At 43.5% G+C, this 65,793-nt stretch overlaps 1 protein-coding gene across 1 annotated transcript; it reads left to right on the top strand.

The window, feature by feature from the left end:
• The first annotated feature begins 5,189 nt into the window (after nt 1-5,189).
• CRISPLD2 (cysteine rich secretory protein LCCL domain containing 2) lies at nt 5,190-30,854 on the top strand. The gene is made up of 15 exons (XM_075282172.1): nt 5,190-5,477; nt 8,682-8,966; nt 16,094-16,212; nt 16,321-16,453; nt 17,240-17,355; nt 17,699-17,799; nt 20,753-20,905; nt 21,608-21,668; nt 23,522-23,588; nt 23,889-24,019; nt 24,095-24,138; nt 24,408-24,480; nt 24,679-24,754; nt 26,980-27,113; nt 28,986-30,854. Exons 2-15 carry the CDS (start codon nt 8,736-8,738, stop codon nt 29,038-29,040), a joined length of 1,494 nt encoding a protein of 497 aa, XP_075138273.1. The 5' UTR covers nt 5,190-5,477; nt 8,682-8,735; the 3' UTR covers nt 29,041-30,854.
• Nucleotides 30,855-65,793: the final 34,939 nt, after the last annotated feature.

Below are 65,793 nucleotides of genomic sequence, written 5' to 3'. Positions count from 1 at the left end.
TGTCTGCCTGGCGGCAGCAACCTCCGGAGTTGGCCCATTCATTTGAGCCGACTCCAGAGGGGGAAGCCGCGATCACGACAGTTGTGGCAGGCGGGTTTTGACCCGAGAGTGACGCGGCTCCCCACGTCACTCTCTGTGCCGAAATCCGCCCCACCGCCCCCCATGTGAACTAGCCCTAAAAAGTCATCTGTATATTACTCTAAGTAGTCATGGTGGCGGGAGAGCAGCTCTAGCCCAGTCACATTGTCCCCTTCCTAATCATTCCTAATGATTGACATCTTCTTGGTGACGTGAGGGAACTGTGTAGGAGATATCACTTCATTTATGTATAGTTTACATGTGATTGTACAGACTATATAGATTTTATACTTGCATTTCCCTTTACTTCTCTATCAGGACCCAGACAACCATCCAGACTTGTTCACAACATGTCTCGCTTCCCATCACTACCATGTCCTGTTGGTGTAGGTGCCTTCCACATAGCAATCGCAACCTCTTTTGTTCCACAGTCTCCCCTGTAAAATCCCTCCTTGACCTTTTTTTTTTTTCCCATGAAAGTGTTAATTTTCTTCTTTCTGACAGTAGAAAGCTATATATATCATAAATCTCCTCACCCAGCTCTCTAAACGGTAGGGATCATGAATTTACATTGAACAGACTACCAGCTATCAAAGGAAGTAAGAAGGGAGTACAAAGTGGTTTATCCAGTTGAGGATGACCTGTGCCCCCCGCCCCGCAGCTGTGACCTCTATAGTTGTAGCAGTACTTATACTGCATGATGTCTTTACATACAGAGGTGAGATGTGTGTCCAGCATATAACGTCATATACAGCAGCATGTGAGGATATACAGTTGTGTAACTGCACTAATTATACAACAGAATGTCATTATATTCCAAGATAAGTGATGTCATCATATACACTAGCTAGTGATGTCAGCAGTTCTCAGAATAAGATGTTGCAGGAACTCCTGGAGCCTGAGAATGTATCTTAGAACATTTCCAGAAGATTATGAGCATCGCCCTCTGCTGGTCCCAAAACTGTATTAATACCATTCATGTGTAGAAAGTGAAACATGAATATCTGCTACCAATGGACACACACTGACAGATCCTGGGCCTGTAGTAATAAGTGTCTGTTCTAGTTGATTCTGTTTTTCCTTCTACACAGAGGAATACATTCATATAAGTAACTTATACATCTACATTACAAGGAATGGCTTATTTATATCCATCTAGTTTTACATGAAGGTTGTCTACTGTAAGTGATAGAATTGTGAAATAATAACCTTATATTCAGTTTATGCCTTTGGTTTTCTGTGATCTCAGAAGTTAACCTGCTTGTTGATGGTTCCCGGGGAGAACCGTTGACTGGTGCCGAATATATGTTAGTGATAAGCTTTAGTAGTAGAGATGGGTGAACCAATTTGTCATGAACCTGGTTTGACCTGTTTATTTCAAATCGTTCAGTTTTTAACTAAACCAAATAAAGGGTGGCTCTTCTCGGAAAAACTAAATTGGCCACTGCCACATGTATTGCACAGTAAAACTACAGAACAGATACATCTTGTGATGTTCTGGTTTCAACTCCCATGGCGGTCTGCAATTCTTGCACAGTCCCCTCTTCACCCTCGACAATAAACCTGGTAGATGTGTTGGCATACACCTGTCTGACAATTGCACCTCTGCACCAATCCAACTGCTCTCACCCTTCCCTCCTTTGAAGTGCACTCAGTTTGCGTTTACTCACCCTCCAACTGGCTGTCATATATCGACCACCAGGACCTACCCCCACTTTCATCAACTATTTCGCCACCTGGCTAAGGCACTTCCTATCCACAGATACCCCTCCATCATCATGGATGACTTCAACATCCCAATTAACTCAAACTACCCCTCCGCTTCCAATCTCCTGTCCTTCACCGTCTCTCTCAATGGTCTTCCTCTTCCACTCACACAAAGGCGTACATACTGGACCTCATATTCACCCGCCTCTGCTCTCTATGCAGCCTCTCTAACTCTCCAACCATGCTCTCTGACCACAGCTTACTAACATTCTCTTCCTTCTCCTTTCTAATAGACCACCCAATCCCAAATCCAACACGCCCCTGTAGGAACCTTAACCTCCTTGACATCCGCACGCTCTCTGATTCTCTCTTACTACTCACTGACATATTCTCGCTCCAGGATGCAGATGTCGCTGCTGCTTCTATATACCACCATTACTTCAGTCCTGGACTCTGTGGCCCCTTTCACAAACAGCAGAGCCCAACTGATCAACAGGCAACTCTTGTATACGGACCTGACTAAAGAAAATGAGGTGTGCTTCATGGTTTGCAGAATGCCTCTTGAAGAAAAGTCACTCCCAGGAGGACTTCATCAGGTGTAAAGAGGCAGTTCTCAACTTCAAAAATGGCCTCACCCCTGCAAAGCAGGTCTACTTCATCACACTCATGTCTTCCCTGTCCTGTAACCCCAAACAGCTATTCATTACCTTCAACTCCCTTCTCCATCCTCCTGTGCTCCCTTCGACATCACTTATCTTAGCTGAAGACTTCACCTCTTATGTCAAAAACAATATTTACACCTCAGAGACAGTCTCACCCTACACCCCTGGCAACCACTCTACCCAACTGTTTGTTGCTCCTCATCTTTAACCTGTTTCTCCACTATCAACAATGCTCTCCAGCCTAATTTCAAAATCCCACCTCACCTCCTGTATGTTTGACCTGATCCAATTATATCTTATCCCAAAACTCCCAGAAGTCTTTAATCTTGCCCTAACCCATCTCTTCAATCTATCTCTTCTTTCACCTTCAAACACGCTACAGTCACATCTATCCTTAAGAAACCATCCCTCGACCTGTCCTCTTCAGCCAACTATCTCCCCATTTTACTGCTCCCGTATGCCTCAAAATTGCTTGAACACTGAATGTCCACTCTGAACTATCCTCCTGTCTCTAATCCAACCTACTCTTTGACAGACTACAGTCAGGCTTCAGACTCCATCATTGCATGGAAACTGCATTAACCAAAGTCACAAATGACTTACTAACTGCCAAAACCAAGCGTCAATACTCTGTCCTCCTCCTCAACCTCTTCTCCGCCTTTGACGCAGTCGACCATTCCCTCTTGTTAGAAACTCTCTCAACCCTTGACATCACAGACTTTGCCATCTCCTGGAACTCCTCATAACTTACCAACTGCATATTTAGCATTTCCTACTTGTACACCACCTCCTCACCACGGACTCTTTCTGTAGGTGTCCCTGAAGGCTCCGTCCTAGGAGTCCACCTGTTCTCCATCAACACCCTCGGGCTTGGCCAACTCATAAAATCTTATGGTTTTCAATACCATTGCTCAATATATTTCTCTGGATCAGACATTACTCCTCAGTTGTCCAGAGTTCCAGAATGTCTAACACCTATAACCTCCTTTCTCTCCTCACACTTTCACAAACTCAACAAAGGTAAAATGAAGTTTGTGATCTTTGCCCCACCTCACATGGCCCCTCTACCTGACCCATCTATCAAAGTTAACAGAACCACACTTACCTCATTCCCACAGGTCTGCTGCCTTGGGATAACTTTTGACTCTGGCCTATCCTTCAAGCCACACATCCAAACCCTCAACACCTCCTGCTCCCTCCAATAACACTGACCCCCACAATCACAAGCTTTAAGAAGACCCTGAAGACTCACCTATTCAGGAAGGCCTACAACCTCCAATAACACTACTGTCACCACACCACCACCTGAACAGTCACTCCCCTCACCTTCTGTCTCTATCCTTCTTCCCTTATAGACTGTAAGCCCTATCGGGCAGGGCCCTCTATCCCTCTGTGCCAGTCGGTCACTGTTAGTGTTGTATTTGTTTTGTATATTTTGTGTACTGTATGTAAACCCTAAAATGTACAGCACCATGGATTTAATATAATGTATAGCGCCATGGAATTAATCTAATGATATACAGCAACTTGAAATTAATATAATAATATACAGCATGATGGTATTAATGATGCTCTATAAATAAATAATAATGATAACTGACAGTCTCTCAGCTAGTGGTCCGTGGTAGGTGGACACCTTACAATGGTGATTTCATACACAGCATATAAGGTTGTGTAGGCTGGAACATAAGGCCTATCCGTGATCATGGAAGTAATGGATGGGTGCGTTATTAAGATCACTGTATCATACTAAGCAGCGAGTGCTGCAAAGCTTGCAATGTAGAAGTAGGAGAACTAGAACATAGTTTGGTCACATTTGATCAATTAGATTTAATCAATTAAAATCAATTAGATTGATTAGTGAGGGTAAGTATCTGTGCTGTGCGAGCATGACTGGAGCAGTAATACAGGCAGATGAATAACACTTAACCCTTTCATTGCCGGTAATCTAATTTTGTATGTCTGTTGAACAGTTTGACCTGTCCACAGATTGTTTAATATACAGTAGTTTTTAATGACAGGCAATCCTGTCTTTCCTTTAAGGGTTTTTTTTGAGCAAGAATTTAATTTTTTTTCTCTTTTCATTAAACACATAGAAACTGCTGTTCTAATAGCAAAATGCTGATTTTGCCTGAGGTGAAAAAATCTACATTGTTTTTTTTCTCTTTCAATAAAAAGTGTGTGGTGCAGCCTGCGAATATGAAAAAATCTCCGTTTCTTAAGCAGTTTTTTGTTGCTCAGCCAATAAGTAGTCTTTCAGCCTGAACTAATCTGAAAAATCTCCCTTATTTAAGGGGGGGGGGGGGGGGGGTCGCACTGCCACTCATGCTGCCACATAAAACCACTCAGCCAGAACGTGTCCTAATATTAATAATATTAAATCATACCGTAGCTAGGATGTCGGCACAGTGAGTAGGACATAGTGAGGTATATGGAGAGGCAGCTGTTTGTCCTGAGAAGTGCCATTTCTGACACATTCCACTGGACAGTTGCATGCACTGATTCCAGGTGATATATTATATGTGCTTCTGTCCCAGAGGTGGTGATATCCTGTATATACTATATATTATATGATATGTATAACTAATATGTGGAGTTTCTAGATCTAAGCTGTTTCATCAGGTGGTCTGTCCGCTACATGTTCTCTCCTCAGCTCCTTCCATTGTTTATACAGGCTGGAGATTCCTTGCAGCAGGAGCAGATGTGCTGGTAGGAGGGTTGGAGGATCCCTCATCCAGTGACCTATAGGAGCTGAGTGCTGGAGTCCTTCCCTGCTCTTTCATGCTACTGCTGCTGTAACCTTGCCTTGGTCCTGTTGCTATCTCATGGCCTGGAGGAGCAGATCTTTGATGACACCTATTTCTTCATTTCGTCAGTAAAAGAAAAGTTGCCAAGAACATTGACTTCCAGGATATGATCAAACGTCCCCACAAGTATAAATAGGAGGGAGCCCTGAGCCCTGGAGTCAGTTCAGAGGAAGCAACTGAGATCCCTGGAGCTTGTACTACTGGAGCCCAGAGCTGAGCAAAGGTAGGAGCCTCCTATATATTATATCACGGCTGGATATATGTAACATGACTGCTGGGGTGACAAAGACAATATCTATCTATCTACCTGTCTATCTAACTTTAAATCTATGAATTATGAGCACAGGTAGCAGTCACCTGTATATTATATCACTGCTGGAGTGATATAGACCTTCCACCCTCTGTATATGTGACATGACTGCTTGAGTCTCCAGAGTGATATATATATATATATATATATATATATATATATATATATATATATATATTTTTATATATATATGAGCACAGGTATATATAGCACGCCTGCTGAAGCCCAGAGCTGAGTACAGGTATGAAGTTATTTTCTACTATAGATCAACATATACTCTATGGCCAAGCCTTGAGCAAAAGCAAGCCTCATCGCTATTCCCTGTATATATCAGAATTGCTGGAATTTGAGGTTCAGCTCCCTATTTTCTATTTCATGTATGTAACATGACTGGTTCCAGAGTTGGGTATAGGTAGGACTCACCTCCCCCCCCCCTCCTCCTTCTCACATGAGTACAGGAGCAGAGATCATCACAGGTAGCACCCCTCCCTGTCTACTGTATATAACATGAATGGTTCCAGAACTGAGGACCCCTCCCATTTTCATGCCTGCTTGGTTCCAGAGCAGAGTACAGGTGAGAAATTCCTTTCCATCTTTATGCCTACTTGGTTCCAGGGCTGAGCACAGGTTGTACTCCTCCACTCTATATACTAGCTTAGTTCAAGAGCTGAGCACAGGTAGGACCCCTCCCACCAGTATGCCTGCTTGGTTCCAGAGCTGAGCACAGTTTGGACCCCTCTTCTTTTTCTTCTTGATTGCCTTATTCTAGAAGTGAGCACAGGTAGGACCCCATCCCATCTTCATGAATGCTTAATTCCTGAAATGAACAAAAGCAGGACCCTGCATCCTTTGTGTATGATTTGACTGCTGGAGACTAGAGTTGAGTACAGGCAGCATCCTCCATTCTTTTTATATTTTCATATAAAGTGACTCCTTTAACGCACAGCTGAAGACGAAGACAGGTAGGACCCCCATGTTCTGTATATAATATCACTGCTTGGTTTCAGAGCTGAGCACAGGTAGGACCTCTCCATCCTTTGTATCCATATGCATATAAATATATGTAGAAATACCATTTCTATGGTGGTCTGTAAGAATTTTCTGTACACATTTTTCATTATTTTCTGGTTCAGTTCACAATGTTTGGGGTAGTTTATGTGGTGATTGTTGCCTGCTACTGTGATACTACTATCACAGTATAGTATCATGGACAGACCACTCTGCACCCCCTTCCCTAGTGAGTAATGCTTGTCTCTGCCGTGGTATGGAATACAGATCTTGGAGCATGGACAGAGATTGAAGAAGAGGATTTGGCTCTGGTATTTATTATGGTTACTGTGATTCACCGTATGACAGAGAATATTCCATGAGGCCACTGCTCCAGCTATTCCTCCAACCCACTCTGTAGTGGTCACAAACACTATTAACCTTTTTATCAGATTTAGAACCATAACTAATGGGTGTGCTGGGAGTTATAGTTCATAAGCAGCCCCAAGAGAATGAGTGATGAGCGACTTTGTCTGGAGACATGTATAAGAGATTATTTGTATGTATAGAATGTATTCTACATATAATGTGAGCATTGTGACTCCCATGCCGTATTGATCTTATGTATTATGTTTTAGACAATAAGAACATTCACAGTTCTTGAAACTAGTAAAGCTGTGCTTATAGCTGTGTGTGTAATTGGAGCATAAGATGTAACTTGGAAGGTGTGATACTGTCAGCTGAGCTGCTGTATCTAAGCCTGTGATTTTCAATACTGTCTCCTAAACTGCTGTATCTAAGTCTGTCTTGTTTTACTTTCTTCTGAGCTGCTCTATTTAATCCTATCATGTGCTATACAGCGTGCTAAACTGCTGTATCTAAGCCTATCATTGGTGACTGTCTACTAAGCCACTGTATTTAATCCTGAGACTGTCACATGTAATACTGTCTGCTGAACTGCTGTATCTAAGCCCGTCAATGTGTGATTCTGTCTGATGGGCCACTGTATCAAAGCCTATTATAATGTATAGGTGTACAACAACACCAGTTCTATGAAATGATGGGATGTAAGTGTGCACAAATGAGTAGAGACAGCATCCTAGTTCAGAAAGCTTCTTTCTGTTGTGTCCAAGCATATAGAAAAGTGTCTGTCAAGCTAATAGTCATTGTGAAAGCATTGCTGCTTATTTTATGTACGCTTAGGGCAGAATAAAAGATATGGGTTATAGCTAGGTCTATCATGTGTGATAGCTGAGATACTATATCTATTATGTGTGATGGTTGAGCTGTTGTATCTTAGTCTATCATGTGTGCTAGAGTTGCTGCTGATCCACTGGATCTAAGTCTATAAAGTTATCTTTCTGCCATGCACAGGGAATGTGTTGCATAAAGGGTTAAGCGGTTTGACGCTTGTGGAATGTTCCACTTTTGCCCCTTGAACATTTCCGGTTTCAGTCTTATGGGAAAATCGCAGTTTACATATTTATAATGCCAAATGTGCAGCGCTTAATGTGTGAGGACAGATGCCGGCAGCAGCAGCTCCTCCTGGAGACCACCACACTACACATGTATGGTGTGTGTGTGTGTGTGTGGGGGGGGGGGGGGGTCCTTCCTGTGCACTCATCTTGTATTAAGAGGAGCAATAATGTACAGAGTTCCACATCATTGTTATACTGTACAATGGGATATCATTGTATATGGTGATGTACTGCATTGATGGGAATCTCATCTAGTTCTCTATATACAAGGGACTCGCTCCAGTCTAAACCAAAAATAATGATTTATTAATACTGACAGAATAATCGGCCTCATTACCAAAGAGCAGCTTTCATATGATAAACTGCCCTGACGCAATAAAAGCTGCACTCTGATTGGATGCTGTGTAACAGTTCCTTCCTTTGGATAGAAAGCCAAGGTACAACAATTGGGCCTCGATCGGGGCCAGAGATCAGTATAATAGGGCCACCTTAAAAGCCTGAGAAGACTAAGGAGTGAACTCGCCATAGAGGCAACAGCGCAAGATGGTGGGGAGAACAGATGACAGATTGGAGGTGGATAATAGGCTCAGTTCTCCTTGTTTCAGGCTCTTGAGTGTAATGTTGCATCTTCTATGTTTTTTCTTTTTCTTAGAATTGAGTGACTTTCCCAGCACCTCCTGCCTCTAAACTCTTTATCATCATCATCATGAGTCTGTGGATTCTGCTCCTCAGCGCCCTCCTCCTGGCAGACCAGTGTCACTGCATGTTCCCGACCAATAGCACATTCCTGGAGAATTTCCTCAGCAAATACAAGGACAGCGGCCTTCACTCCAGAACCAGAAGAGCCATATCTAGGACTGATAAGGAGGAAATCCTACAACTTCACAACAAGCTTCGAGGACAAGTCCACCCATCAGCTTCCAACATGGAGTACATGGTGAGTCCCTTGCATTACACCAGTGGAGTAATGTGGCAGTGTATACAAAAATTCTATCCAGTCATCTATTTATATGTGTTCCTAAGAAAGGCATCACTAGGGCCATCGAGAGTCTCACTCAGCTTTCCTACTTCCCGAAAGGAAAAAAGTTATACAGTGGTATATCCCTGTATATACCTTTACATAACAGAATTTAGAGCTCTAGGACATGGGTGACAAGGCGGCCCTTTTGGTTGTTACCCAGTTTTGATGATTACCTTAGAGAGGTTTGAGGGTCTGACCCTGGAAGGTGGGGTCACTCTCTGGCTCGCTCCTCTGGCTGCTCAGCACAGAGCCTCTTGTCTTTCGTGCCACACAGGATCTATTTTGGTCACAGAGGATTTAACTTTCCCAGAGCTGAGAATGGAGAGAGAACTCACAGGCGGAACAAGGCACAGCCGAGTATTTGGGTTGGCGGTGGATATTAAGGTTGAGTAGTGACACAGTGTTTGCCTGTGTTTATCCAGAGCCTGATGGACGGATGGTGCTTTATATGTGACTCTGCTGAATGCGCCGTTCTCCAGGATTTTATAAGAATGAAAGAGTTTTATGTCTAAGAGAAAAGTAAAAAATCTTTACTGTAATGCAGATTAGGAGATAAACAGTGACCTGGAGGACTCTACTCGGGGTATCTCAATTTGGCAATATAATTTCTGTCTTCTAATAGAATGTGACCTGTATACACTCTATCAATTGCTAGCCCAAATAATAGAGTCTCAAAGGCACTGAAATCGAAGGAGCAGTAGAATATGCTGAAATAATCTGTGCTGCTGGGAGGATCCTGCTCCTTCTATTTCACTGTCTTGGAAACTCTGTCATTTGGACTAAGTTATTAATGAAGTGTGCTGATCTTTTAGGATTTCACAATCTGAGATTCTCATAGTGGAAGGATCAGGGCCATCTTGGCAGGACACAGTATTTCAAAAGAGGACTGTGCTGATCTTGTAAGGGTAACAAACTGAGCATTAAAAAGTGGAAGGAACACAGTCCTCCTGGTCAGACACTGTATTTCAGAAGAGCAGCATGCTGATTTTGTGGCCACAGTTACATAGTAGATTTCCAGTCTGTAAGTTTTCATCCTAGCTGCTCATTAATCCATTATCCCAGACATGTGAATAATGAACTCAATCTTGTGGAATAATGAAAAATGGCAAATTTCTCAAAAGAAGCATAAAAATCATTGTAATAAGCTGCCATGTCTTCACCTCCTACTGGTAACATCAGATTAGGAACATTAATATAAGATTATCCTGTACCTAAAATCCATCATGGTTTATTCCCCAGCAGCGTTCTTTCCAATAGATCAGTGCACAGCTGTGCCACCTGGTCAATGCATGACCTAGAAAAACAGAACAAGGAAGATTTACTATTGTGATTAGAACTTATGTTTGGTGTAAAATGCAGCAAAATTTGGTGCAATTTGTTGCATTTTGGTGCAATCAGACATATCTAGATTTAGATAAAAAAATTTAGGTTTGTTTGAAAAGGGGAAAGGATTAATGGAAAAGCCTGTGGAATAACGGAAAAGGAGGCATGACTTAAGGAGGATCTTTCAGCAACTCCAAATCTTTGCATTTTTCAATAGGTGTCACTCCACTGATCCTGATGTGGTTGGAGTTTTTTCTCTAACCCTCTCCATTCCCAAGCAATTATTGCTGTTAGTTCAGTTGATGTTCTCTTCTGTCAAGTGGGTGGTTCCTGTCTGTCTACTCCAGCCCAGGACTGCCCACATAACTGTGCTAAAACTAACAGCACTGATTGCTCAGGAACAGTGTGGGCTGGAGTAAAATACCAACAATGCAGAATCAGTGGAGCAGAAGATATTGGAGGATACAAGTAGTTGGAGGTGGTGAAAAGTGTTCTTAAATTGGGCCAAGCTGCCAACTTATTGATAGTACAAAGTTAGTCTAGACAGCCTAAATATCCACTAAATTTATAATCCAGTATCTGCCACTGTGATGAATATGACACATTTTCAGACTGCCTAGCTTAAAGGGGTTGTCCGGGATAACTTAAAATCCCTGCACTACTCTAAACACCCTCCCCCTCCTACTTTCTAAATAACATTGAATATCAAAAATGTATAGTTACCCATATCCCTAGGGCGGTCATGTGACTGCCCCAGGGACATTTTCTGATTATTCGATGATGATCCGTTTATCCATTTCTGGAAACGGATTGTCACTACTACTCCCCCATTCACTCCACTCATACTTACCCATCCAGGGCGGCTCCTCCTGCTGTCTGTGCAGTGCGCGCTCTTCTACACTGCGCGCCACCGCCTGTAATTCATCTCTACTGCGCTTCTATGGGTCAGGCTGATTAGGTAGGAAAGGGTGGGATAGTTAGAGAGACAGGGAGGAGAGAGAGGAAAGAGGGGGAAGTAAGGTGAGAGGGTTAGTGAGGAAGTTAGATAGCAGAAAGCATTGCATGTAAACAAAAGCATAGATACCAGCAGCCCCCCGAGACACCCAGAAATCACTCAAAACACGGATATGGGTACATTTATTAACCCATTAGCACTAACAGACATTTTTTAATTAAACTTTTTTTTGCCCAGAAAACCCCTTTAAGTTGATGCTGTCCAACTATTAGTAAATGTGAGCCAATGCTAAACGCACACAGAAATTCTGCTAACTATTGTGCCTGCCCTAATTCAGTGACTGCATAAAGTAAATCCTCGAAAATAACCTTCTGTGGGCCCCTAAACAATATTCTAGTCAGAACTAATGAAGATCCATGTTAGTACAGCTGACTTGGATTGTACAATGCATGGTGCCTATCAATGGGTTTTTCTGTGGAAATATGACTTGTGCCCAGTGCAGAGAGGCAATGCCACCCCTCCTTTCCCAAAAGGGTCCCAGGTCCCAGTGCTAATGCTTTGCTAGCCTCCTGCAATGCACATTTGCTTTGGAAGTGAAAGAGTTATTATGGCTACTAGAATAGATTAGGTGAAAAATATCTGAAGTCGGAGTCAGTTTATTGGAGGTAACTTCTCTGCCCACAGAGGCAGCAGCCGGGCAAGAAAGAGCCTCATTCTAGGGCTGTGGAAAAGTACAGGGAAGAGCTGGCAGACGCAGCCGGAATGTTTGCCATGAAAATTACAGCCTCAGGACCTCGCTTCATGGTCCGAGGTGACCTGAAGTGACTTCACAAAAGGGAGCATTTTAGGAGAAGGGAAGTAGCAGGTAGATGAGTCGAGTCCCATCTGCTGCATCATCTGATCATGTACACACCAGGGCCACATATGGTGTATATATCCTACAGAAATGTCATAAATGTCATTATTCTCCTAATCTGATTGGCTGAAGGATGATCGTGTCCTATAAATATTCCAGCGATCTGATTATTTGCAGGGTAGTTTTCTAATTCCTGTAGGGTGATCTATTCTTGTGAATATTCTCATGATCTGATTGACCGCAGGGTGATTTTCTAATTATCAGATTGTCCGTAAGGTGATCTAGTTGTATGAACAGTCTCATGTTCTGATTGGCTGCAGGGTGATCTTTTAATTGTCTAATTGACTGCAGAGTGATCTATTTGTGTGACTATTTTCATGATCTGATTGGCTGGTGGAAGATTTTCTAATGACCCGATTGTATGCAACTGACTGTAAAAGATCATATGTCTTAAGAATACTTTAATGATGTGAATGGCTGCAGGACCATGTGCTCTTCTCCTATGAATATACTGAAGATTTTGTTAACTGGCTGTAAGATGATCATATGTCTTAAGAATACTCTAGTGATCTGATTGGCTGCAGAGTGATCTGGCCCTATAGATATTCCAATGATCGGTATTTTCTGGTATGATTTGCATTGACTGTTTATTGCTCCTACTCTGGTTACCACCATGGCTGTATGTCATTACCTGGTTGTAGGGACTTGTACCTTTTTCAGAAGGGAAGAACCACAGCAAGCGATCCCTTCCATACCATACCTATCTCTTATCTCCACGCTGAATTGTGTTCCTCGGTCTCTCCATATAACTTGCAACCTTTTCTGTTCCGTGTAATGCAACTGCCATATGGCCTACAACAAGCACATCCGCAGGTACTGTAAAATCATGTCTTCAGTTGTGAGCTCTGTGGGCAGAAGCACCTTTGAATATATATTGTCTATATCTGTCATGTATATCCTTGAGCCATTGCAATGGATGGTCCCAGTGACCAATGAAGAATGCTTAGCCCCCTTTTGTTTTAGTGGAGAGCAACTTTTTGGGATTGCATAGTAACTGCTTCTAGACTCCACCAGTTTTATGTCATGGCTTGTCTATTAATTGAATGACATTGAACTTGACTACATAAAATTGTCCATTTAAGAAATAAATAATAATAAAAAAAAAATCTCCTGCATCATCCTTGGAAGAGCGTGTGTTCAGGAGCTGAGAACTGGATTATGTCTTATTGTAGCTGGATGCTCTGAATAGTGTTTCATTTGTAGTGGAGACTCTTGGCAGAAGATGTAGGGAAGCAGCTGTGTACAGGATATGCTCTTGCTGCCATGAAAATATACCAAAGCCTCAACGCACAGACATGACCGTGCAGCCTTCAAGCTTCTGTTATCCTATAGATTTTCCAGGCCTGAAGAGTGGATCACAGCCAAAACCAAATATGAAAAAGTCTATATGCTGGAGCTGTAGAGTTACTGTATGGAAAATGAGGCCATGTCATCCAAATAGACGTTCCACCTTTGACGGGAAGGGGTAAAGTTTACCAAGCGCCAGGGAATCTCACTGAACTACTGTGTGCTTTCCTTATGAAACCAAAGGGACCTTGCGACTGCAACTTCCCTCCCAAAGTAAAATGTGTGTATATATAGATATATAACAGACATCTGGGCTGATGTATGCGTAAGGATTTACTGGTAACTTCACTTGGTGAATAAAATATAACAGACCAAATATATCTCAGTGATGTCAGCACTAATCTTTAGTGTATGAAAAGACAGCATTCTCAGAGATGGCACTATAAATCTTCATTGAATCTATAAGCGGCATTCTCAGTGATGTCACCGCTGCTCTCCAGTGAATAGACAGGCTGCATTCTCAGTGATGTCACCGCTGCTCTCCAGTGAATGGACAGGCTGCATTCTCAGTGATGTCACCGCTGCTCTCTAGTGAATGGATAGGCTGTATTCTCAGTGATGTCACCGCTGCTCTCCAGTGAATGGATAGACTGCATTCTCAGTGATGTCACAGTCGCTCTCTAGTGAATGGATAGGCTGTATTCTCAGTGATGTCACCGCTGCTCTCTAGTGAATGGATAGACTGCATTCTCAGTGATGTCACTGCTGCTCTCTAGTGAATGGATAGACTGCATTCTCAGTGATGTCACAGTCGCTCTCTAGTAAATGGATAGGCTGTATTCTCAGTGATGTCACCGCTGCTCTCTAGTGAATGGATAGACTGCATTCTCAGTGATGTCACCGCTGCTCTCTAGTGAATGGATACGCTGCATTCTCAGTGATGTCACTGCTGCTCTCTAGTGAATGGATAGGCTGCATTCTCAGTGATGTCACTGCTGCTCTCTAGTGACTGGATAGGCTGCATTCTCAGTGATGTCACTGCTGCTCTCTAGTGAATGGATAGGCTGCATTCTCAATGATGTCACCGCTGCTCTCTAGTGACTGGATAGGCTGCATTCTCAGTGATGTCACCGCTGCTCTCTAGTGAATGGATAGACTGCATTCTCAGTGATGTCACAGTCGCTCTCTAGTAAATGGATAGGCTGTATTCTCAGTGATGTCACCGCTGCTCTCTAGTGAATGGATAGACTGCATTCTCAGTGATGTCACTGCTGCTCTCTAGTGACTGGATAGGCTGCATTCTCAGTGATGTCACCGCTGCTCTCTAGTGAATGGACAGGCTGCATTCTCAGTGACATCACTGCTTATCATCTCTGGTCACTAGTGAATGGATAGTGTTCATTTGTAGTGATGTCACTTCTGCTCTCTAGTAAATGAATAGTCTGTATTCTTACTGATATCACTACTGGTTTCTAGTAAATGGATAGGCTGCAATATTTGTGACGTCTCAGCTATTTTCCATTGAATTGATAGACTGCATTCTCAGTGATGTCACCACTAATCTTTAGTCAGTGGATAGTCTTCATTTTCAATGATGACACTGCAATCTAATCTCATCTAATCTAATCAGTGCACTAATCTCCCTTGAATACATTGGCTGCATTCCTATTGATGCTGAAATATTATACATAAGATTCTATAATTACATTTTTTTTCTGGAATATTGGCCCATTAATTGTACAGAGAACATTTCTACACTTGTTGAACAGCAACCTACATTTCCTATGTTTTTAACAATGCAGTGTTAACTCTTCCCTGTCTGCTCTCTGGGAACGGCATAATAAATTGGGAGAATTCTCTCTAAATACCATTGCATTTAATGAGAATCAGACCAGAAGTGGGGGCAGAGCGTTCTTTTGGTCTTTCCATGAATTGAACTCAAGGAACACAACAAGGCAGCTCTGCAGGTGACTGGAGCTAATCCACAACAGGTCCCAACTTTCAGGTCACATGTATAGCCCGGCTGCTGGAGTTTTCTAGGTCATGTCCTCAGACCCTGGATACAGCAGTAACATCTGTTTTTATTGTGCAACTGGTAACTTCAATTCCACAACTTCATAAAAGATATATTTTCAATATCTCTGTTTGCTGTCAGTGACTGGAAACTTTTTTTTTTTTATCCAGAGGTTGAAACTCTTTTCATGTCTTTCTCACAAACCTAAGTAGTCTGTTACATTGTTACAATTTTTAGTGCCGACAATCCTTTGTGAGTAAAAGATGCAGAAATTCAGATTTCTTTCTTGACTTGAGTTTGTGACAGTGTATCAGGGCAGGGGAAAAGCCATCAGTCTGTTTAGTACAACTAGGATTATGTACACTGATCTGATATGTTGTAAGAGATTGGTAGCCTGAACAGGACTAGATCAGGACAGGTTTTTAGCCCCTGGGTAAATAGAGAGAACGTTTCCAATCACCAACAATATCAAATTATTGGCAAAGAGAAAAATCATCAGAAAAGGGATTAAATAATGGAATTTAGAGGTTTTTTTTCCATTTGTGCAGACATGGGATGATGAGCTGGAGAGGTCTTCAGAAGCCTGGGCTCAGCAGTGCATGTGGGAGCATGGACCTACCAACTTACTTATGTCCATCGGACAGAATCTGGCGGTACACTGGGGCAGGTGAGAACAGAATCAGAGAATGAAAGCTGCATCAGCTAGAACACTTATGTTGTCTGCGTTAACATTGTCAGTCTTTAGTTAGACCATATGTTGTATTTTATGACTAAGGTATCGATCTCCAGCATTTCATGTCCAATCCTGGTATGATGAGGTCAAGGATTATACTTATCCATACCCACATGAGTGTAACCCGTACTGTCCAGAACGATGCTCAGGACCCATGTGCACCCATTACACCCAGGTAGGTGGGGAGTGGTCTATTAAATACTAATACAAAATACTAACCATGTGAAAGTGGCCTAATACTTAGTTTACTACCGAAATGGGCAGGGTCTGTGGAAATGTAATATATATTAATATATATACATATATAATATATATCGGGAAGATCACATCAGTACAGGCTTACATCAGGTGAAAAAATGTTTTCTCTGTATTATATGAAAGTACGTACACCAAAGTGCATATTGCCCAATGTTTCGGCAGAGATACCTGCTTTTACAAATGCACAATTCCTTCATTTTCAGTAATGCAATAATGTTGCAGGAAATGTGCTCTGATGTACCTGTTTTGATCCAATAAAGAAAAGCATTTTTTCACCAGATACAAGTCGCTGCGGTGTTATGACCCTTGTGTACATTATGCAGGAGTGACGGTGATGTGGAGGGGTCATTGCTCAAGGAGTTAACTTCCAGTATGAACCTACATTATATTATACTAATATGTAATATAATGCAGGACCATGCCAGAATTTTACTTCTTGAGTTAACTCCCCTTCAAATCTCCACCACTCCAGGATGCTCCTGTAGGATTCTGCCCTGAGACAAGCCACAAATCTACCAATTGACATAACTATCTAAACATTGAATCAGATTTTACCTAAGATGTTCCCGCAACAGTTTATCTGAGGCCTCTCCATTACCCGACCTCCCATGAAGCCCCCTAAAGTTCAGACCACAGTGACCTGCCCGCTGACTAGTCTTGATCAATGACCTGCTGCTATTCATGTTGTCTTTTCCACCTCCAGATCGTCTGGGCCACAACCACTAAAGTGGGCTGCGCTGTGAATGTCTGCAAGAGGATGAACGTGTGGGGAGAGATTTGGGAGAACGCTGTCTACCTTGTCTGCAACTATTCTCCAAAGTAAGAACCCAGACATGTATAGCCTCCACTTCAGGGACACAAGCAGATCTTTCTTTGCCAGTTGTATGGTTGGAAATCTGTTCACCTAGTGTTAGTAAATATCCCTGAAATAGAAAAACACGCATAGTAATGTGCGGAGCAATGGCTGCAAAAGTGTGATAAGCGGCGCCACAAAATCCTGCTGCTTCTTGGAGGGACATTCTATATTTATTACAAATTCTGTGTTGGCATCAAAACATTTACCTCTGAAGATAAAATATGCATGCTACAGATATTCATACATTCCCAGCAACACAGAGGACTCTGGATGTGTCATACTCTGATACTTTATGTTCCTTTTCAGGGGAAACTGGATTGGTGAAGCCCCTTATAAGAATGGAAGACCTTGCTCTGAGTGCCCACCCAGTTATGGAGGCAACTGCAAAAATAACCTGTGCTACAAAGGTAAAGATCTGTCAGATTACTGGAGATAGATCTGTCTGTGCTGTTAATATCTCTTCTAAGTCCAGGAATGACTTGTACATTCTTATATATGGTTACAACCTCCCTGTGCTCTGCCTGCATAGTTGTCAGTATTTACTGTTCTTCTAAGTATTCTAGACATTATCCATAAACCTTAGGTTCAAGAGAGTATTGTATATGTTACCCAAAGAGGAGGATACACATCAGTAATCATCAGTTGGTAGCTCTATCCCTCTCCAATGACCAGGAGATAGAGATAGCATCATCCCTTACCCCTCTGACTAAGAAGTAGCCCTATCTTTTTTTATGTATGACCAGGAGATAGCTCCACACTTCCTCTATGACCAGGATTTATTTCCATCTTTCTTTCTATGACCAGGATTCTGCACCGTCATTTTCTCTAGGACCATGAAGTAGTTCATCCTTCTTATCCTATGACTACAATCTAGCTCTATTCTTCTCTCTGAGATTAATGGGTAGCTTCATCCTTCTGTAACACCCCCTTTGAGGGAATCCGCTGGGGAGCCTTAAGGATTACAGAAATGGTTATAGTTGTGACCTCTTCACCAGCTTGATCATACAATGCCTCCACCCGAATCTTCACCAGGCTTGTGGACACGGTGTTGGTTAGACTCCTCCACCAGGGGTCGATTCAGAAGAACCCCTTATATAACCTATCTGTTTCACTTTTATGAATGACCGTGGTAATTCAAAACAAACCACACCTAGAAGATTTAACCTTTTCTTAAGATGTGTGTATTAATAAATGAAACTAAGAGTGCAAAGTATATAAAACTGCAATGAATAGTATTATGGTGTACACAGTATGAATTGCCTGACAATATTACCATGCTAGACAACAAGGCCCTTTGAGGAATGACCTTAAGCTTGGCATTCAGTAAGCAGCCAGTAAATGGCCTAGTTTCAGGTTTAGCACTTGTATATGTTAAACTATAAGAGACTAGGTATGCAAGAACAATTTGTTAGATGCTGCAGTTTACACACGGGCGCCCCTTCACACTATGACATTTACTAACTTTCAGAATGCAGATGTCCAGCAAGTAACGTCTCTTTAGAGCTTAGCTCACTGTTATATTATGTCTGGTCAGACTTGGTTAGTCGTTTCACCCCTGAGGGGAGATCTCTGTGGCTTAATAGCAAATGTCTCAAAACAAAAACCAAACCAAAATGGAGGAGGCTGTATATCTGGGGTTCCCTTAGGTAAAATGGTGACCGCTTTCTCACTGTACCTCAGATGACACTGTTGGAGCCTCACTTGCTCTTGTTCCTCTCTCTCTGCTTCAAGTTGAATTGGGGTCTTTCCTCTGTCCCCTCAGATATGATGAAACAGACTCTCAGAATCTGCTCCAAGATCAGATAGAGCAGGGGTAGGGAACCTTCGGCTCTCCAGCTGCTGTGAAACTACAACTCCCATCATGCTCCATTCACTTCCAATGGAGCTCCAAAAACAGCAGAGCCAGTATGCATGCTGGGAGTTGTAGTTTTGCAACAGCTGGAGAGCCGTACGTTCCCTACCCCTGAGATAGCTCCTCTTCCTTCTCCTCCTGCTAGGCTTTACTTACCTCCTTCCTCTGCCTCATGGGGTTCACAGTCAGGTGATTCAGACCCCTGCTACTTTACTCTAAGTGAACATTTTGCAAATACTATAGACTGTTTATGGCAGGATTTGGCTCACCTATGGATTGCTGTGATAGTTTCTGTACCCAAGATGCAGTTTTGAACCTCCCTGGTAAACCTACTATAGTCTGGCAGGTTATCAGTGGGGGTTACACTTCTGTTCTGTCTCTTTCTCTTGACTAGGAAGAAGCTACATCCTTCTCTCTATGTCTAGAAGGTAGTTCCTTCCAGGTTGCTCTATAAAACTTATGATCTGGAGGTAGCTCCTTCCTTTTCTTTATGAACTAGAGATTGCTCCATCCTTCTTTCATGGTTGCTTTCATGTTTGGGTCATTATTCTTGTTCATGCCAATTTCCCTGAAGGTTGAGAGCAGATGTCATCCGTTGTGAGTTGCTCCTTTGTCCTGCTCTGGTGGTCAGGGGTGCACAGTTTGGCATTGACTGCTGCCCTGCAACCAAATATTGAGGTTCCTGAGATGAGAAGGGAAACTGCTTTATTATTTTTACAATGAAACCCTGGAATCTGCCTCCAGCTCATGGACTACGTGTCTATTACACATTTTGGTCTCTTATGTAATTTCCATTAAGTCTCCATCCGCCGGTGCTGTGCCAAAATATGCCTGGTGGTTTATGGGCTGCCATAAAGGCACAGTGAGATTTATAGAAGCATTGTCTGAACTTTGGCCACAAGCGTCAAATCTTACTCAGTTCATTCATGTCCTGCCTCTGCTTCGTGCTGTGGTGAGGAAAGATTGCAGAAGTTGGGGTCTTTGCGTCTTATAAGAATATGGATCAGTGGTGTTATCAATAGAAGTGTTATCTTGTGTTGTAATCCTGTCTGTGCTATTTAGGATGTAAATGAAGTCTATTATTAGGCTGTTTCCATAATGAAAATTGAGGTGTTTAGTATTTGTTTTTAGAATATAGATGGTGACATCATCAACAATTCTTAAAAAATTTGTTAATACTTTCTGTGTTGGACCTTCAGTGATGATCTGCTGTGGTTCTTGTTAACACAAGGTAAATGAGAAGCAGATTTTCCAGAACCTGTTCTCACTGAACCTCTTTTCATTATGTCTGGTTCTGCTGGTGGAGAGCGTTGCCAGAGAAGCGATTTTTCCCATTAGCAGCACAACTTATCCTGGATGATATATCCTGGTTCTGAGTTTTTATGGAGTTTCCAGTAAGAACTGCTGCTCAGCTGTTTACTTGTCTTGTTTAGGTTGAGTTCATGTCTTCTCTCCTGAGAAATGTTCTGCTAATGGTTTTTACACAGTGTCTTGTTGTCATTCTGTAGTTGACAAGCATGCCGGGACAGTGGAGACAGATGAAACCAATGAAATAGAATCTCCTCGTGTCCCTGAAGAGACGCTGATATGGGTGCATGAAAAAATCAACAAGCCCAAAGTGGTGCCCAAAACAACACAGCCTGCCAATGAGAACCTTATGAGTAAGTGCATCCAATTCTCTTTCCTATGTGAAACACAAATGCAGACAGTGCCGCCTATCTATTCACTAGAGAGCAGCAGTGGTATCACTGAGAATAGATGTTATCCTTTCACTACAGAGAAGCGCTAGTGACATCACTGGGAATAGATTTACCAGAGACCAGCAGTGACATCACTGAGACCTCATCTTATATATTCACTATAGAATAGTGGGGACATTACTGAGAATACATCCTATCTATTCACTAGACAGCAGTAGTGACTTCACTGAGAATTCAGCCTATCCAATCACTAGACAGCGGGGTGACATCACTGAGAATGCATTATCCATTCTTTAGAGAATAGCGGTGACATCACTAGGAATATGCCATACCCATTCACTAGAAAACAGTGGTGACATCACTGTCAAGAACAGGGGTCCTCAAACTGCGGCCCGAGGGCCACATGCGGCCCGCCAAGCACTTCTGTCTGGCCCCGCCGACAACGCCGGCAGGCTTGCATTTGTAATGAAACTCCTGGGGAGCTCGGGCCAGGCCATGGAGCGCACTTCACTTTACCTATTGGAGGGCACCGCTCCCGATGTCTGTGCTACCTGCTCTGCCTCCGACCCACTGTTTAAAAAGTTTGAGGACCCCTGGTCAAGAACATCAGTTGCATCACTAATAATATAGCCTATTAATATCTTCTTTTTTTTTTTTTTTTAGCACAAGTCATCAAATGTGAGACAAGGATGAGAGATAAATGCAAAGGATCCACCTGCAACAGGTACAAGCTTTTTCTGGAATTTACTTACTTGCTTTGTGTCTTGGATTGATATTATTTAATAATAATTTACCACCTCTAACCTCCATATTTTTTTGTTTTTGTGAAGGGTGCATGCCTGTTCTTTGCATAAATCTGCTCCTTAAGTGAAGAGATAAAACATTATAATATGATATATTGTGAGGCAGTGTCATATAAACACCTCACAGCAGCCTGAAATCTCCCCCTCATTCCCTGTCTTCAGCCTGTCTGTTAAAATAGGAAATGATAGATAAGGGAGTAGGAGGGGAGGAGGGGGATGTATCTGCAGCTTCTCTTAGTGTCTGAGATGATACATGCTGCAGGAGAAGAGGGGGAAAAACAGAGGATAAATCCGATTTTTCTCAGAGCATTCAGCACAGCTCTCTGACCTGACACCAGGAAGAGCCTGGTATGGAGAGGGAACAGTACAAGGTGTCTGTCTTTCTAGACAATGTTACCTTATGCTGATTGTACTAGTTTCCAATGGTAAGGAATATATGTCTGTTTCTGCAGCAGAAACTTCCAGAAGTACGAGGTTTCATGAGCCTGGTGCCTCTTTGCTATGCCTCTCTTGTAGTGAGCTGATAGTTCAGATTCTCATGAATATTTTGCTGACATTCCTGGCAGAAGAGTTGGATTTACACTGCAAACATTCTCTGCTCACTGAAATCCACAGAAAACAACATTTTTGGCACAACAGCCATGTTCCAACGTCTCCTTGCTCACAATTTATTCTTCCCCCTTAACATTCTTTATGTAGATAAATAGGTCTTGCTGAGGATGTAAATTTGGGGTAACCGCGGTGACATCACAGTCCATAGTGGGATGAAAACGTTTACTCATCCCAGTTGCTGAATCATGGGGAATGTATGGTGCTGTCGGCATAATACACAGACTGTTTTATTAGCCCTTTTATAGCATTTGGAGCGGAGGTGGCAAAATAAACCAAATGTCCTTGTTCCAGTTCACTCCTTAAGACAATATTTCTACATGTGGAGACTTCAGTCTCTCTACCACCAGACACCGCTTTACTGATTCCAGTGCAGTTACAATTTTTTTTTTTAGCCCTACCATTTTAGTTGTCAGATATGTTAATTAGGTTATCTACTGTCAAATGGGTGTTCTTGGGTCGTAGCAGACAATGGGACATTTTTGTGGGCTGCCTCTGATTGGACATTGTCAGAGAGCTCGGAATCACACCCCCTTGCCTGCTCCTGCCTGAGACCACCTACTTGACTGTAAAAAATCTAGTTATCAAGTACCATTTGCTTAGTAACTGTGAGAGATCTAGAGAAAATTCCAACAGCATTGAGATCAGTGGAGTAGTGTCTATTAAAGAATACAAAGAAGTGGAGGTGGTGAAAGGGCTTTTTAAATGGGATCTCCACACAGTTGTCTCTTAAGATTGGTCATGGTTTGGCAGTATATAGAGTTTACAGCAGTGTCATGGGTTATCAGGGGTGTAACTAGCCAAGATTGGGCTCCACAGAAAACATATGACTTGGGGGTTCACCCACAGCATATCGCTCTACACAGTATAATGCCCTATTTATATACACTAAAATGTTCCATAGCGGCTTCCACACAGTATAGCATTCCATAGCGGTCTCTCTACACTGTATAATATCACATTGTGGCCCCAATAGTGTTGGTTGCAAATAATGGCCTATAAAAAAATAAAAAGCAGCACGAGCCCTGTGGCAGCCGCTACGGCTGCTGTAACAGTACTTACGCCACTGTCCTTTACCAAATAACTCCACCCCAAACTTTAGAACTAAAGAACTATAATAATATATATCTATATGATATGTTACTGATGCATTCTTTGATTCCAGGTATTTCTGTCCAGCTGGCTGTGCAAATAAAAAAGTCAAGGTCTTTGGCACCCTGTTCTATGACAGTGTAAGTATCTTGTGAAGATATTTTTATAGTAAATTCATGCAGCTGCAGTGGAGACCTGTGTATATGGAAGAGCCCTAGTTCAGATTCTCTTACCCCATTGCTGATTTATATAGGCCCCTCTCCCAACGATCAGTATGAGAATTAGCTTCCTATGCACATCTTCAAAGTAAGGGAGTAAACAGGTATTTTGGCTGTGATGTTTGGGAGTGACTATACCACCAAGAGCCCCCTCCTTTCTATGTACAGTATTTCACATGCTCATATATCCTGAAGTTACCAGTTACATTTCCATTCTTCTAGATGTCCAGCTTGTGCAGAGCAGCCATACATTATGGAGTCATCAACAACAATGGCGGTCTGGTAGACATAACTCGAAAAGGGCGACTGCAGTTCTTTGTCAAGTCCACCAGAAATGGGGTGGAGTCATTGAGGTAAAATGCTAAATTTAGTCTCTTTCTTTAGATTCACTGAATTGAGGGAACTGACATTTGTTTTATTTCCTTCAGCAAATTTAAACCAGGAAATTCATTCATGGTGTCGAAAGTTACAGGTAAGTGTCTAGTGTTACTGTCATGTAATATTTATGGGAAAGGTAAATTGGGGTGTATATAAGGTGTATAGTGGGGTTATATGCTTCAATATTATGAGGGTGTATGAGTATATAGAGGTTTATATGGGAAATGCTGTGCATTGGAATATATGTGAAGGATACATGAGGTTTTATGGAGATAAATATTAAGGCTATTCATTAGAAGGTTTGTGGGTCTACAGTATCTAGTATATAGCTACAATTTCTGTAACTCTCTTCTCCTTCCTCAGTACAGACAATTGACTGTTATGCAACAGTGGCCGAGATCTGTCCATATGAGAAGCCTGTGAAACACTGCCCTAGGTAAATACAAGAGACTAAAGACTACAGCATGGCTAGACAAGGCAGTAGTTATAAGGGTTAAACAACCAATGGCGTAAGAGGGATGGGGGTCTGCGGGTGAGCACAAGTGATCGTCTAGGACTGTGGTATTGGGAAGATTTGATTTAGTTTTGGATCTGGTAAAATTCTCAATATTAACAAGTTCATTTCTATGCACAGGTTCTCTTGCCCCAGCTATTGTAAGGATGAACCTTCGCATTGGTCACCAGTTATTGGCACAAATATTTACGCAGATGTAAGTAGTCTCTGGGTCATTGATAAGATTGTAGACAAAACCGGTGAATATTGTACAGAACTGGGAGATCATACAGAAATGTTATAGCTGATATGGGAATCATTTATATAGATGATGTCATGAATAGGGGTGAAATTCTTGATATGTCAATTGATGAGGAAAATGGAAATTGTCTTTATGAAACACATCTTCTTATTGATGGCCAACTAGAGATTTATTACCAGTTTATGGAAACATCATGGAGTAAACTAGAACCTTGGGGGAAACTTAATAACCTATTTATGTCAGTTGTATGTAGATAGATGCAAATGTGGTGCATAAGATAAGATAATCCTTTAATAGTCCCACCATGGGGAAATTCAGTGTGTTAAAGCAGCCTGGATAATACAGTAATATATTACAAGAAAGAACACATACAAGCTCATAGCAGATAGAAAAATATACTAGGAGTCATAGCAACTAAAAAGAAAAGAAGATTCAAGATCATTTAGTTTAGTTCTCTGTGCGGAGTGATCTCCGCTTAGCTTGATGTAGATTATGTAGCCTGACCACGGCTGGGAGGAAGGATCTCTGATAGCGCTCCTTCTCACACTTTGGGTGCAGCAGTCGGTCACTGACAATACTGCCCAGTGCTATCACATTCTCATACATGGAACTCACCATGGACAGTATCATTCTGTCACCCACCACTTGTACTGGGTCCAGGGGGCTTCCCAGGACAGAGCTGGCCCTTCTAACCAGCCTGTGAAGTCTATTTCTGTCCCTGACTGATATGCTACTGCCCCAGTAGGCTACTCTGAAGATGATGTCTTATGCTACTACAGAGTTGAAAAAGGCCCTAAGAAGTGCCCCCTGGACTCCAAAGGCCCTCAGCCTCCTGAGCAGGTAGAGCCTGCTGTGACCCTGTCTGTGCAGCGCCCCGGGCTCTCACATACTGAGGTTGGTTTGTGAGGTAGTCTAGGATCCAGTTGGACAGGTGATGGTGATTAAATTATTGAAAGGCTGGAGCCTCTTAATTCAGGCAGGGGAATGGATTAAGATTGTCATACAGAACGACAGTCGTAATGAATAACACCCAATGTTTGTGGAGCCTTTACACCTGAAAACCTGAGCCAGACATCTACCATCTTCCTGGATATATTTTCTAATGGGGCAATTGAGCAAAAGTGTCCAGTCCTAATCTATGCATAATGAAACATTTTGTGTCCCTCACCATTTTTTTTAAATTCTGCTTGCTGTCAGTGAATGGAAACATTTATTGTTTACATGTAGATTCAGGAAATCTGGCCTGTCTGAATGCTTTCCACAGCTGAGGGTTTGTTACAACTGTATCCAAACTAGATGATCCAATGTGAGGTACACAATCTGGACTCAGAAGTGATATAATTTACTTACGCTGATACATTGTAGCAAACCCTACAGTTAGGAGCGTGATCAGACTGAAGTCTAGATTTACATGAATGTTTCATTTTTGGGAATTTGCACTAGGGAAAAGGTAAAAACGCTGAGAGTAAATTATAAGCTTTACTGTTGATTTCTAGCACAAGAGGCCATGAACCTAACCCACCATAGGGAAACAGGTAAATGCAGGCGCCAGGTTGGCCAACACTCCACTCAACAGATTGGAATTACATTCACACTCTGTTGTGTATCATGGCCAGCGATGAGTAACATATGATGGCTTGATTTTTCCATGACACAAGGCAAAATCTTCCCCTACAAGCATTACACAAAAGATGCTGAGATTTTCTTCCCATCACAAGTAGCTCCAGATTTAGTGTGGCCGCAGTATGGCTCTTAATACAGCTGCCAGCTCTGCCTCTGCCCTTGTATGGACATAAAGCCTTTGCCAATTCACTGCATAAAGTCCGCCAGCAGATATCTGAAACACAGTCCCATGGGTTCTAGATCAGATACTGCAGGTGCCGACATGAGGACAGGTATACCAAGAGAAAAACATCCATCATCTGCCAGGTGCTCCCTGCAGATCTACCGAATCATAGGATAGCTAGGAATATACAAATAACTTAAATATAACAGTAATATAATTTTGTGATGTCAGTAACAGGATGGGATATCACGGACATAGAGACTGGTTGTCAGCAGTAATAAGTGGAATAGTTGTTACTATAGTAGGAAGTGTGAGGATCTCAAAACTTCTCAGTAGTTACTTTTTAGAGATTAAATTATTTCTTATATGGTTGTGACATTGTCTTCTCTTTCAGACTTCTAGCATTTGTCGGACAGCCGTGCATGCTGGGGTCATTAAAGATGAGTCTGGAGGATACGTAGATGTGATGCCTGTGGACAAGAAAAATCATTATTTTGGTTCTAATAAAAACGGAATTCACTCAGAAAGGTAATAACATCATGTGAGCTGTGTTGAAGCATATAGTCTTATAGTACATGTGCACCCTCCTAGCAGGGGCAGCAGCTGTGGCCTCTTTGAAATGTTCCACACTTCTAAGATTTCTGGACATTTCTGGGAACTTACAGGCAGCGCCCCTCCCCCATTCCCATTTATGTCCAATGTGGTCTACTTCATCCATTGCCCAGTCATATGTGAATAATTCTTTTTCCTCTCAGGCAGCTGAGAGGTTACTTTACTTTCCAGATGTCAGGTGTCACTCCCAAGAACCAAAATCCAGACATAATTCATAAAGTTATTAAGATAAGATTAACATTGTGTTGTCTGCAAGTGAAATAGAGCTGGAGCCCAGGGCTGGTATTATGGGTTCAGACTACCAGCAGATAGAGCAGCAATCTTCTGCAGTATGATATAGGCGATATAGGGAGCTGAGAGACGAGAGAAATAAAAATGACTGTACATGGTGTAGTTAATAACACTACTTTATCTGAAGGGTCTTAGCATCAGGAATTTCTGGCCTCCATATACACAAATCTGGGTCCTGGGGAAGGAAGAAAAAAAAGGGAGGAAAGGCTATAAATTGTTCTATAAATTGGATTAGACGCCAACCAGATCTCTAAATTAATTCAGTCCTCTACTTGATGAGACTAGACCCCTAAATTAATTCACAATTCAGACCAAATCTTTTAATTCATTCAAAACCCATCTTTAACAGACCACAAATCTCCTCCCTTAATACTGTCCTGGGGCGCCATAATAGCTGCCTGGCAGCTGAGCGAGACCCCATCATGAATATCTCCAAGAAATCCCCCCCCCCCCCCCCCGTTAGTAGCCACAATTGTGCCCCAAACCTTGTGCCATGCTTCAATTCAAGTCCTCACTCCACTCCTGTCCTATGTGGGAGACACCCTCCATTCTCTGACACTCCACCTAACACCATTGGCCGCCTCAACAACTTACCTTACACCTACACACCCCGCCTCCCTCAACACATGTACTGAGCGGGAAGACAGCGTTGAAAGAGGCTTGGACCCAGGACAATGATTGCCCATAGAATGACATGGACTATAAGAGCAGGACAATATTGACCATCATCTCCTGCCAGGAATGCCCTGTCCTCTGCTTCACAAAAAGCCTGCTCACCACAGCGAAGCTTGGACCCTCTGACTTCATCCACTAAGCCGAGGCTGGAGAAATCCTCTTGTCACTCCTCCATCGCTGTGTTCCCCCAGTAAGCTCCGAATGGCCCAGATTGCCACTGTTCTGGACCCAGCCTCACACCACAAGTGATCTATCCCACCCCCCAGACAGGCTGACCAGACACCCCATCTTACACCCCCAGTTGCTCAGACGTACCATCACATCCCTTTACGGCTCCTTGTGACAGAGTTCTACCATGCCGAGGACTGGGCACCGTCCAGACATCCCTACACTGCATCCCTCCACCACGCCCTGGACCAGGCGCCATGCCACTACCTTGCCTCAACCTACTCGCTGTTCCCCTTCCCCTATATAGTGTTATGCACCCCACTGTGTTGCAGAATTTAAATGAATTGTACCAGACCCCCTGCCCCCTAATCTTTATTTTTCTGTGCTTCATGTACTGCTGTATTAATTTTCCTCTAACCCCCCACCCCACACACACACACCCTTCTGATATATCCTTCCATGCTATACTGCCACATTGATTGTATGTAAACCCTTCCCCCCACATTTATGTTATGTTATGATTATAAGATAATCCTTATGATGTACTGCAGTGTTAAAATTGACGGTGGTAATAATGCCAGCCCTGGGTTTTGGAAGTGTCTTTAAAAAGCTAAAACTCTGGAATATTCTGACTACATTTCTTTTCTGTTCCAGCATTAAAAATCACAAAGAAGGTAAAGCTTTCCGCATTTTTGCCGTGAAGCAATAATAGGAAAACCTAATTTGGTGGGACATTCATGAACAGTGAGGAGGCCAAACATCCCCCAATTGTTTGCTTTATGGAATCGGGTCACCCCACCATGTATCTCTTGCATGATGTCACCAGACTGAGTTTTCATATAACGACTCCTTCCAGACCTCATCTGCACCGAGGAAATGGCTGTCATTCCAGGACAATACAAAGAAGTTTGTGTCCAATGGAGAACAACTCAGTGGCAAAAGTGTCCTCTTCTGTTGGGTCACTAATGAGGCAACACAAATTCTGATGGAGAATTTAAACCAAAAAATTGGGGGGCAGCAAGGGTGGGGGCTGGTAGGCATGGTGGCACCCCTTCCCCTTTCAGTATTGTACATATTTATCTTTTGTATTGTGTTTTTTATTATATTATTCAGATGGTTTTCTATTCAGCAGGGCTGGCGCCTTGTTATTTTATATTCAGGGCAATATTCGCCCTCTCTGTATAATATATATACATATTTTCCCGACTATGTATGTGTGGTGGATAACATCAGGAATATATGCTCGTGCCCACATAAACAACTCTCTGATAAAGAGGATACACAAGATTAGGAATTTCTGCCTCAGTTATGTGCCTTCCCTTTAATGGCTGAAATTAGCTAGCGGCAGCCTTCAAGTACGTCCCTGCCATATATTTATAATGCGTATGGTCTTATAATCACAGAAATAGCCTCAATCTCACCGCCCTCAGAGTGGACCCCACGTCTCCGAGCATTAGCACTGTATAAATAGATGTTCTACAACTTTCTATTACACTTTTATATTTGCAACAATCCTATTCACTAACATCCAGTAGTGATCATTAAAATGATGAGAAATTGAAACATAAAATTTGTTAGAAAGTTATAGAACTTTTCATTGACACCGGCTTGTTAAATAAATATGCATATGTTACATATTTATTATTATATTAATATTACATATTACATACCACCAGTAAAGGTTTTCCCATAAAAATGTCCTGGAGACAAAACCTGCGCCTCTATAACCCCCCTTTGTTCATAGGCAGCATAGAATTAACAATCTTCCTGCTGCATGGTTTCTATTTGTGTGTGTGTAATGGACATGAATGAAGTCTGCGGGGTGTAGCGGAAGCCTGTGCAGGGTGAAGTGGCAATCTGCTGTACAGCTTATTGAGGCCGACTCAAATAATAGGAACTGAGACAGAGAAGCAAGTACAGTCGACCTGCAGTGTGTAAAACACATTCTATTATATTATACATATCTAGCTGCTGCAGAAATTTACAATTAAACTCTCTTCATAGTCTATATATAATCTCAAAAAAACAGTGGAGCCACTCCACCAGCAGAATTGTGAGTGTAGCTCTGGAGTATAACTCAGGGGCAGTGCAGAATAAATAATGTAATATATGGACATGGTGACTCCACCAGCAGAATAGTGAGTAAAGCTCTGGGGTATAATACAAGACATAACTCAGGACCAGCGGAAATTAAAGGGATCCTATCACTGGATACCCTTTTTTTCTGACTAACACATAAGAATAGCCTTAAGAAAGGCTATTCTGCTCCTACTTTTAGATGTCTTCTCCGCGCTGCCGTTCGGTAGAAATCCAGGTTTTCTTCGGTATGCACTGGGGGCGATCCTCAGTGCTCAAACAGCACTGGGGTCATCCCCTATGCTGCGAGAGAAATCTCCAGCGCCGCCTCCATCTTCTTCTAGAACGCTCTCTCACTGTGTTTTCTTCCATCCTGGGTTTCTATCTTCTAGGCCTCAGGCAGAGCCAACTGCGCATGCCCAAGTCACAAGAAAATGGCCGCCTACACCAGCCTACTGTGTAAGCAGCCACAAGAAAATGGCCGCTTACACCAGCTTACTGTGTAAGCGGCCATTTTCTTGTGGCCTGGACATGCGCAGTCAGCTCTGCCCGAGGCCCAAGGCCTAGAAGATTGAAACCCAGGATGGAAGAAGACACAGGGAGAGGGTGTTCCCAAAGAAGATGGAGGCGGTGCTGGAAATGAGTTCTCTCGCAGCACTGGGAGTGTCCCCATTTGCACACCGAAGAAAACCCGGATTTCTACCGAACGGCGGCGCGGAGAAGACATCTAAAGGGAGGAGAAGAATAGCCTTCCTTAAGGCTATTCCTACGTGTTAGTCAGAAAAGCAGGGTATACAATTATAGGATCCCTTTAAGTAATGTCATGTTTGTTCACAGTGACTCTTCTCTTTATGGAGATGAAAGCCTGAAAATCTCTGAAAATGGTAAACCCTTAAATATTGTTACCCCCATTTTTCCCAAGCAGGGATCATTGTGACCAGTAATATAAATGTTGCAGATTCCTGGCTGGGTGCTGTTCTTATGAATCTTCTTCTTGGTGCTACATTACTACCATACACAGGAACACAGGAAACTTTGTATCCAACGCTGTAATAAATTTGGTACCAAAAAATTATTGTAATGGATTTTTTTATGGTATGTTGACTATTTTGCCGCAGTTTTTACTGGTGTTAAATCTAGCATGCTGTGTAATGTCCTGTATGTTACAGCCAGATTAGGATTTATGTATCCTATCATGGGAATTTCATCAATAAATGCAGATCTCTAGGTTTATGGGGATTTACTATTCTCCATTGTAGGGGAAATATGGCATCTCATTTCAGACAAGCTTTGTCGTAGTGTCCACTCTCCACGAAAGTTGAAAAGACTCATGAAACAAATGGAAACTTATGAATGATATAAGGGGAATCATATAAAAAAAAATCTGTTCTGCTGTAATCTCCCAGAAATAATCACATTACTGGTTCTATACACTATTTACCTATTAAATACCTATGATGTGGTCCCTGCTAGCCATATATCAACATGAATCGCAAATATATCTACTACAGAAATTGGTGTTTCCCATACCAGTCATTCAAACAACCTCTAACACATGCAATACAATATCTGACAATAAACATGAAAGTGGCCAAAGTAGATGCCCCAAACATAGAAACAAAGATTCCTACTAATACTTCCTTCTATATAAAAGAATATAATTACAGTCATACTTCCCCTAAGTTGTAACTTAACTGCTATTATACTGCTTCCTACTGTGCGTAAAAGACTATAATTACTATAATATCGCATTCTATGTATGGGAATATGACTGCTATAATACTGCCTGTTATGTACAAGATTATTGTATATACAAGAATATACCTCCTATAACACAGCATCCTATGCACATTAATATAGCTACTATAATACAGTAAAGGGATATGACCTCTATATTACTGTCTTTCATGTACAATTATATTACTCCACTAACATGTCCCTTGAGTTCACAAATGGAACTGCTATGATACTGTATCCTACCGTGTGTACAGTTGTGGCCCAAAATTTTGAAACACAAAATTTGGTTTTCACAAAGTTTGCTACTTTAGTGTTTTTAGATCTTTTAGTCAGATGTTTCTATGGTATACAAATAAATCATACATTTATAAGCGTTACATGAAGTTTATGCAAAGAATTAATAGGGCAAATATATGTGTCATATGGCAATCTTAATAAAGACCCTGACTTGGGCATAGTACAACCAATTTACAAAGATACTCCAGCCTCTTTATAAATCACTCACTGGTGTGAGTTATAATAAATATGTCGGACCGAGGTGCCAAAGTCCCAGCCCTCCCTGCTACCCACCCCAAACCCCTTCCACAAGCGCACAATCTGGCAACGAGGGGCAGAACGGAGGTGGTGTATATATGGTGCAAAAAAGGGCTGTGTGCCAAATTTACACCACTAAATCATCACTCTACGCCATCCATATATGAAAACTGGCGTAGAGGGATTAATAAATTTCCTTCAATATTTACCATTAGAGCCTGTTCATACAGCAGCAGATAACCTTAAAACCTAAACCTTTTTGCCGTGGCTTTCACTTGCTGATTAGACCCGATGAATGAGGCGAGTCAGTAAATTTGTCTCATGCTGCAGGTTCCGCGGCAGATCCACTGTAGGATTGGGGAGCATACTTATTTTTTCAATGTTCAACTACAAATTGCTGTCAAAGGTGTGAATTTACCCTTGTTTACCATTGTGAATCTCTGATCAATCCACAGAAAGCAGGTGGAAAACACAGAAATTGTGATAAACTCCAAACACGGATTAGGCAAGAATGGGTTATCATCAGTCAGGATTTGGCCCAGAAGCTGATATCAAGCATGCCAAGGTGAATTGCAGAAGTCTTGAAAAACAAGGGAAAGTTCACATGTAGGAATTTGTTGATAATATTTAGCAGACTAGAAGTACTATAAGACCCTGTTTATAAGGGGCGTGGTATGGCGTATTTTGGTCCTGATTCTGATGCGGGAAGCCGCGTCAGAATAGAGCCAAAATGCACCTGCCATGACTGTCGTGGCTTCCAACAGTTGTGGCTTCCAGCTCCGGAGTAGGCCCAAATGAATGGGTCCAGTCCGGAGGGTGCTGCCGTGAGGCGTACTCCTGTGCTGAATCAGCCGCAGAATCCGCCTGAAGAAAGGGCAGCTAGCGGTCTACATAGACCTCTATTGTGAGGGGGGCAGATTCTGACGTGGATTCAGTGCCAAAATCTGCCCCCTCTTGCCCCGTGTGAATGAGCCCTAATACTGACTCTATATTTAAGAATATGACTACAATATTTTCCCTATGTACAGAAATGTAACTATATAATACTACAAATTCACACAAATATAACTAGTGTTATAAATACTGTTCATATGGCCAGAATTATAACCACTGTAATATAATATAGCTCCTATGTACAAGAATATGATTTCTATAATAGGGTCCAATGTACAAGAATATAACTATTATAATAAGGAAAATGTTGTTTTTGTACTGTGTTAGCCAGTGGGTGGGAAATATAAAAACCAAAAAACTTGCAAGTCTTCAGTAGGTGATACCTTTTTTAATGGCTAACTCATAATGATGATAGATTATAACGTTTTGAAGCTCTCGGCTTCTTCTTCAGATATAACTAAAAGCAATTTCTGAAGGCTGCATATTTATGTACAACAGGACACATAGGGATAGAATTTTAGGAGGGAGGGGGAAGAGGCTTATTGGTATGTACAAGTAAAAATGCATCTTTTCTGTCCGCATGGAAATGTTCCTGATAGTTGGAGGTGACGGTACAATAACAGGAAAACAATTGGGTGCCCCTGGTCGTCACATATAACCCCCACCTGGAGACGCTGAGAGGAATCACACGCAAACTACATCCACTACTGCAAAAAGACAACCGCTTAAAATCCATATTTCCAAACCCCTTTCTCCTGTGCTATAGACAGCCACCAAACCTCAGGAATATGGTTGTTAGCAGCTCACTGTCACCTCCAACCAACACAGGAACATTTCCATGCGGACAGAAAAGATGCAAAACATGCCCTCACATACTGACCACTGACAAGATAGAGATACCAAACTCTAACAGGGAATATAAAATCCCAGGTACGTTCACCTGTAACACACCTATTGTAGTGTATTTAATAATGTGCACCAAATGTTCCACCGAAAATCTATATGTTGGAGAGACCAGTCAGAAGCTCAGAATGAGAATTAATTCACATCGCCATACAATTAGAGAACAAAGGATAGACCTTCCCCTGCCAAAACATTTCTGCAACGAAGATCATAATATCACCAATGACATGAAAATTTTGATTTTAAGAGGGTATTTTAAATCCAAGAAGAACAATGAGTACAAGTGCATGACCTTATTTAACACTCTGGAGAATGGAATGAACCTTTCACATGGGTTCATGGCATCCTACAGAAATCACTGACCTGAGACAGCCATAAAGACACTCTGAACTGATAAGAACCTGGGAACTGTAGATTTGTTTACTTGTACATACCAATAATAATCTGTCCTGTTGTACATAAATATGCAGCCTTCAGAAATAGTTTTTAGTTATATCTGAAGAAGAAGCCGAGAGCTTCGAAACGTTATAATCTGTCATCATTATGAGTTAGCCATTAAAAAAAGGTATCATCTACTGAAGACTTGCAAGTTTTTTGTTTTTTTATATGTACTATTATAATAGTATAAGAATAAAACTATTTTAATACTGCTCCTATATACAATACAAGAATTCAACTACTATATTATAGCTAGGAAGTCAGATTTGTTCTACTGAGGATCCGATAAGAAGATACACTTCTTTCTTCTGATAATCTGGAATCTTGACCATTATAATGGCCTTTAAAATGGACTGAGATTTAATAAGGAGTGTTCAACACCTGTACTGTATGTCACTAGGCTTGGTCTGGGAGTGTGAGTGACAGGAGGCTGGGGAGACATCCAATGCCTAGCACTCTTGGAGGCTCAGCCAGTGCAGATATTGGGTCCAGTGTGATCTTGCGGGAACAGCTGGTTTGAATAGAACTGATCCATGCTAGATACATAGTGACTCTGAGCCAAACTAAACAGGGCTGCTCCTCGTTCTCTCCATCCATAAGTAAACAGACTTTTTTGATTTTATTTTACTATGTGTCCAGATTCAAGAAGAATCTGCCAAAACATAACTCTTTTTGTTGTATCCAGGAAATTGAGGAGGAGGCACAAAGATCTAGGTACACCTCCATGTTAGTAATTCCACATGGTAAGATGATATATTTTTTGGCCTTATGAGCAGCAAAGTGATATTACATGGATTTAAATTTTTGGGAGTACACTTGTGCATAATATGAATGTTGATGGGATCTACCTACAAAGGTAATATAAATTAGAACAACAAGTATATACATAAGCAAAAACCAGATAGAAAGTGGAAATGGGCTTTCCTCCATATCCTCATGTCTGTCGAGATAGACATGAGGATATGATAGATAGATAGATAGATAGATAGATAGATAGATAGATAGATAGATAGATAGATAGATAGATAGAACAGGTTGCACATACAGTATATTCTTGGATGATAGATGGATGGATAGATTTCTGCTTATTCGCTGCCCCCATTTATTCCACTGGACTGTCCTATGATGGTGACCTGCAGCAGATTTCCATTTGTTTTGAATATGGACTGCAGAAGGTTGTAAGGTAAACAGCAGCAAGGCGCTCATATAAATATTCTCCATCCATAACTCAGCTGCTCTGTCATGTAAATATTAGGAATAGCTGTAGTCTGGACATGTGGAGTGGGAACAATGTAACTCCACAGTAATGTCCTTCTGGCATCTCTTCCTCCACCCGCTACCCGAATCTTGTATTGAGGCATGCACTACCAGCAATCTAGTGGTTAATATGACTAATCTCCATGCTGGCACAGTGTTACATCTAAGCCCTATGTGGTTACATGTTCCAGGAATGATGATATGCGCTCATTAGAAGAGGGGCTTAACCCAGCGGACTGTAACCTATCATATACTAGCTAATGTGGAACTACAACTCCCAACGTGTTGATAATATAGCCTCTAGATCTGACATTAAAGGGTTGGTGTCCACTTAAAGAGGACCTTTCATCAGATTGGGCACAGGCAGGTCTATATACTGCTGGAAAGCTGACAGTGCGCTGAATTCAGTTGGCTTTCCCGATCTGTGCCCCGGGTAAAGCGCTATCGGTCCCGGTACCGTAGCACTTTATAGTCAGAAGGGCGTTTCTGACACTTAGCCAGGGACGCCCTTCTGCCCAGCAGCGCCTATCGCACTGTACTGTGGAGCGGGGAGGAACGCCCCTCCCTCTGCTCACACAGCTCGTCCATAGACGAGTATTATCAGGAGAGGGAGGGGGCGTTCCTCCCCGCTCCACAGTACAGCGCGATAGGCGCTGCTGGGCAGAAGGGCGTCCCTGGCTAAACTGACTATAAAGCGCTATGGTACCGGGACCGATAGCGCTTTACCCGGTGCACAGATCGGGAAAGCCGACAGTGCGCTGAATTCAGCGCACTGTCGGCTTTCCAGCAGTATATAGAACTGCCTGTGCCCAATCTGATGAAAGGTCCTCTTTAAATGGGTTGTCCGGGGAGTTGTAATTTACTTACCTGGTCCAAGAGTTCTGGCAACGTCAAGAACTTTGTATCTTGTGATCCGAAACAGCGTTCTGCTCCCTTGGTCGCTCTGCCCTCTCCTCCCCCAGATTTCACAGACCTGGACCAGGTAAGTAAATTACAACTCCGCAGACAATCCCTTTAAGGCTGAAGTCACACATTTATGTAGATTTTGCTGCATTTTTTGAGCCAAAGCCAGGAGTGGATTTGATAGTAGGGTGAAGTGTAAGTTTTCTTTATTTCTCCCATTCTTGTAGAAGCCACTCTTGGTATGGTCAAAAAAAAAAACACAGCGAAATCTGTTTGGCCTCCCCATAAAGTGAAAAACGCAATCGTTTTTTCTGTTTATTCCCACAACATTATTAGCTGTGTTTCGCTACATGTGGCTTTGGGCTTACGGTTTTCTTTTGGATGAAAATATTGCCTTCCTACCTTTATGATAGGTTATCAATATCAGTTCAGAGGGATCCGGCCCCTGGTACCCACATCAGTCATCTGTCTGAGGAGACTGCCATGTTTCATCTCCTCGACATTTACATGATCTTTGGTTTTGTCAGTGAATGAAAACGTTATTTATATCTAGAGTCTAAAAAAAAACCTTTAGGGTGCATTCACACTGAGTAAACGCTAGCTTATTCTGAACGTAAAACACGTTCAGAATAAGCGGCGTCTAAAGCAGCTCCATTCATCTCTATGGGAGCCGGCATACGAGCGCTCCTCATAGAAATGAATGGGATGCTTCTTTCAGTACGAGCACTCCCATTGAAGTGAATGGGGAGTGCCGGCGTGTACGCTCCGGCATGAGCAGAGCTTGCCGTACACGCCGGCACTCCCCATTCACTTCAATGGGACTGCTCGGAGTGAAAGAAGCAGCCCATTCATTTCTATGGGGAGCGCTCGTATGCCGGCTCCCATAGAAATGAATGGAACTGCTTTATACGCCGCTTATTCTGAACGTGTTTTACGTTCAGAATAAGCTAGCGTTTACTCAGTGTGAATGCACCCTTAGATTGTGACTGAAAAGCTCGGAAGGAGTCATCAAAAGATCGGAGGAGTGACATCACAACGCAGGAAGGTATAATAATACTATAATGTACGGCAGCAGATGTCTCTGTAGAGTTATGAGCGGCATTAACCATCTCTATAGGTGTACACATGCAACAGAAATACAGTGTAACACTATGTACGGTGTATATATATATGTATATATTCCTGCAGTCAATGAGACCCTCCATTATAATCGGGCAGGTGGAGGCCTCCTTCCCAGAAGCAGCGTCCAGCCTTCACCTCCACACATGGCTTCTGTTTTTTTTTTGGACAACATCCAAGAAGCAGAAGAGAAGAGACACGGTGTCCATTACTGCAAAAATAAGACTCCCCTGAACCATACTGCTGCTGTTATGACACTGCAAGGCCACTGTGAACAGAGACCTGCATATAGACCATCATTGACCCCCTTACCTCAACCCACTGGGGGCCTAAACCTACACAAGCTCCACTGACAGGCAGCAGTGAAGAAACTTCTGAACCTAATGACAGCACATGGAAAAAGTGAGGAGGCTTTGGAGAACACACAGGAAAAAGTGTCCAAGTCATCGATAATTAACCTGAGCAAGATAAAGATGCACTTATACCTTCCCCAAGACCATCCATTAACCCCTGAGCTGCCACACGTCCAGCACACAAAGTGTTAATTACTTGATTGATCAATTCTGGTATTGTAGTAGTTATAAATTCTTGTACGTAGGAGGCAGAGTTATCATAGTTATATACTCATACTTAGGAGGGAGCAATATAGTCGTAGTTATAAATTCTTATACATAGGAATCAGTATTATAGTTGTAGTTATGTTCTGTACATAGGGGTAAGTAATGTAGCTGTAGTTCTAGTCTTGAACATAGGAGGCAGTATTATATTAGTTCTATGCTTGTACATATGAAGCAGTATTAGGGTGCATTCAGACTACGTAACGCCGGGCGTGTATGAGAGCCGTACACGCCGGCATTACGGCAGACTGCCGAACACTTCCCATTCACTTCAATGGGAGCGCTCGTAAACGCCGCTGTTACGAGCGCTCCCATTGAAGTGAATGGGAAGTGTTCGGCAGTCTGCCGTAATGCCGGCGTGTACGGCTCTCATACACGCCCGGCGTTACGTAGTCTGAATGCACCCTTATAGTAGTTATATTTTTGTACACAGGAATCAATATTATAGTCATAGTTATCTTCTGTACATAGGAGTCAGTACCATAGTTGTACATAGGAGGCAGTATTATACTAATTGCATGCTTGTATATAGGAGGCAGTATTATACTCGTTTTACACTTGTATATAGGAGGCAGTATTATACTCGTTTTACACTTGTATATAGGAGGCAGTATTATACTCGTTGTACGCTTGTATACAGGAGGCAGTATTATACTCGTTTTACACTTGTATATAGGAGGCAGTATTATACTCGTTGTACACTTGTATATAGGAGGCAGTATTATACTAGTTCTATACTTGTATATAGGAGGCAGTATTATACTCGTTATATGCTCGTATATAGGAGTCAGTATTATACTCGTTGTATGCTTGTATATAGGAGGCAGTATTATACTAGTTCTATACTTGTATATAGGAGGCAGTATTATACTCGTTGTATGCTTGTATATAGGAGGTAGTATTATACTCGTTGTATGCTTGTATATAGGAGGCAGTATTATACTAGTTCTATACTTGTATATAGGAGGCAGTATTATACTCGTTATATGCTCGTATATAGGAGTCAGTATTATACTCGTATGCTTGTATATAGGAGGCAGTATTATACTCGTTGTACACTTGTATATAGGAGGCAGTATTATACTAGTTCTATACTTGTATATAGGAGGCAGTATTATACTCGTTATATGCTCGTATATAGGATTCAGTATTATACTCATTGTATGCTTGTATATAGGAGGCAGTATTATACTAGTTCTATACTTGTATATAGGAGGCAGTATTATACTCGTTGTATGCTTGTATATAGGAGGTAGTATTATACTCGTTGTATGCTTGTATATAGGAGGCAGTATTATACTAGTTCTATACTTGTATATAGGAGGCAGTATTATACTCGTTATATGCTCGTATATAGGAGTCAGTATTATACTCGTATGCTTGTATATAGGAGGCAGTATTATACTAGTTCTATACTTGTATATAGGAGGCAGTATTATACTCGTTGTATGCTTGTATATAGGAGGCAGTATTATACTCGTTGTACACTTGTATATAGGAGGCAGTATTATACTCGTTGTACACTTGTATATAGGAGGCAGTATTATACTCGTTGTACGCTTGTATATAGGAGGCAGTATTATACTAGTTCTATACTTGTATATAGGAGGCAGTATTATACTCGTTATATGCTCGTATATAGGAGTCAGTATTATACTCGTTGTATGCTTGTATATAGGAGGCAGTATTATACTAGTTCTATACTTGTATATAGGAGGCAGTATTATAGTAGTTATATCGAACTCCAATTCCACAAAAAATGGGATTCTATGTAAAATGTAAAGTAAACAATAATGAAATTATTTGGAAATCTCCTATAATCATATTCTATTCACAATAAAACAGAACAAATCAGAAGTTGTAAGTTAAACTTTTTTAATTTCATTTGAAAAATTAACTCATTTATAAAGTGATAGCAGCGAAACTCAACAAAAAAAAAAGTTGGGGTTAGGTTAACAAAATGCTGGAAAAGTAAGTGGTACTACTGAAATACAGAGGGTCAATTTGCAACAAGTCACATGACTGTGCAGAAAAATAGCATGTTAGAGAGGCAGAGTCTCTGAGAAGCAAGGTTGGTTAACAATCTGTGAAAAAGTGTGTTTAAGGGAGCGTTCACACTACTGTCGGTGTCCGACAGGTAGTGTCCGCTCCTAGTGTCCGCTCAAAATCTGTCACGGACACTAGGAGCGGACATGCAGGGTTCCTCTGTCCGCTTGAGAAGTCGGACATCTTCACTTGCGGACAGGGAAGGACGGGCACGGAGTGCAAAAGAACGCACCCGATGCCCATTGAAATAAATGACAGGTGTCACGGACACAGCTAGTGTCCACTCCTAGTGTCCGTGACAGATTTTGAGCGGACACTAGGAGCGGACACTACCTGTCGGACACAGCTAAGGATTGAATACCCCACCATCTACAGTACATAAAAGAAGCCACAATCCAGATGCAGCATGGTCTTCTGTGTACTAAAGTTCATTTAAAATGGACAGAGGCAGAATTGAAAATTGTTCTATGGACTAATGCATTGACCATAGGGTCAATGGTGCACTTGCAGGGGCAGTGAGACAGTCCTACATTTACTGTCCCGCTGTCCAGGGCAGTGGGTCCGAGCTACCCCAACTCATCGCCGTCTGCTTCCTCTTTCACCATCCGGCTGCTGTCTTTGCTTCCAGTGTCCTGGGAGCAGGAGGCGTGATGTAGTGCTTACAGAGAGAGGAAAGAACAGGGGAATGGGGAAAGGTGAGTATTAAGATTAGTTTTTTCCTTTGATATACAGTGGGTGACACAGTACTGTGGGGACAAGCTGGGGGTGGGTGGGAACATGAATCTGTGGGTTCAACCTGGGGGTGGGGGGGGGGGTAGGACGGGACGGGACATGAAACTGTGGGGGGCATTACACTATGGTGGCAACCTGGGGGGTGAGTGGACATGATACTGTGGGGGCAACCTGAGTGGGACACATCAGCATAGGGGGACATGACACGGTATGGGTTACTTGGGGGGGGGAAGACATGGTTTTATGGGGAAAATCTGGAGGGGGACATTATAAGGGGAATATTGTATGGAGCCATAGAGAACCATTATACTGTGTGAGAGCCACAAAGGGTTGTTATACAGTACTAAGCAAGGCCATTGAGAGAGCATTAAAATTTGTGCAGGTCAGCTGGTGGTAGTGTGGGGGCCCACTTATGAAATCTTTGCACAAGGTTCACCAATGTGTTAAAACGGCCCTGGTCAAATGAATCAAAATTACATTTTCTTTTATAGATATCAAAACGTGTCTGTCAGGGAAGACTTTGTATATTTCAACAAGACGATACTAAACTACAGTATGGCTTCACATAAGAATAGTCTGGGTATTGAACTAGCCTGCCTGCAGTCCCGACCTTTCACCAATAGAAAATGTGGCGCATTATGAAACCAAAAATGTGGCAAAAAAAGACCTATGACTAAGTAGCTAGAATCTGAGATCAGACGAGAACGGGACAGCATTTCTCTCCCAAAACTTCTCACTTACCAGGGAAGGCTATATAGTGATAGACATGGTCCTGTCCCAACTATTTTTGAAATATGTTGTTGCCATCAATTTCTAGAACAGTTAAAGAAGTTATCCAAGATAAAAAATATTTTTTAAATTAGGTTGGAAAAGGTGAAAAAAACAACAAAAAAACCCACATCATATTCACCTGTCCACCTATGCTCTGGCGCCTCCCAATGCTATCTTCTTTTTCCCCCTACGCCCAACAGCAGCACAACTGGGGTATTCCTGCCCCTAATGAGCTGTTAGGACAGGTGGAATTTTTAATTACCTAACAGCTTTTGACCCCTATAAGAGGCCGGAAGACATGCTCCTCCCTTGTGTTTTTTTCTGTCCTGTGGGACAGGACAGGTGGTAGGGGGAGCAGGGGTTCTGACCTCTCATAGGGGTCTGCTACTCTCTCTCCCCCCTCCTTCTTACCTGACAAGCGGAAGACTTTGCTATATTTTTCCTTTCTTTTTGCTCTTCTGAGCCTCTGCTGCTTCCTCCCCCGCCGGGGGAGCCCGCCGGCTCATGCGTGCGCCTGGAGTGCTGCCGCGCCGGAGCCGGGCTTCCCTGCGCGGCTAGGACCCTTTCTCCTGGGAACCGGTTTTTTTTGGTTCCCCGGGTCCGCCGCCCTACTTGTCCGCCACGCATGCGCGGTATGCGGTTCGCGCGGCGGGCGAACGAAACCCCCTGCAGACGAGCGGATGCCGGGGTTCCTGAGGGGGGCCCCCTCCAGTTTCTGGGGATCCTGTCAGTATTGAGGGGCCCCCCCTCTGTGAGTTTTTGCCTTTGCCCCCCAAAAAAGATTGCCCCAAAGAAGGAAGGGGCATGCCCTTTTTTTTAGTCCCGCCCCCTGGCCTATATATCCCCTCCAAAACCATCTTTCAGTGCCTGTTGCTCCGGTTACTGGCACCTCAACTAGAGAAGCTCCTTGGTCAATTTGTCCTAGAAAGCAGCTCCGTTGATTCAGGTTTGGGGGAGGCGGCCAGGGGGAAGTGGTAGCGGTTCCCACTATGGGAGGGCAAAGGTTGTTAGTATTCTTTTTCTTTGTTCCTTCTCAGAATGTCTTCTTCTTCCTCCTCTACTGTTCCTCCTCGGAGGAAGGCCGTGACAAAGAGGAAACATCTTTCATGCGCTACCTGCAGAGTCCCACTGCCTGACGACTCCCAGTTTCGTTTTTGTCCAGGATGTAGAGCCCCCACTTCTGAGGCAACCCCCATGCGGGAGATGGTATCCTGGGTGAAGGGCTTCGTCCAGGACTCCATGAAACGGATGGAGTCCTCAGCCAAGAGACCACGGCTGGACTGCGAGTTGTCCCTTCCGCCCCTGGAGAACCTGCGCCTTAGGGACGTGGAGTCATCATCCGATTCTGAGGAGGAAAAGGAGATCTTCCCCTTAGAGAAGATGTCCAGGGTGTTCAAGACACTTAGGATCAGAGACCGGGAAGGTGGTGAAGGCCCAAGTCGAAGGTCTCGTACCTTCAGACCATCCTCGGAAATGCTTCGCCTAATGGAGAGCGAATGGAGGCACCCGGAAAAACCCTTTGCGCCATCCAAGCGATTTAAGACCTTATTCCCGGTCCCTGAGGGTCAGCTAAAGGCGTGGGGTCCTCCGCCGAAGGTTGACGTCGCTGTGGCGAAGCTGTCAAGGCGCACTGTCCTCCCGACAGAGGACGGGTCGAGTCTCAAGGATCCGATGGATCGTCGGGTGGAAGGATCACTGAGACGAGTCTATCCGGCCTCCTCGGCCCAGGCCTCCCTGGGCATGGTTGCGAACGAGGTGGCCACTGGTCTGCGGGCAGAGCTCTCGTCACTTGCCAAGGACATAGATTCCGGAGTGGATCGAGATGACCTCCTGGCAACAATGTCAGACATCTCTCTGCTGGTGGATCATCTGACGGAGGCGACCCATTTTCAGACCCGTCTGGCCGCCAGATCTATGGCACTGGCTACTGCTGCTCGCCGGCCCTTGTGGCTGAAGCCCTGGAAGGCTGACCTCACCTCCAAGAATAACCTGTGTGGTCTCCCCTTTGAGCCGGGACGGCTGTTCGGGAGGGAGCTCGACCGGATTATGGAATCTCTGGCCGACTCCAAAGGCAAGAATTTGCCACAGCCCCTTGAAGGTCGGAGTCCCTCCTTTCGAGGAAGAGGCACCTCCAGAAGAGGAACTAGAGGCCAGCGACGATCCAGCAGAGGTAGAGGTCGGGGCTCCTCTCGTAAACGTAAGGGCACCTCCTTCTAATCCTTCCACCCTACCTCCCCTCTCCTTGCCCCCGGGGTGGGCGGCCGTCTTTCCCACTATGTGGATGCCTGGCGCCAGAATATTTGGGACCCCTGGGTCATCCAGACGATCCAGGAAGGCTATAAAATTAATTTTGTTGCCCAGCCGCCAGAGAAGATGGTAAGAACCCGCCCTCTTCAGGGCCCCAAACAACTTCATCTGGAGAAATTGATTCAGGGGTACGTGGACAAAGCCGCGCTGGAGGTGGTTCCTCGCGCAGATCAAGGCACAGGCATCTATTCTCCAGTCTTCTTGGTCCCCAAGTCATCAGGCGAGTGGCGTATGATCATCGATCTCAGGTATCTGAATCGCTTTATCCGTAGGCTGCGGTTTCGCATGGAGACCATCAGGTCAGTGCTACCTTTCATGCGCCCTGGAGATCACTTCGTCACTCTGGACCTGAAGGATGCCTACCTCCACGTACCCATATTTCCGGCACACCGAAAGTTCCTAAGGATTGCCGTATACATAGAAGGGAAAGAGGCGCACTTCCAGTTCGCAGCCCTCCCGTTCGGCATATCCTCCGCCCCCCACACCTTCACAAAGGTCATAGCTCCGGTCGCTGCCGCCCTGCGCCTTCAAGGCATATTCATAGTCCCGTACCTGGACTGGCTTCTGAAGGCTCATTCAAAGGAGGTTCTTACCATGCAGGTGCAGACCGTCGTAGCTCTACTAGACAAGCTGGGGTGGCTGGTAAACTGGCAGAAAGTCAGTAATGGTGCCATCAACATGAGTTCAGTTCCTGGGACTTATTCTAGACTCTCTCAACATGACGGTCTCTCTACCCTCTCCTCGCAAAAGGAAAATTGCTCGGGCAGCACATCATTTGTCTTCTACACGGAAGGTCACCATCAGGACGGCTATGAAGGTCCTTGGATTGATGTCCGCTACCCTAGATGCAGTTCCTTGGGCCCTATGGCATATGCGCCCTCTACAGAACAAGATCTTGAGAGTCTGGAATCACAGTCTTTCAGGTTTACAGAAGCCAATCCAGTTAACCATCAGCACCCGGCAAAAGTTGCCCTGGTGGATCCATCTGCGAGATGGGAAGTCCTCGGTCCAGCCCGCCTGGACCCTGTTGACTACAGATGCCTCCCTCACAGGCTGGGGAGCTCATCTGGGGGAGACCCCGGTTCAAGGTACATGGAATCAGCGGGAGAGGACGCACTCATCCAACTGGCGCAAGCTTACCGCAGTTCATCGAGCCCTTCTGTCATTTGCACCACTTCTACGAGGGAAAGCGGTCAAAGTAAGATCAGGCAATCTGACGACAGTCCACTATATCAACAAGCAGGGAGGAACCAGGTCCCCCTCACTCCTGCAAGTCACCAACCTGATCTTCTACTGGGCAGAACGGAACCTCTCCCAGCTGGCCACGGTACATATCCAGGGCCGCCTGAACATCCTAGCGGATCAACTCAGCAGAGGCCGCCCCAACCGCAGGCGAAAGTTCCTTGAATCAGGACATCTTCCACTACCTGACCAGGAGGTGGGGTCTCCCCGAGGTGGATCTGATGGCCACCCAACACAATGCCAAAGTAGAAAGGTTTTGCTCCCTGTACCCGGAAGACAACCCTTTGGCTGTGGATGCCCTGTCAATACCATGGAGGTTCGAACTGGCATACGTGTTCCCTCCCATCCCGATGATCCCAAAGGTATTGGTGAAACTCAGGCAGGACCAGACTTCGGCAATAGTGATCATGCCGTTCTGGCCAAAAAGGGCATGGTTCACCGACCTTATCCTTATGAGTCGGGGGAACTACTGGAGGCTTCCACCAGTCACGAACCTGGTGTCGCTGAACAGTCGGCCGTGCCTGGGCCTAGACAAATTCAACCTCACTGCCGGGAGGTTAACCGCGCCATACTCGCAGACAGAGGATTGTCCCAGGGAGTGCTAAGTACCTTAGCCCATTCAAGAGCAGAGGCAACCAATCAGAGCTACCAAAGGATCGCCCGGATATTCCGAGATTGGTGTACAGGCAGCCACCGCGATCCAGACAGAGATGCAGTCCTAGAGTTCTTACAGAACGGCCTGGAGAGAGGACTAGCACCTGCCACCCTCAAGGTTCAAGTGTCAGCTCTATCTGCTCTCCTGGAGACACGGTTATCACAAGATCCTCTTGTCAAACAGTTCCTTAGGGGGGCTGCCAGGCTCCACCCCCAGGTACGGCCCCCTGTCCCCAGGTGGGACCTGGCCGCGGTTATACAAGGGCTATGTGCGCCCCCCTTCGAACCATTATCTGAAGTGGACTCGAAGTACCTGTCATTTAAGGTGACTTTCCTGCTGGCAATAACCTCCGCCAAGAGGGTTGGCGAATTGCAGGCCCTAGCGGCCTCCGAACCTTTCATAACCTTCTTCCCTGACAGGGTACAGCTAAGGTATCAACACTTCAGAACACCAACCAAGTGATCACCCTACCGGGCTTCTTTCCCTCTCCTGCTACGGAGCAGGAGGAGAAGCTACACACACTGTATCTGGTAAGAGCACTACGTATTTACCTAGACCGTACAGCACCATTCCGAAAATCAGAGAATCTTCTGGTTAATGTGTTTGGCCACAATAGAGGCGCTAAAGCATCAAAGGTAACCCTGTCGAGATGGATCAGAGAAGCTATCAGCTGTTCCCTTCGGGCCCAGAATCTTCCTGTTCCAGATTTCTTACTAGCCCATGCCACCCGAGCAGTGGCGACATCATGGGCAGAGACACGGTTCCTCTCTCTAGACCAGATATGTGCTGCTGCCTCATGGAGCTCACAGCTGACTTTTGCCAAACACTACAGATTGGACTGGCGTATGGCCGATGCTACAGCGTTTGGGCACTCCGTCTTGGCATCAGCCTGCCAGGAGGACCCGCCCTAGGGGAAACAATACTTGCTAAATCCCCAGTTGTGCTGCTGTTGGGCGTAGGGGGAAAGAAAGATTATGAATGATAATCTGTTTTCCCTTAGCCCAAACAGCAGCACAAGGCTCCCTCCCTAGGAGGTACTGTTGCACAGATTTTGTGTATGTGTGTGTAGCTCTTGGCATAAATTGCTCTCTGTATATCATACTTGTTACTAACACAAGGGAGGAGCAGGTCTTCCGGCCTCTTATAGGGGTCAAAAGCTGTTAGGTAATTAAAAATTCCACCTGTCCTAACAGCTCATTAGGGACAGGAATACCCCAGTTGTGCTGCTGTTTGGGCTAAGGGAATATATCATTCATAATCTTTCTTTCCAGAAGCCCTCGCTGGCTGTGACGTCCCAAGTGCTTTTTCTTTAAGTCACTGATTGGCCTCAGTGCCATAAAGGTAAGGACAGGGGACGTCACAGATGATGTCCCGTGTCCCTCGCTGAGGCCATGGATTAGCCTCAGTGGTCACGTGCAGTGTTCTATTTACATTCTAAACTGCATAATTTTTGTAATGGCATAACCTTTTGGGAATTGGGGTTGCACATAGGAACAGTATTATAATAGTTATAGGATTCTAGTACATAGGAGGCAGTATTATAGGAGGTAGTATTTATAGTAACATATACAGCATGAGAAGTTGACATGAACAGATACCACGTTTTAGGCGTTTCATGCCATCCAGTCTTTAGTCATGACATTATATCAGCTATATTATTATACATACAGAGCAGTATTATAGTAGTTATATTGGACATGACAGGATTTTACTAGTTACTTGTACATAGAGGCACTATTATAGCAGTTATATTCTGCTACATAGGAGGATGTATTATCTTAATTATATTCTTGTACATACTGTAGTATTGTAATAGTTATATTCATTTTCATAGAAAGCTATATTTTAATACATAGTAGCATTATTATATTATAGTTATATTGTACAACATAATGGCAATAGTATACCGGTAGTTATATTCTTGTGCATGTGGCAGTGTTATACTATTTTCTTGTCCATAAGGGGTGTATTATAGCAGTTATATTCTTTCACCTAGGAAGCAATATTATAGAAGTTAGTCCTGTACATAGAGGGTAAATGGTCCTGTGGGAAGTGTGGAACCCTTTCCAGCCATTACAGAGTTATTGGAGCAGGTGATACTGGGGTTAATAGCTTTTTAGGAAATGTCTGCAGAGTATTGAACCTTCTGTGTCTCTCCAGATTGATTTCAACATTATAAAGATCAAAGAGAAGGAGGCAGTTGCAGATTTGTTGTGTGGTGCGTGTTGTGTCTGTGTGTGGCATCATGTGATGTTGTGAAATAGCAGAGCACAGCTTTGTCTGAATATAGTCAAGGGTTTAATTACTAGCAGATATACAAGCAGTTCAGGGATTGTGTAAATACCATCAATAAAGAGACAGTGAGTGCTGAGACAACAGATCAAGGATAGTGACTTGTCTTGTGTTATATTAGTTCTTGATGTACTTTTACACTTTGGTTGTCCTGCATGATCTGACCATTTGATGCATTGCTTCTTCTGCACATTGGGCCGTTCAATAGCAACTATACCGTGCAGTACTGAGCATCGGTCCACTTATAAGACTCGTGTGAACAACATTGTAGGTGCACCTTAAACTCCAGTCATATACAGGGAGCCATTTAACATTTTATCAGAATCCTGTTAGCCTTCAGACATTTTTATGTCAGTAATAATGGTCTCATGGTTTTACTGGAAAACTGGTACGTTCACACTGAGTAAACGCTAGCTTATTTTGTAGAGTAAAATTACACTTGTAAATTTTGCTATCCCATTGACTTCAATGATATTTTTTTACACGTGTAAAAATACGCCTGTAAAAATACGCTTGTAAAAATACGCCTGTAAAATGTCATTGAAGTCAATGGGAGTCTTATTTTTACACGTGTATTTTTACACGTGTATTTTGCAAAAATACACGCACGTTTACTCAGTGTGAATGTATCAGTAAGGCTGGATTCACACCAGCACTTCAACTACAGTCGGGTTTCCATCCCTGAACCTGCTTAAAAAATGTAGAGAGAAAAGCCCTGCAACCTGAACTTTTCATTCCATATTCTTCCGCATTTTTCGGGTGGAAACCCGACAGACTCCATTATAGTCTATGAGGTGTGTGGTTTCCATGGGTAACCGCTATTTAAGCAATTTAGCTTTCCATTTTTTAGGTCCCCAAGAGGATCCGAAGAACAAAAAGCCGAACGCTAGTGTGAACCTAGCATAAGTAATTGCTTGGCATATACAATGGCTCCCCAAGGCCCCTTTAACCACACCCATCATCACAACCAGCGGGCATTGGAGTTGGCTTACCAAGTATCAGGTTTGGAGGTTGGGTCAGCAGCTGGGAAAGCCCTAAACTTCCCAGATGGACTGAGGTTGAAAGTATGTTGGTCTGGCATGGTGCTGAATTGTGAGCACTGGGTTAAGACCCGGTCACTCCTGACTGGGTGAGTTGGTGCCTTTTATATCCCAGATCTAAGGGATCCAAGGAACTCCGCACCTGCGCATGTCAGCCTACGTAAAATGTTAATGATGGTTTTGAATTTCTGTATAAGTATACAGTTGTATACACATATGTATGCTAAATTCACAGCCAACCCGGTATAGTGGCAAGATGTGAATTACTCATACTTAGGTACTCCAGTCATTATAAGGCCTACACAGATTATGACCCATCGTTGGATATTTGCCAAGTTATATAGATGCAGTGGAACATACTGACATAACTAAATGCTAGCATACCACTGAGTCAGGAAATTGGGGGGGGGGATGTCAGGTTAATGCAAAGATGGCAAAAGAATGACTATAATCTCACAAGAATATAATAAAATAGTAAGTGTTTAATAAATGAAAAGAGATAATACTTAGCTGTGGTTGCAGATGATGTAATAGCTCACCGGATGGGGAGTCCCATTATACAGTACATCATACCCTGATATATACTCATAGCTCGATGACTTCCAGAGGTGCTGGACATCTTCCCATGATTCCAGCCGAGACTAACAAACAATAGCTTTCTACAGTTTTTATAGTACCTTTGGGGCTAAGTGGTCAGCTTATAACATGGCCATTTATGGTACAGGAAGTTGAAGAAATGCTTATCTACTGAGCAATATAGAGTGACCAGTCTGTTATACAGAAATACAAAGCTACAGAGTGAATCTCTATAGATATACAAGAATTACATATAGACTGATCATTAAGACATTAACCCAGTCATTTTACATCAATAAAACACTACGATTTTGGAAAAAAACATGTCCTATTACAGGCACAATTCCCTATGGTAACCATTGAGCATTTATGGTGGTGGCCATTTGGTAAGTCGCCCAGCTTTCTCAGAAACAGATATTGGCATGGAATTTGCGGAAGCCAGTGACACAAGATCTTTTACATGTATGGGGGGGTGAGTTCAGATATGAGTTAATATGATTCATTAGGCTTTATATATCTCAAACAGAATCCATGTAGTTCGGGTTAAATTGTAGGGAATATAAGGAATTGGTGCAGATCTACTCGGTTCCAAAAAGGCAAATGATTTTGGAGAGTATTTGGACAGTAATATAAATACCTAATACATTGCTTTATGTGTGATGTATAACAATATTCGGGCAAGGTACAATATTTTGGGCGATTGAATTGACTTAGTGGCCAACATTTACTAATAGAGATGTGCAAACATCTCAAGATTCATTTTGTTTTGGTTCGGGTGGCTTGGGTCCCAGATTTGTTTCAGGTCAAACAGGTTCAGCACAAACCACAACTTAAATTGGCTTAAATACAATAGTGGAGAATACTCTTAGGGCTCCTTGGAACCTATGTATCCAATTTCTAGTCCTCTATTGAAAACACAGCTGAAGTTTGAGTGACATATAAGTCTATGGAAAAACTGCTTTGACGCTCACTTTTCTGCATATTTAAACATTTAAAACGCTTTACAAAATTACCCTTGGGGGGGGAAGGTTCTTTCCCGTGGTTTTTTTTTTTTTTTTTAATACGAATGTGTTTATATTCCGAAAGATATGGTTTTGTAGAGAAATTAGCCAATTTTCATGGCTTGGAAGTACTATAGGATTGTTATTTGGGAGACAAATTAGTGGCTGAAAGCCTAGTTGAAAATTGATGGAGAATTACCAAATGTGAAATCAATTTTTTTTTTATGCCAACACTGTGGTACTAGCAGTGTGCTGTAGTGGAATGTGATGGTGGACCTGGCTGCAGGACATGTGTGGCTGAATGGTGGTGACAGTAGTGGTAGCTGCTTAGGAGTAACAGGATCCAGCAATACAGTAAATGGAAGATAATGATAAATCACTAAGGGGGTATTATATTCTGTAGGGGTAAGTAAAGAGACATAATCAGCATGTCACACATTATGGTACCACATAGTAATAAAGAGAAGTTAAAGGGTTTGTTGCTCTATCTATCCACTAAAAGTTGGAATTTGTGCCTAAGTGGTGGGGGTAACTTTTGCACTGGGCCCACCAATGTGCTGAAATGGCAGTTGTGGCATTCAGTCATTATACAGCAAAAACAGTATTGATGTGCTCACATGGTCCCTATACTCAAACCCGACTGTCATCCCTAACACAACTTGGATTCATTGTTAAAGATAAGGATCTATTCCATAGCAGTACATGTTTCTTGTTTATGACAACCATGAAAGTGGTTGGCTGTCAATGGCAGGACATTCGGTGGGTACTGTAATGGCAAATTTCCTTCTGCTAAGTGTCTGGAACTGATCAGGGCAGAACATGAGTAACAGACCCTGAGAGGATGTCCAGTATGTTAGAAATGTGGTATATATCCCACCACTACCTTAAAGAAGTCTGTTAGCATGAACATCAGTGATAAACTAATTCAGATGATTGTAATGGAGAATCCTCCAGATCTTGGCAAGGTTTGGTCCTTGAGGTTTTTAGTTGGTTGTCAGCCATAGTTCATGGCCACTTTCTGTAAGTGATCTGGGAACGTTACCCAAAGGCCGCATTATAATTTATTGACTGATGATTTGAGAGAGACAAAGAGACGCATCTACGTTCAGGAAAGTGCTGGGGAGAGGACAAGTTCAGGATCATTGACGTAAAGGAGGGATAGGAGAGATGTGACATGTGACAACAAGAGGTCTCCCCCTAAAATGTCCTGAAGATACCTTCAGTATCCCAGTCACTCCCTTTAACATCAGTACTCCCTGAGATCTTATGCTCCAACACGGGTAACTACTGTTTGTTGCTGTTACAAAGACCATAGGGGTCAACATACAGCTTTTGAAGCATACTGATGTCATATGAATGTATTGTAACACTGTATTACAGCCTCTGCCACACTCTCCTAAGACAAACAATACAGTTGTCAGTCTCCACTGTAGTTCTGGTATTCTGCTCACAACCCAGGAAGCTTAGGACTGAAAGAACTGTAGGTCCATTGTGAATAGTGCAGTGTTTTATATTGTGGGAAAAGCTGAGAGTGTATGGGGGATCCATGATATTCAATCACCCTGTAATTGTGACCAGTAAGCATGCTGTATCTGTGGCTAGAATCTTTTTGGGTAGATAGAGATCTTTTGCATGTAGTACCTCAAGTCATATATTACTACACATTGCTGTGTTACATATAACCTCCACATCTTCCTTTTACTGATTGGTCCTTTAGAAAACGCTCATGTCTTCCATCCATGCTCTTGGACCCTTACATCTGCAGTCAAGAAGAGGCTGGATGAAGCGCAGCGGTCGGGGAAGCCTCACATGACATGGGGCCGGCCGGACGAGAAGCGATTGGCTCATTTGTATGACGTATTAGGTTGCGTCTTCAAGTTTGGTTGAGGGGGCGGCCTTTTAAGGAAAAAGCCCGCCAAAGCGCAACAGTCGCGCTGCTGCCTCACACAGGAAAGCTCCCACCCTCCCGCCCTAGGGATAAGGTGGTGTTTCTATGCTTTTGTTTTGTTTTAATTTTCGGGGATAAGGTTTTGCTTTTGTCACAGTGGTAGGCGGGGGGGTCCTCGCAGTTCGAGTTTGAGGAATGGGAAAAATTTGGTTGGGGGGGGGGGGGGAGCCTGGAGGGCTCTGGACTCCTCAATAAGGGATTTGAACGGTGGCTGGGGATTTAACTGGCCCAGGTAGAGTGGATACTTTAGGAAGGGGATTATTACAGGTTTATGCTGCCTCTGAGCTGGGGGGCTGGCGGCTGGAGGTAAAAAAGTTAATTAAAGTTATTTAAGAGTTGGGTTATAGTCATAAGTAGGGGCCAGTATTTGTGGGCTCCGAGGACCTCCTTCGTCCTATTTGAGGTTGAGGAATTGGAAAAGGTGGTTTGATGGATATGTTAATAATTTATGTTTGTTATGTTAATAAACGGGCCGCTGTGGCCAATTCATTCCAGCTTTTGTGTCCAAGTCTTCTTTCCATAGGTTTATTATAAGGAGATGGAAGGACTGGACGCCTACCATGTCATGTTTATGCTACAACATCCGCACTACAAACATAAGCAGCTGGAGAACGTCCAGACATGTAAACCTGACATTTCCCAATACCTGTGGCCCCTGCATATGGAGTGGGTGATAGAAGAACAGGGTGATAAGTAATATGGGAAACGTGCGGTGTGTGTGTTATCTTCTGATAACCAAATTGTTTGTTATTAAAAGATGTTCATTAATAACTAAAGGCTAAAATGAATGCAGAAAATGCAACAGCACCTGCACACAGCACAAAGGTATAAGGAATACAAAAGCATTTACTGCTATTGTTACAACCTTTGTTATACACCTTTGATCAAACAGTAAGAAGCCCACCTGCCACGACAAGGCAACTTCATTCAGAGGGGACCATACACTAAATAAACATACTTCTCTTGGACCCAGACCAGGTCTACAAATTTCAGGTCACCTTGTCATGGCCAGTGGGCTTCTTACTGTTTGATCAAATGTGAATAACAAAGGTTGTAACAATAGCAGTAAATGCTTTTCTGTTCCTTATACCTTTGTGCTGTGTGCAGAATGCTGCTGTATTTTCTATATTTATACATTACAATGTATAGTATAGTTAGCACCTGTTCATATTGGGTTGTGCAGTCCGAATTCTCTTTTGTAAAGTCTAAAATAGATGTAATTTCCATTTAATGCCAAAGAACAGTTATATGTCTCAGTGTTGGCAGTTTGCCAATTTTAAATATGCTGAGAAAAATAAAATATAATTTATTGCAAAATTCTAAAACCATGAGAACTACGAAGGTAGCAAGGAGTTACAGACTTCTCAAGTGGAGCTCAGGAGGATTGAGCAAGCTAGGGGACAAGCGACTCTTATGCTTGGTTCACACATCAGTATGCCATCCGTCCATCAGTTTGAATTCAGTTTGAGACTAAAAACGGACTGATGCACATAGTGATTGTATACTGACACCTTTTTATGCTGATAGCAAACGCCGTGATGTGATGATGTAATTACACCATTGCATACCTCCCAACCGTCCCGATTTCCGCGGGACAGTCCCAATTTGGGTGACATGTCCCGCGGTCCCGGTTGGAGGGAGGTATGTCCCGATTTCAACTCAGATCTGCGTCCAGAGGACGCAGATCTGAGTTGAACACACATGCGGCTGAAGGAAGGAGCTGACACAGGTCAGCTCCTCGCTTCGCCGCTGCCCGCCTCTCTCCCTGACACATGCGGCTGAAGCTGCTCGCGTGCTCGCTTCGCCGCTGCGTCTCTCTCTCTCGCTGACACATGCGGCTGAAGCGAGGAGCTGACCTGTGTCAGCTCCTCGCTTCGCTGCTGCCGCCGGCTCCTGGCTTGTAGACGCGATGTACACGCCAGGAGCCGGCGGCAGCAGCGAAGCGAGGAGCTGACACAGGTCAGCTCCTCGCTTCAGCCGCATGTGTCAGCGAGAGAGAGAGACGCAGCGGCGAAGCGAGCACGCGAGCAGCTTCAGCCGCGTGTGTCAGGGAGAGAGGCGGGCAGCGGCGAAGGGAGGAGCTGACCTGTGTCAGCTCCTTCCTTCAGCCGCATGTGTCAGCGAGAGAGGCGGCGAGGGAGCGGAGGAGAAGGTAAGTTTAATGTGGAGGTGGAACGTGAATCTGGGGGCAGATGAAGGAGAGGACGGCATGACATTGGGGCAGAGATGGGGGACATGAATCTGGGGGCAGAGATGGAGAGGACATGAATCTGAGGGCAGAGATGGGGGACATGAATCTGGAGGCAGAGATGGGGGACATGAATCTGGGGGCAGAGATGGAGAGGACATGAATTTGGGGGCAGAGATGGAGGGACATGAATCTGGGGGCAGAGATGGAGGGACATGAATCTGGGGGCAGAGATGTGGGACATGAATCTGGGGGCAGAGATGTGGGGACATGAATCTGGGGGCAGAGATGGAGAGGACATGAATCTGGGGGCAGAGATGGAGGGACATGAATCTGGGGGCAGAGATGGGGGACATGAATCTGGGGGCAGAGATGGAGGGACAGGAATCTGGGGGCAGAGATGTGGGACATGAATCTGGGGGCAGAGATGTGGGGACATGAATCTGGGGGCAGAGATGGAGGGACATGAATCTGGGGGCAGAGATGGAGGGACATGAATCTGGGGGCAGAGATGGAGGGGACATGAATCTGGGGGCAGAGATGGAGGGACATGAATCTGGGGGCAGAGATGGAGGGACATGAATCTGGGGGCAGAGATGGAGGGGACATGAATCTGGGGGCAGAGATGGAGGGACATGAATCTGGGGGCAGAGATGTGGGACATGAATCTGGGGGCAGAGATGGAGGGGACATGAATCTGGGGGCAGAGATGGAGGGACATGAATCTGGGGGCAGAGATGGAAGAGGGACATGAAACTGGGGGCAGATGAAGGGTGTATATGAAACTGGGGGAGAGATAGAGGGGGACATTTAATTTACGGGTGACTGTAGGAGGATTATACTGTGTGCGGGCACATGAAAAATTAATGAGTGGGCGGAGTCAACACAAGTGGGTGGGGCTAAATTTGCTGCGGCGCGCGTAGCGCGCCGCACATTTTGTCCCTCTTTCACTTCTTCAAAAGTTGGGAGGTATGCCATTGTGCCCCACGTGAATGCTTCTTTTCATCTGGTCATATATCTGTGGCCAACAGTGGTTCTATACATAGCGTGAAAATGAGAGGAGAGAGCGGACAACTCTGATTTTTTATGGGAAAGGAGTCAGAGGAGGAGTGGGGCAGTTCCATGGACAGTGAATATAGTGCACCAATCACACATAAAAAGTCCCTATGGAACCAAAGGCTTTCAAAGCAGCTACCGTAAAGGAAAAAAAAGTCCACCTGGTCCTTATGGGCAAGAGAAGGAAGCCTCACATTCTTTCTATTTCTCTTGGAAAGCTGTCCCTACTTGATATTGCCATGTGGACCTCTCCTTGGATATGTCCATATGGAGAGAGGTGCAAGCCACTGGGTAAATATTTTGAGCTGTAGAGGCCACCACAAAAGCAGCCAGGACAGGTGCTAGTACTGACCCTTTGGGTTCAGGTCCAGTTTCAGTAGCAGGTGAGATCCATCTGCCTCCTCCAGTCTCTTCTCACTGGACTATTTTCTGCCCCCAAACTTCTACAAGGCACCCGATTGTTTTAACTCCCCCTCCCTCATGTCATGGCTGTAAGGTGAGCACTAGAGATGAGCGAGTAGTATTCGATCGAATAAATCGCTCACATAGGAATGCGTGTAAGCGGCTGAACACTAAGGGGTTAAGCGCATCCTATATTTACTCCGCTTAACCCCTTGGTGTTCGACCGCTTACACGCATTCCTTTGGGAGCAGGGTATTCGATCGAATACTACTCGTTCATCTCTAGTGAGCACACATTGCATGGTATGGTGGTACATGCTGGAACATCTGTTTGAGTAGCAGAAGGCAGTCCATGCAGCAAACCTCAGGGACAATGTGTTATTTTGAAACCTTCCATTGGAGTCTATTGAGGGAAGTGTGCCGCCTTCTGAAGTCTTTTGTGAAGGCTCAGGCCACCAGATGTGTCAGCAGCAGGGACAAATGTAGTATCAGTAATGTCATCCCTTTGATATATTTCTTACAGAAAACATTTAGGCCTCATGTACATAACCAAGTGTGCAGCCAAGGCTCTTCCGATGCTCTGTCCTGTTCTAACAAATATCAGAACAGAATGAAGCACAGGAACACAGTTCAAGATGCACTTGCCCTGTACTCAGCTTGTACACTTAGTTGTGTGCAGAGGTGTAACTAGCAAACACTGGGCCCTATAGCAAACTTTTGACTTGGGGCACCCCCCACGACATAGTGCCCCCTTTCCTGGCCCCAACATAATATAGCGCCCCATTTACACACACTATAATATCCCAAAGTGGCCCCTCGTCACAGCATAATGACCTAAAGCATCCCCTCCACACAGTATACTGTAATGTGCCATAGCAGCCCCTGCACACAGTATGTCCCATAGTGGCCCCTCCACACAGTGTAACGTCCCATTGTGTCCCCTCTGCACAGAATAATGTCCCATAGTGGCTCTTCCACACAGTATAATGTCATATACCAGACCCTCCACACAGTCTAATGTTCCATAGTGGCCCCTCCACACAGTCTAATGTTCCGTGGTGGTTCCTCCACACAGTCTAATGTTCCCTAGCGGACCTTCCATACTGTCTAATGTTCCATATCAGTCCCTCCACATAGTATAGTGTTCCATATCAGTCCCTCCACACAGTATTATATCCCATAGTAATTCATCTGTCTCATTGTGGCCCCTACGGTGTTTGTTGCACATATTGAAAAAACTTCCGGTTTGGCAAAACCTGGAATTTTTGTGGTACACCACCCACAGACTATTATTTAGCTCTGAGGTCTTTTCAGACCACAGAGTATAACGATAGGAGACCCACTGGAGGTGACAAACATAAAAATCAGTAGTAATCACCTCTCCTGGTCTCCAGCGTGACTCCCTCCTGTTTTTGTCCCTCTTCAATGACATCACAAGCATGGGTTATGCCAGCGTCATTGTGTGTTGCAACGCTGGCCTGACCCATGTGATGTTGATACAGAGGCCCAAAGACAGCATGGAGTCACGCTGGGCCTTTGATCATTAAACTCTGGGGACTGAAGAGACCACACAGTATAATGATAGCAGTATTTGTTGGGGTTTGTCCAACAAATACTCTTACTGTAGGCTTCCTTACCTCTGCTTCCTCTTCTGCCCTCCAGGTGGCTCCATAAGTCATCAGCCATGATCAGGAATGGGAATTGGGAAATAAATAGACCGTTACCTGCTGGAGTAATCCCAGCTGCTAAGACTGCTATGGCGGTACTTACGCTACTGTTCATGAGCATGAGGTCTTACAGTCCACCAACGAGACGTTGCTGTGGCATTTGATTGCATAAAGGCTGACAGACAGGACGGTCCAGGTTTTTTTCTGGCTCCCAAGTGTTGTTCTCAACAAAGAAGATATTCCATCTTTTTCAGCTGGCAGGCCAGGCACACTAACAGTATGCCAGAATTTTTTCTTGATACTCTGTAAATTGTCACCCTGCCAGGGCTATGTTGTTGTGGTTTTTGCTTTAATAAAGGGATGATGGGCAGGTCAGTTGAGGTTATGGTCTAATTCTTTATTGTTGTATTTATCAGAGAAGATATTCCAGCTTTTTCAGCTGACAGGCCAGGCACACTGACAGAGTGCCATAAATTCTTCTTGAAATTCTGGAAATTGCCATTGTGCCAACACTATGTTGTTGTGGCATTTGCTCCCATAAAGGGATGATGGACAGGTCAGTGTAAGTTGTTTTCTGGCTCTCAAGCATTATTCTCAACAGGGAACATATTCCAGCTTTTTCAGCTGGCAAGCCAGGCATTGACGGTATGCCACAACATTTTCTTGAAATTCTGTAAACTGTCATTCCTTGGTGCTGCATTTGCTCTTATAAAGGGATCATTTTTGGTGGTTGTTTATTATTATTATTATTATTATTATTATTATTATTATCTCCCTATATTATAAAAATGAATTTCTGTCTGTCTGTCTGTCTGTCTGTCTGTCTGTCTGTCTGTCTGTCCGTCTGTCTGTCTGTTCTCTAATGCGAATCAAACGACTGGACCGATCTTCACCAAATTTGGTACAGAGATACTTCAGGTATCCGGGAAGGTTTAAGATGAGACTCCAACTCGCTCAGACGTACTGTTGCTGAGATACAGCATTCCAAACACAATGCCCCCCCCCCCCTTAGCCAATACAAACCTGCAAGTCTTTCACTCATATTCCAACTGCAATACACACGGTCACTCCACATACACAACCCAACACTGATATCCAAACTGAGATACACGCATCAGAGGATTAGATACACAGATCAGCACACAGTATCACACACCAAAGGATTAGATACACGCGTCTGCACACAGTCCCACAAACCAGAGGATTAAATACGCGCTTCTGCACACAGTTCCACATGCTGAAGGATTAGATACACACGTCTGCACAAAGTACCACACGCCGGGGGATTGGATACATGCATCTGCACACAGTACCACATGCCAAAGGATTGGATACACGCATCTGCACACAGTTCCACACACCAGAGCATAAGATATGCACATCTGCACACAGTACCACATGCCGTAGGATTAGATACGTGCATCTACACACAGTTCCACATGCCGTAGGATTAGATACACGCCTCTTCACACAATACCACACAGGGGAGGATTAGATACGTGTGTCTGCACACAGTACCACACTTTGGAGGATTAGATACATGCCTCTGCACACAGTACCACAAGCCAGAGAATTACATACACGTCTCAGCACACAGTACCACACGGGGGAGGATTAGATACGCGCATCTGCACACAGTTCCACACAGGGGAGGATTAGATACGCGCATCTGCACACAGTACCACATGCCAGAGGATTAGATACGCGCATCTGCACACAGTACCACACGCCAGAGGATTAGATACACGCGTCTGCACACAGTACCACATGCCGTAGGATTAGATACACGTGTCTACACACAGTTCCACACGCCGTAGGATTAGATACATGCCTCTTCACACAATACCACACGGGAGGATTAGATACATGTGTCTGTATACAGTACCATACTTTGGAGGATTAGATACATGCCTCTGCACACAGTACCACAAGCCAGAGAATTAGATATGCATCTCAGCACACAGTACCACACGCCAAAGGATTAGATACGCACGTCTACACACAGTTCCACACGCTGTAGGATTAGATATGCGACTCTTCACACAATACCACACAGGGAAGGATTAGATACGTGTATCTGCATACAGTACCACACTTTGGAGGATTAGATACATGCCTCTGCACACAGTACCACAAGCCAGAGAATTAGATACGCGTCTCAACACATAGTACCACACACAAGAGGATTAGATACGCGCATCTGCACACAGTACCACATGCCGTAGGATTAGATACGCGCGTCTACACACAGTTCCACTCGCCGTAGGATTAGATACGCGCCTCATCACACAATACCACACAGGGGAGGATTAGATATGCGCATCTGCACACAGTTCCACACACCAGAGGATTAGATAAGCACGTCTGCACACAGTACCACATGCCGTAGGATTAGTTACGCGCGTCTGCTTACAGTTCCACATGTCAGACGATTAGATACGCATATCTTCACACAGTTGTACACGCCATAGGATTAGATACATGCGTTTGCATACAGTACCACATGCTGTAGGATTAGATACGCGGGTCTACACACAGTTCCACACGTCATAGGATTAGATATGCCCCTCTTCACACAATAGCACACAGGGGAGAATTAGATACGTGCATCTGAACACAGTACCACACTTTGGAGGATTAGATACATGCCTCTGCACACAGTACCACATGCCAGATAATTAGATACGCGTCTCAGCACACAGTACCACACGGGGGAGGATTAGATATGTGCATTTGCACACAGTACCTCACGCCAGAGGATTAGATACACCTGTCTGCACACAGTACCACACGCCAAAGGATTAGATACGCGCGTCTGCACATAATACCACATGCCGTAAGATTAGATATGCACGTCTGCACACAGTTTCACTTACCGGAGGATTAGATATGCGCCTCTTCACACAATGCCACACGGGGGAGGATTAGATACACACATCTGCACACAGTACCACATGCCGGAGGATTAGATATGTGCATCTGCACACAATACCACACTAACAAGGATTAGATACTCGCGTCTAAACACAGTACTACACGGGGAAGGATTAGATGCAGCTTTACTCCAAGTATCCATAACAACTGATCACAGGTTTTTCACTGATATTCAAAATGAGATACACATAATCACATGACGCTTATGGACATACACACAAACCACATAACCACACAAAATACATCAGTGCAAAATTGGACATTTCTTATGGGGCCACTACACAAACATAAAATGTAATATACCCGTGCGAAGCCGGGTCCTCCCTCTAGTTATTTATAAAAATCAATTCCTTTTTACTTTATACCTGGCAGATACAGACAGCGTTCCATAAATTTTAAAAATCTGTAGTAGCCACTTGTCACTGCCATACTGTTATCACAGTACTTGATGATGGTGGTGTTAGTTGTTCCCCCAAGGCACTTCCAGTTGGAGAGGGGTCCTCTCGTACCTTGATCTGTATGATGGTGTTTGGAAGGGCCCTGATGATATGTGCAGGAAAGACTCAGGAGGCACAGAACAAAAATATAACTTTACTGTGAAAACTGGTAACAGACAACTCATGCAGCTTGCAGATGGGGGTTGTAGTTTCCACTGTACTGGCTATTCCCAGACTTGGGATGAGGGATGCCCAACATGAGGTGATGGTATAAGGTGGCTTTGTCCACTTAAAATACAATTCTCTGCCTCTCCCAATATAGCTATGGGGACTGAGTTCAGTGAAGTCCCAGGTCCCAGATATGTGGAGATACATGGCTCCTAGAATATGGGTTCTATGAACCACAACTTCATTCAAAAGTAAGCATTTTCTCCTCTATGAAGTTGACAGTCGTTTCTTCCTTGCCTCACAGCTGTTTATCGCTCCTTCAGCGCTACAGATACCTTCTATACCCTCAGGGGCTGAAAAGGACACACAGTAGGTCTGTCTTGGTTTACTGCATTCTACTAACTCACTAACAGTCCCCTGGAGACTTACAGTTTCCACCCCCAATGCAGTGGCCAGTGATTGGCCAAGGCAGTTGTCCCTGAATACAGAGAGGTAGCCATGCACAGTGGAATGTACCAAGGGGCAAAACATATACAAAATAAAGGTGATTCTGCACAGTAAACACTTAAAAGGGGAAATGCATATAAAACATACAGCAGTGTCCACTGGGATACTGCCGGTTTGCCCATCAATCATCTGACTTTGTTTTCTTGTTTTACGGACATAAAAGCCTACAGTTACCTAACTTGACTATTAACACAGCTGCAGCAGTTGTAGTAGAAATCTGTATAAAGCAATAGACAGTGCAGCTGCTGAAGACTTCTCAAAGAAAGTGGAAGTCAGGGACTGGCAAAGGAGAAGAAACTCTCGGCAACCTGTGACCTACGACAGACTGCTTGTTTAGGAAGAGATGAACAACAATCATGTAGAGCCACTGATCTCAGTATAACACGTCTTATTACCTGGAGATCTCCTACTGGCGACCTTTCCCTCCACATCACGTGTCAACAGACAGCAAAATCACTGGCAAAATCTCATATAAATCTTTATCAACTTCTTCAAAACCCTCAACAGTCTGTAGCATATTCCCCACCTAAGGTAGATCTGGAGAAGGTGTTGTGATGTCACTGGTATTGTGATGGTGGAGCGTTCTGAGCTCTGAGAAATTTAATGGGACGGAGCCTAAGTGACAGACTGTGCAATATAGAGATTATTCGTCAATATCTAAAGATTGGCCAATTGAAAAAACATAGCTGAGATCACAGTTAATAAAAGGAGTGTCATAACAGATAACAGAACAGAGTATGTCAGGAGGTAAATGTGGGAGGCAATGGTCTACTCATGTGATAATATTGGTTACGGCTGCATGTGACAGGTGGAAAATGTATATAAGAGGTTGGCCTCTCAAGTTATTTGCTCCCTATAGCCCCCCTCGCCACTTTCTCATATACTGTCCATAGTTAACATCTCTCTCCAGTTATTTTGGCCTTCAAGACGAGGAATACCTATTGCTTTTTTTCCCCCCATTTCTTCCTTCTGAGAGCCATAACTTGTGTGGCATTAGCTTCTAGTAGCGCTATTCAGCTAATAGAAGTGCTGCAATTTTGCATTGTATTAGTGACCAGACCCCTTGTGGTTCAAGACCCCTAGTGGGTCTAAAAGTGATACTAAAAAAATACAAATTAATTAAAAAATTTCCCTAAAATTCATATAAAAGTACATAAATAAAGTGAAACACATACACATTATGTATCCCTGTGTCCAAAACACCTGATCTATAAGCTCATAAAAATATTTTTTCCATATGGTACACAGCGTAGCGGGAAAAAAATCCAGAGGAGCCAAACTGCTGTTTTTTCACTGCTTCAGCTCTCATTAAAATGTTAATAAAACGCGATAAAAGCAATAGACTTTCCTGAAAAAGTTCATTTGGCTCCACAAAACAACGCCTTTTGCATCCTTGACAAGAAAATATGAAAAAGTTACAGTTGTTAGAATATGGTGACTCCAAGAATATTTTTTTGGGGAAAAGTGTTGGATTTTTTTTAAGTGGTAAAAATAAAAAAACAAAACAGTAATAAATTTGGTATCACTGGAATTGTACTGAGCAATAGAATATAGGTGACATATCATTTATGCTCATATCATATGCTTATCATTGCAGCTCAGTGAACGCTGTAAAAACAGAGCCCGTTAGAAAATCACGCAAACATAGTTTTTCGCAAATTACACCTTGTTCTAAATTTTTTTTAGAGCTTCCCAGAACATCATACAGAATATTAAATGATACCATTAAAAAGTACCATTTGCTCCACAAAAATTAAACCCTTACATGATTCTGTGAATGTAAAAAGAAAAAATGATATGGTTTTGGAAAGCAGGAAGTCAAAAATGAAAATAATAAAAAGAACTGCGGGAAGGGAAGGGGTTATAGCAGAGGTTATTGTGCATGTAAAGGTACCATGCACATGTTCTGTAGAACTGGAGGGTGAGCCCTCAGGTACTTCATTGTGATACTAGCTATTGTGGATGTGCTGTGAATTCTCCCTAGATCCACCAAGGATCCGCCAGGCTTACTGGAGCGCTGCTTCTCATTAGTTTACGTTTATACATGTTTCTAATTATCTTCAAGTGACCTGCATCAAAGTCCAACAGCAACCGAAACCCCAACACTTCATCCACTCATCTTCATCACTTATATTCTGCTTGAAAATGAAATGAACTGAACTTGACAGACTGTGTGGAGCAAAACAAATGCTGGAAGACAAGCGCTGCACCAAAACATACCCCTCGGAGATTTATTTATTGTCTATCACTAGAAAGTTTTTTATCTGCTTCCAGATAACCATCAGTTATGATGTTGGCATGGTTTCTAGTTGGAAGCTGTACTGGGAGCACTGGGGAGAGTAAAGAGAGGGCCCCATAGTAATCTTGCTTGCACAACTTGACAGAATATTCTGAGGCTTCAAAGAGCATTTCTATATATGATCCTCATTATTATACTGGTCACATACAGTACAGTCGCTTGCAAACGTATTCATATCCTTTGAACTTTTTCATATTTTGTCACCTTACATCCACAAACTTAAATGTATTTTATTGAGATTTTAACTGATAGAGTGGAATGAAAATGATACAAGGTTTTCAAAATTTTAATCAAATAAAAATCTGAAAAGTGTGACGTGCAAAAGTATTCAGCCCCCTGTACCGTGATGCTCCTAAATAAAATCCAGTGCATAGAGTTATATCCAGTTAATAGAGTACAGCTGGGTGTAATTTAGTCTCAGTATAAATATACCTGTTCTGTGAAGGCCTCAGTGGTTTGTTAGAGAACACTAGTGAACAAGCAGCATCATAAAGACAAAGGAACTCACCAGACAGGTCAGAGTCTAAGTTGCAGAGAAGTTTAAATCAGGGTTAGGTTATAAAAACATATCCATATCTTTGAGCATCCCAAGGAGGACTGTCAATCCATCATCCAAAAATGGAAAAAGTATTCCACAACTATAAACCTACCGAGACATGGCCATCCACCTAAACTGACACATCAAGTAAGGAGAGCACTAGTCAGAGAAGCAGCCAA

This window comes from Leptodactylus fuscus, chromosome 7 (genome assembly GCF_031893055.1).
Source record: "Leptodactylus fuscus isolate aLepFus1 chromosome 7, aLepFus1.hap2, whole genome shotgun sequence".
NCBI lineage: Eukaryota > Metazoa > Chordata > Amphibia > Anura > Leptodactylidae > Leptodactylus > Leptodactylus fuscus.
Note: the sequence above shows the minus strand (reverse complement) of the source record. Positions and strands in the feature narration are given on the sequence as shown.

Excerpts from the sequence above, each read along its gene's own strand:
- CRISPLD2 (XM_075282172.1), top strand. The coding sequence starts at position 8,736 with ATGAGTCTGTGGATTCTGCTCCTCAGCGCCCTCCTCCTGGCAGACCAG. Across the intron at positions 17,800-20,752 it reads AAATAACCTGTGCTACAAAG|TTGACAAGCATGCCGGGACA; the intron begins GTAAAGATCTGT and ends GTCATTCTGTAG. Across the intron at positions 23,589-23,888 it reads GCACCCTGTTCTATGACAGT|ATGTCCAGCTTGTGCAGAGC; the intron begins GTAAGTATCTTG and ends CCATTCTTCTAG.